The 72089-nt window shown below is 45.2% G+C and overlaps 1 long non-coding RNA gene across 1 annotated transcript; it reads left to right on the forward strand.

Annotated features, from left to right (window-relative positions):
• Positions 1-4093: 4093 nt before the first annotated feature.
• On the forward strand, positions 4094-30476 carry LOC142295038 (uncharacterized). The gene is made up of 2 exons (XR_012751347.1): positions 4094-4184; positions 29791-30476. It is a non-coding gene; the product is annotated as an uncharacterized LOC142295038 (long non-coding RNA).
• Positions 30477-72089: the final 41613 nt, after the last annotated feature.

Consider the following 72089-nt stretch of genomic DNA (forward strand, 5'->3'; position numbering starts at 1 on the left):
ATAGAGTTCAGTTCTCGTCCTCCGACTCGATTCTTCAGACCTTCTCCACCTCCCGACCGAGCCGGTGCCCTTCTGCAGGCGGGTGCTCTCTAAAGGCAGAAGGAGTGGTGATCCCTGTTCCTCTTCAGGAGCAAGGTCACGGTTTTTACTCCAATTTGTTGTGGTGCCAAAAAAGGACGGGTCTTTCCGTCCTGTTCTGGACATAAAACTGCTCAACAAGCATGTGAAAACCAGGCGGTTCCGGATGGAATCCCTCCGCTCCGTCATCGCCTCAATGTCTCAAGGAGATTTCCTAGCATCAATAGACATCATGGATGCTTATCTCCACGTGCCGATTGCTCCAGAGCACCAGCGTTTTTTCTACGCTTCGTTATAGGAGACGAACACGTTCAGTTCGTAGCCCTGCTTTTCGGTCTGGCGACAGCCCCACGGGTCTTCACCAAGGTCATGGCAGCAGTAGTAGCAATCCTGCACTCTCAGGGTCACTCTGTGATCCCTTACTTGGACGATCTACTTGTCAAGGCACCCTCTCAAGAGGCATGCCAACACAGCCTGAACGTTGCACTGGAGACTCTCCAGAGTTTCGGGTGGATCATCAGCTTTTCAAAGTCAAATCTGACCCCGACCCAATCGCTAACATATCTTGGCATGGAGTTTCATACTCTCTCAGCGATAGTGATGCTTCCGCTGAACAAACATCGTTCACTACAGACAGGGGTGCAATCTCTCCTTCAGGGCCAGTCGCACCCCTTGAGACGCCTCATGCACTTCCTAGGGAAGATGGTAGCAGCAATGGAGGCAGTCCCTTTCGCGCAGTTTCATCTGCGTCCACTACAATGGGACATTCTCCGCCAATGGGACGGGAAGTCGACGTCCCTACTCAGGAACGTCTCCCTTTCTCAGGCGGTCAAGGATTCTCTTCAGTAGTGGCTTCTTCCCACCTCATTCTCAAAAGGAAAGCCTTTCCTACCCCCATCCTGGGCGGTGGTCACAACGGACGCGAGTCTGTCAGGGTGGGGAGCAGTTTTTCTCCACCACAGGGCTCAAGGTACGTGGACTCAGCAGGAGTCCACCCTTCAGATCAATGTTCCTGAAATCAGGGCAGTGTATCTTGCCCTACAAGCCTTCCAGCAGTGGCTGGAAGGCAAGCAGTTCCGAATTTCCACCATATCCGCAGTTCACATCCCGGGCGTAGAAAACTGGGAAGCAGATTTTCTCAGTCGCCAGGGCATGGACGCAGGGGAATGGTCTCTTCACCCGGACGTGTTTCAGGAGATCTGTTGCCGCTGGGAGATGCCGGACGTCGACCTAATGGCGTCCCAGCACAACAACAAGGTCCCAACATTCATGGCACGGTCTCAAGATCACAGAGCTCTGGCGGCAGACGCCTTGATTCAGGATTGGTCGCAGTTTCTACTCCCTTATGTGTTTCCTCCTCTGGCACTGTTGCCCAGAGTGTTACGCAAGATCAGGTCCGACTGCCGCCGCGCCATCCTCGTCGCTCCAGACGGGCCAACGAGGTCGTGGTACCCGGATCTGTGGCATCTCGCGGTAGGCCAACCGTGGGCTCTACCAGACCGACCAGACTTGCTGTCTCAAGGGCCGTTTTTCCATCTGAATTCTGCGGCCCTCAACCTGACGGTGTGGCCATTGAGTCCTGGATCCTAGCATCTGCAGGGTTATCTCAAGAGGTCATTACCACTATGAGACAGGCCAGAAAACCCACATCTGCCAAGATCTACCACAGAACGTGGAAGATATTCTTATCTTGGTGCTCTGCTCAGGGAGTTTCTCCCTGGCCATTTGCCTTGCCTACTTTCTTTCCTTCCTGCAATCCGGTTTGGAAAAAGGTTTGTCGCTCGGCTCCCTTAAGGGACAAATCTCAGCGCTCTCTGTATTTTCTCAGAAGCGCCTAGCAACATTTCCTCAGGTACGCACGTTCCTGCAGGGGGTTTGCCGATTAGTCCCTCCTTACAAACGACTGTTAGAACCCTGTGATTTGAACAGAGTGCTGATGGTTCTTCAGAAACCACCATTCGAGCATATGAGAGTTTTTTCCCTCTCACGCCTTTCGCAGAAAGTGGTTTTCCTTGTGGCAGTCACTTCACTTCGGAGAGTGTCTGTCCGGGCAGCATTGTCGTGCAAGGCCCCCTTCCCGGTGTCTCACCAGGTCAAGGGGTTCTGCGTCCGGTTCCGGAATTTATCTCTAAGGTGGTTTCCCCCCTTTCATCTCAATCAGGGTATCCCCGTACCCTCTGTTTGTCCTCATGCAGTTCACCAATGTGAAAAGGATTTGCACTTGATTAGATCTGGTGAGAACACTCAGACTCTACATCTATCGTACGGCGCCCCTGCGCCGCTCGGATGCATTCTTGTCCTTGTCGCTAGCCAGCGTAAAGGGTCGCAGGCTTCCAAATCAAGCCCGGCTCGGTGGATCAAGGAACCAATTCTCGAGCTTATCGTTCTGCGGGGCTTACGGTTCCCTCAGGGCTGAAGGCCCATTCTACCAGAGCTGTGGGTGCGTCCTGGGCTTTGAGGCACCAGGCTACGGCTCAGCATGTGTGTCAGGCGGCTACCTGGTCCAGCCTCCACACTTTCACGAAACACTATCAGGTGCATGCCTATGCTTCGGCGGATGCCAGCATAGGCAGACGAGTCCTTCAGGCGGCAGTTGCCCACTTGTAGGAAGGGGCCGTTTTACGGCTCTACTACGAGGTATTATTTACCCACCCAGGGATTGCTTTTGGACATCCCAATTGTCTGGGTCTCCCAATAGAGCGACAAAGAAGAAGGGAATTTTGTTTACTTACCGTAAATTCCTTTTCTTCTAGCTCTAATTGGGAGACCCAGCACCCGCCCCTGTTTTTTTGTATATACATGTTGTTCATGTTGAATGGTTTCAGTTCTCCGATATTCCTTCGGATTGAATTTGCTTTAAACCAGTTTATTGGCTTTCCTCCTTCTTGCTTTTGCACTAAAACTGAGGAGCCCGTGATCCCACGGGGGGTGTATAGGCAGAAGGGGAGGGGCCTTACACTTTTAAGTGTAATACTTTGTGTGGCCTCCGGAGGCAGTAGCTATACACCCAATTGTCTGGGTCTCCCAATTAGAGCTAGAAGAAAAGGAATTTACGGTAAGTAAACAAAATTCCCTTCTTTTGGATTATTAGATGCATTTTTACTCCCAAAAATTTGGGAGGAAAATGAGGTGTGTCTTAAAAAACAATTGTAGCTGACTGGGAAGTGGAGAATAGGCGCTCTGCTTGCTGCGGGTGGCTGTGGTGGGTGTCCCAGATGCTCTGGCTTCAAATGATAGCGCCTGCAGTCAGCGTGAGCGCAGATGGAGCTCCCGGCTAAAGATCTCATCTGCACATGTGCAGCCTCTGGCCCATTAATCTCCAGCAGTGGACTTGGAAAGTGGCGCCCAGAGGTGGCTCGTGCGCAGATGAGATCTCTGCTTGTCATTGAACTGAGAGCTCAATCAGCGTACTCGCCGAATGCGGGCACCATTTCTTTGAAGCCCGCACCACCAACAGAGCATTTGGGACACCCACCGCACCATCTTGCTCCATACTGCCAGCACAGCCCCTTCGGCTGCCAGCACAGCCCCACCGCACTGCCTACAGCATCGCCCTACTCCAGCACTGCCCCACCTCCTGTGAACAAGCTCCACCACTGCTGCTACCCTCCCTCCGGTAAGACACCACCTGAATATAGGATGGACCCCTCCTCCCCTTTTTTTTTTTTACACTTTTTATCTTTAAATTTGGGGTGTGCTTTTATAATCTGGTGCGTCTTTATAAATCGTAAAATGCAGTAATTTTGTATATAACTTGCATATTTGGAAAAAATGTTCTCATGCGCTCTCACCCAACTAGTAGGGAGTCCAATTCATACAATATAACCAGTGGTGGTCCTGGTTTTCCACCAGTGAAAGTGTAATAGCATATCCTAACAATGAAACCCCCCCTATGAGCAGTTTTATCCCATGACTGATAACACTGCAGTAAAAAAAAAAAAAAAAAAATCTTATTTGTGAGTTGAAGAAAGTTTAGCAACACAGGTTTTCTTGGAAATCTCACTGTGACTTTTATTCTAGAACTGACAAGCTTTAAACAAAGAAGAGTTTCTGCTTTCCGAAAAAACCTGGTGGAGATGACTGAGTTAGAAATTAAGCATGCCAAGGTTAGTGGTCGAATATCTTGTCTTAACTTTATCTTATCAATTTGCATTAAATAACGTGATTTTCATGTACATCATGTATGTTTAGTTCTAGCTGTTCTTTTGTTTTTGTTTTTTTGCTGAATATTTGTGCTGATATTACATTACATTAAGGTATTTGCAATTTCTTTATCGCTTCATTGGGGGACACAGAGACCATGGGTTGTATGCTGCTGCCACTAGGAGGCGACACTAAGCAAAAAAAGGTAAACTCCTCCTATGCAGTATACACCCACCAACTGGCAATCGTTCCTCAGTTTAAGCTTAGTGTCCATAGGAGGTGGACACACTTGGGGCTGCTCTCAGCCCCCCAGGTTTGTATTTTTAATCCTTTTGTTTTTTCGTTTCAGACACAGCTCGTCGGGCGACAGGGTGTAATAGCTCACCCTGCTCTCCCTCCTAGAGACCGGTCGCACAGAAGTGGGGTCCGTCCGCCACTTCCGTTGTCCTCCGTGTCTGTCTGGAAGGACCCTACCCCCTAACACTCTCAAGACTGTTTGGGGGGCATCCGCACAGAGGGACAGGCGGATGGTCCTTGCCCCCCCCTCTCCCTGCACGCTCGCCTTCCACAGCCGGCTTGATCAGGGAGGGGAGACGAAAAATCATACAGGAAGATACCCGTCTCCCTATTCCTTTCCCAGGAGGCCAGGATCAAGGAGGACTATCAGCCATCGGGACAGGTACCATCCCTTGTCCCGGGTCATGGGGGGCTCCGTTTAAAAAAAAAAAAAAAAAAACAGTGTAAGAGGATCCATAGGTTTAGCTTACCCCGGGTCAGCTCCCCTTTAAGCAGGCAGTACACTCGCCCATGTCCCGTCCTCGGCGCTGTCCACCGGCTCCCCCTGCGGCCTCATTCCTAATTTAGCCCCCGGCTTCTCTCCGGCCTAGCTCCCATCCGGCCACGCCCCCTCCCGGCCGGCCTATCGCGCGAGTCCTTGCTTCCTAGCAGGCCCGCCCGCTCCTTCAGCCATTCAGAGCTAGCCTCTGCGCGCCCTTTTTCCTCCACTCACGGGCCCTCTCTCTCCCAGCCAATCCCTGCAGTCCTGGCTTCTGCAGGGCGCCGGTTTTTTCGCGCTCTTTTCCTGCTCCTCCGGCCCGGACACCTTCAGCAGCGCCATCACAGCCCTGCGGTCTCTCAGTGCGGCGGCAGCGTTCCACGCGCAGCCTCCGGCCTCGTACCCCTGCAGCTCCCCGGAGCCCCCTCCTCTGCTCCTTCAGCCTGCAGCCTCACCGCACAGCGCCAGCACACACAGGACGCCAGAATCTGGGTAAGCTCTGCCACTGGGAGGCAGCTCCTTCCCCAGGACCCCATCCACCTGGCATCCTCTCCTCTCTCTCTCCTCTGTCCCATGTCCAGCACAAGAGCATCCCACTCTCAGTCACAGGCCATAGTACTACACTTCGCCTGCACCTCTTGTCTAAAGAAGTTTCCCTCAGGGCAGTCCTCCCCCATCTGCCAAGCCTGCAGCACCCCTAACATGACTACTACGGAGCCCCCCACCGCCCGTAACGAGGACTTGGCCCCCACACCTGAGTGGGCTGCAGCTCTCTCTCAGTCCGTGGACAACCTAACTAAGGTATCTCAAACCTTGGTTTCAGCCATAGAGCGCCTGCCCGTCTCCACCTCTGGAGCCCCCCCCCGGTGACCCAGAGTGAGTCGGAGTCCGCAGCGCCACTAGCCCGGCAGGGCAGGACGCACAAGAGGTCTAGGAAGCGGTCCCTCTCGGGGTCATCCTTCAGCTCTCCTAACCCCTCTACGGCCTCCAGAGCAATACGCTCTCTATCTCCTACCTCCTCTGCGGCAGGCCCAGATTCGGACCAGGACCCTGATTTTGACTCCGATCTGGACTCTGAGCATATCTCAAAGCTGACCAGCATGATGGACAGTCTGGTTATTGCCGTCAACCAAACCCTAGAGGTGAAGGATGTAGAGCCGGCTCCTACCAGTCAGTCGGTCCCTTTCAAAAGGGCCAAGAAACTGCCAAGAAGCTTTGGCAACCATAGGGAATTTGAGGACATTTTTTCCAGACAATGGGAACATCCTGACAAGCGTTTCCAGAGGCGCAAGCGGGCACAGGTCCTTTATCCCTTTGCACCGGAACTTCTTCAGAAGTGGTCAATGTCTCCTTCAGTGGATCCTCCGATCTCCCGACTTTCATCCAGTACCACCTTGCCGCTCTCTGACGGCGCCTCCCTTAAAGACCCCTCGTACAGGACCATAGAATCCCTAGCCAAGTCGGCCTTTGAAGCCTCCGGCTCCGCCATCACTCCAGCCTTTGCATCCACCTGGGTCTCAAAGGCTGTTTCCGCCTGGGCAAAGCTCCTTCGGCGTGGTATCCTGGCTGAAGCTCCCGGCCCTGAGCTGGCAGATCTGGCAGATCAGATCGCCCATGCTGGAAAGTATCTAGTAGCTGCGTCCCTCGACTCCGCTGCTTCTGCAGCCCTGGCAGCCGGCAACATTGCTGCAATATGCAGAGCCTTGTGGCTTAAAGCGTGGAACGCGGACTCAGCATCCAAAAAGTCTCTCACTAGTCTTCCCTTTTTTGGTGCCAGACTCTGAGGAGAAAAGCTGGATAAGATCATCTCTGAGGCAACTGGGGGCAAGAGTACCTTCCTTCCCCAACGAAGGATCCCCCGTGCCCCGCCCAAATGAAGGGTTTTTCCCTTTCGTCAATTTTCTACCAACAGCAACACCCGTCGGGAGCGGTCGCCAGCACGTCAGGAGAGACGGAAGCCCTCCTTTAAGGCAACACCCCACTGGCGTTCCTGGCGTTCCCGTGGCCAGCAGTCAAAGACCTCCAGCTCCAGATCCAACAGATTCTTCTCCGCATGACTGGGCTCCAATCCCCGGATCCTCATCCAGGGTCGGCGGTCGCCTCCGCTTGTTCAGAAGCGCGTGGCTTTCCGTGATAGACGACGCCTGGGTCCGAGACGTCGTCTCTCACGGCTACAAGATAGAGTTTTCTTCTCTCCCACGCTCGCGTTTCGTCAGGTCCAAACCCCCCAAGGATCGAGACTCTGGGGTCATCACACCCGTCCCTCATCAAGACCGATTTCGGGGTTTTTATTCAAATCTTTTCGTTGTTCCGAAGAAGAACGGCACTGTCTGCCCCATCCTGGACCTGAAGCTGCTCAACAAGCGGGTCCATCTCCGTCGATTCCGCATGGAGTCTCTGCGCTCAGTGATTGCATCCATGGAACCCAGGGAGTTCCTTTGTTCGGTGGACATCTAGGACGCCTACCTTCACATCCCCATCTTCCCAGCTCATCAGAGGTTCTTGCGTTTCGTGGTTCAGGAGCAACATTTTCAGTTCACAGCTCTCCCATTCGGACTCTCGACGGCTCCCAGAGTCTTCACTAAGGTGATGGCAACCGTCATGGCTATTCTTCGGACCCGGGGAATTCTAGCCATCCCGTACCTGGACGACATTTTAATCAAGGCTTCCTCGGCGTCGGAGTGCTGCGAAAGCCTCAACATCACTCTGGATACGCTAGACCGTCTCAGCTGGTTGATCAACAGACCAAAGTCATCTCTGATCCCGGCTCAACGTATCTCATTCCTCGGCATGATCTTCGACACCGCACAGGCGAAGGTTCTCCTGCCCGAGGACAAACTCTCGGCTATCCTCAGGGGGATTTGGAAACTCCAAAGCGCTCCACGTTGCTCCCTTCGATACTGCATGAGCGTTCTCGGAAAGATGGTGTCGTCAATGGAAGCGGTGCCCTACAGTCAATTCCGTACTCGCCCTCTTCAGGGTCTCCTTCTATCAACATGGGACAAGTCTCTTCACTCCCTGGATCGACCAGTCGCGCTCCCTCCACGAGTCAAAGAGTCACTGGATTGGTGGAAACGCTCTCCCCTCACCCTCCAGGGGAGATCATTTCTTCCCCTTCGATGGAAGGTCATCACGACAGACGCCAGCCTACTGGGCTGGGGAGCCACCTTCCAAGACCTTACAGTTCGGGGTCGCTGGACGGAGCCGGAAACCAAGCTTCCCATAAACATTTTGGAACTCAGATCAGTTCACTTGGCTCTCCTACACTGGGAGCCCCTGCTTCAAGGACACCCAGTTCTGGTACAGTCCGACAATGCCACAACTGTGGCCTACATAAACCACCAGGGCGGAACACGCAGCCGAGCGGCAATGAAGGAGGTATCTCAAATCCTCGACTGGGCCGAACAGAACATCCCAGTGATCTCAGCGGTCCACATTCCAGGAGTGGACAATTGGGCCGCCGACTTCCTCAGCCGAGAAGGACTCGACGCGGGAGAGTGGTCCCTCAATCCCAGAATCTTCCAACAGATCTGTTCCAGGTGGGGGACCCCCGACGTGGATCTCCTGGCATCCAGGTGGAATCACAAAGTGCCTCTGTTCGTCTCCAGGGCAAGAGATCCACTGGCGCTCGCAACGGACGCTCTAGCGATTCCCTGGTCGCAGTTCTCACTGCCGTACCTCTCTCCTCCGCTTCCGCTCATTCCCAAGTTAGTCAAGAAGATCAAATCGGAAGGAGTCCCGGTGATTCTTGTGGCCCCAGACTGGCCCCGTCGCCCATGGTACGCAGAACTCGTGCACCTTCTCGTCGACGTCCCGTGGAGACTACCAGACATCCCGGACCTTCTCAGGGACCATTCCTTCACCAGAATTCACAGTCGCTCAATTTAACGGCATGGCTGTTGAAGCCGCAGTACTAGCTTCTTCAGGACTCTCAGAAAGGGTCGTCCAGACAATGATTAAAGCACGGAAACCTTCCTCTTCCCGCATTTACCACTGTACGTGGAAGGCCTACTTCCGCTGGTGTGAAGCTAACCAGGTCGCAGCCATGACCTTCTCCTTACCAGTTCTGTTGTCCTTCCTGCAGTCTGGCCTGGATGCGGGGTTAGCACTCAGCTCTCTCAAAGGGCAAGTGTCTGCTCTTTCCATTCTCTTCCAGAAGAAGATTGCCTCTCGCTCACAGGTTCGCACTTTCATCCAAGGGGCCGCTCATTCGGTGCCCCCCATTCAGCCTCCAGTGGAGCCCTGGGACCTCAACCTAGACCTATCCGTTCTTCAGCATGCCCCCTTCGAACCTATTCAGGAGGTGTCTCTAACGTTCCTTTCTTGGAAGGTCGCCTTCTTAGTTGCCATCACGTCAATCAGGCGGGTATCTGAACTAGCGGCGCTTTCCTGCCGCTCTCCCTATCTCGTCTTCCACCAGAATAAGGTAGTCCTTCGGCCGGTACCGTCCTTTCTTCCCAAGGTGGTCTCCTCTTTCCATCTCAACGAGGACATTGTTCTTCCCACCTTTTGCCCGAATCCGTCTCACCCTAGTGAGGTCCTTCTCCACAAACTGGACTTGATCAGAGCCCTCCGCCTGTACATTTCCAGGACGTCCCATTTCAGACAGTCGGATTCTCTATTTGTGCTTCCATCTGGCCCGCGCAGAGGCCTCCCTGCTTCCAAGTCCTCCATTGCGCGATGGATCCGCTCTGCCGTACTAGAAGCCTACCGGGTAAGAGGGAGAACGCGCCCACTCAGGATTACGGCCCATTCCACCAGGGCGGTGGGAGCCTCTTGGGCGGTCCGTCACCACGCTCCAGCGTTGCAGCTTTGCAAAGCTGCCACTTGGTTTTCGCTCCACACTTTCACAAAGTTCTACAGGGTCCACACTTTCGCATCCTCTGATGCGAGCTTCGGTAGACAAGTTCTGCAGGCTGCAGTGGACCGAGGTCAGCCCTAAGAGTAACATTAGACCCACCCGTGGGACTGCTTTAGGACATCCCATGGTCTCGGTGTCCCCCAATGAAGCGATAAAGAAAAGTAGATTTTGGGTACTCACCGTAAAATCTTTCTTGGAGCCTTCATTGGGGGACACAGCACCCGCCCTTGTGTTGGATATATGTTACTGTTGAATGTTGATTTTAATGTTCACTTCTGTAAGATTGTTCGTTCTTCTTGTTGTCTCCTATTGCTTTCTCACTAACTGAGGAACGATTGCCAGTTGGTGGGTGTATACTGCGTAGGAGGAGTTTACCTTTTTTTGCTTAGTGTCGCCTCCTAGTGGCAGCAGCATACAACCCATGGTCTCTGTGTCCTCCAATGAAGGCTCCAAGAAAGAGATTTTACGGTGAGTACCCAAAATCTACTTATTTCTTACTCATTTTGTATTTTGGTATTCACCTCTTGAGTATTTTGGTCCTCCCTACATGTTTGGCTCCTGATTTTCAGCCACTAGACCTGCCAGGGATGCTTGCCAATCACAAAAATACTGTAGCCATCTTTGCTACTGGCATTACTGTGATTGGCAGGTGCAGTGGAGAAAAAAATTTATGGGATCATTAAAGCACGAAAATTATACTTACTGAGTTTCCCCATGGCTGTCACACTGCTTGCTGGTCCGATCATTAAAGTTCATGAATATACACTGCTTGCCCCACCCACCCTCTAACCGTATCTGGGATTAATTGCAGTCCTGCTTCCCCCAACCACCCTCTGTGTCGGTGTCTGAGATTGGTTGCCCTCACATTAGCTTTCGGAGTCCCCGAAGTGGTGTGTAAAAAGAAATAAATAATTGGAAAAAATGATGCAGGGTCCCCCGTGTTTTGATACCCAGCGCAGATAAATCACATGGCTGCAGTCCCCAGCTGTGTGCGTTATCTTGGCTGTGTATCAAAATACGAGGGAACCCATGCGGTTTTTACTTGTTTTTAAATTATTTAAATAAAAATGTTTTAAAAAAAAAACCTTGAGGTACCCCTCCCTCCTTTTTGATACCCATCCACGATAATAATGTGGACAGCTCTGGACTAGTGTTCTCGGGGTGGGGAGGCCAATGGCTATTGGGCTCTCCCAGCTTAAAAATAGCACCCCACAGCCACCCTGGAATTTACGCATCCATTAGATGCGCCAATTCTGGCCTAATGCGGTTGTAATCGGGGTAATATAACAGGTTAATGACAGCTGTGATTTGTCAAAAATCAAAGCTGCCATCAAGCCTAAAGTTAGTAATGGTGGGGTTATAAGATTCCCCCATTACAACCCTTTAGGTCAAAGAATTATTTATTTATTTTTTTTTTTAAACCTCACCCTCTTTCTCCAATTTATTAACCCCCAAAACGCCCCTGCAGGTCCAACGTAATCCACGCAGCGTCCCACGACTATCCCGGCTCTGCTGCATCTGAGCCTCTGTGCCTGTTTTGTCTACTTTTTTAGTGTTTAAACTTGTTTTTGATTTGTTCTAAACTATTAATTTGTGCCTTTTTAAAGTCTATTATTATTTTTAGTAATGAGTGAACAGTAACTATTAGGCTAGGTTCACATTTTCGTCAATTTCTATCAGTCACAATCCACGGCTCTGGTAAACAACGGAATCAGTTTGGCGGATTCCGTTGTTCCCATAGACTTGTATGAGTGGCGGATTGTGACTGATGATGCTGCATTGCATCCTCCACCCGACTGATCAGTTGTGGAACGACTGACCGCCGGGCGGGAGGAACGCAGCCTGTAACATTTTGCGCATGCTCTCTCTGGCTCCCTGCACATGTAACCAAGGTAAATATCGGGTAACCAAGCAAAATGCTTTGCTTAGTTACCCGATATTTACCATGGCTACGTGTGCAGGGAGCCCGACACTTCCCCGCTCAGCCTTGCCCCCCCCCGCACTTCGCATGTGTGTACACACACACACACACACACACACTCTCTCACTCTCACTCTCACTCTCTCTCTCTCTCTCTCTCTCTCTCTCACTCTCTCTCACTCTCTCTCACACTCTCTCTCTCTCTCTCTCTCTCTCACTCTCTCTCACACTCTCTCACTCTCTCACTCTCTCTCACTCTCTCACTCTCTCACTCTCTCACTCTCTCACTCTCACTCTCTCACACTCTCTCTCTCTCTCTCACACTCTCACACACTCTCTCACTCTCTCTCACTCTCTCACTCTCTCTCACTCTCTCACTCTCTCACTCTCTCACACTCTCTCACTCTCTCACTCTCTCACTCTCACTCTCTCACACTCTCTCTCACTCTCTCTCCTCTCTCTCTCTCTCACTCTCTCTCTCTCTCTCTCTCACACTCTCACACACTCTCTCACACTCTCACACACTCTCTCTCTCTCACTCTCACTCTCACACACTCTCACTCACACTCACTCTCACTCTCACTCACCTGTCCCCAGCCATGCAGTCACCGGCACTGACATCCTCAGCCCCAATGGCCCCACTCTGTTCCACCCACCCCGCACTCCACCTCCCGCCCCACGCACATATTCTCGGCAGCCGAACGATCGGCTGATCACCCGGCGGCCAGCTCCTGTGAGCGATTGGCTGATCACCCGGCGGCCAGCTGCTGTGAGCGATCGCTCTCATTAGCCGGCCGCCGGGAGATCATCTGTTTGCTCTCAAAAGCCAGCCGGCTATTGTGAATGATCAGCTGATCGCTCTCTCTTTTACAACGGAGTCCGACAATGAATTCTATTCTTGTCATCTGTACAACGCATCAGTCACAAGCGTCAAGCAACGCATGTGACTGATGCAAAACAACGGAAATATGAACCTAGCCTTATTTGGATAATGCTTACCGAATACTGAGTACTATACCAGTATTCGTCACAATAAGAAAAATGCTCGGGTTCCCCATTGACTTACACTAGGTTTATTTGTGACGAATACCGAAATAGTACTTTGGGATTCGAATTATAAATAATCCAAACCTGAACTGGTTACTATTTGGCCATCACTTAACGATTGCTTATACGAATTTTATCGGCGACAGTTAAGGGGCCTTATTCCTCAGCGCCGCTTTTTAACTGCTCTCAGGAATAAAGTTTTATAGCGACCCCTAGAGTCGGAAAATTTCCAGGGTCTCCGCTACCAGGGGAAGCTGAGACCCCGGAGATCATAGTTCGGGACTTTTTTCCCTTTCCCGTTTTAAAGGGGTTATCCGGCTTAATTTGCTTTTTTTTTTATTATTACCCTATTGGGCTACATTGGGGCAGGTAAGTAGATAGAGAGCACTTACCTGCCCTGCTGTCAGCCCCTCTCCCCAGGCTCAGAGTGGTCATGTGACCGCTCCTGCTGCGATTTTGCTGCTTCCGGTCATTTCATGTCAACATGGGCAGGACCAAGTTGACATGCAAATCTGGGAAAAGCATGTTGCCGCCCTGCTGGGCGGGTACAGTGCGTGAGTCCCCACCCCCTTCCCTGCGCCCTCCCACACATTCCCCCGCACCTCGTACTCTCCCCGCAACCTCCCCCGGCACTGCTGTGGGACCCGTGAGCTGAGGGGAGGGGCCTGGTGGCGGCTGCCGTGGTGTCAGCGCCAGCATCGGGCCCCTGCTCAGGATTGCACATTCAAATGTATTGGCATCACAGATGCAGATATATTTGAAAGCGTTGATGAGTGCAGCACTGCTTCTCATCACTGCCCGTGCAGTCTGTGTCTGACAGTTCAGGACAGCGGTGACGTCACTACTGTGCTGATATGGCCAGAGCACAGACAGCGGACGAACGTGCAGGAGCGACTGGGACCGAGGACGGGTGAGTATTCCCTACATGTGTTCCCTATGGGGGCAGGGGGGTCGGTACAGAGCTGTGTGTGTGTGTGTGTGGTGCGGTGCAGAGCCCTATGTGTGTGGTGCGGTGCAGAGCCCTGTGTGTGTGGTGCGGTGCAGAGCCCTGTGTGTGTGGTGCGGTGCAGAGCCCTGTGTGTGTGGTGCGGTGCAGAGCCCTGTGTGTGTGGTGCGGTGCAGAGCCCTGTGTGTGTGGTGCGGTGCAGAGCCCTGTGTGTGTGGTGCGGTGCAGAGCCCTGTGTGTGTGGTGCGGTGCAGAGCCCTGTGTGTGGGGTGCGGTGCAGAGCCCTGTGTGTGGGGTGCGGTGCAGAGCCCTGTGTGTGGGGTGCGGTGCAGAGCCCTGTGTGTGTGGTGCGGTGCAGAGCCCTGTGTGTGTGGTGCGGTGCAGAGCCCTGTGTGTGGGGTGCGGTGCAGAGCCCTGTGTGTGGGGTGCGGTGCAGAGCCCTGTGTGTGGGGTGCGGTGCAGAGCCCTGTGTGTGGGGTGCGGTGCAGAGCCCTGTGTGTGGGGTGCGGTGCAGAGCCCTGTGTGTGGGGTGCGGTGCAGAGCCCTGTGTGTATGTGCGTGCGCGGTGCAGAGCCCGATGTGGTGGGGGTTGCAGAGCCCTATGTGGGGCTGTTATTTGCAATGCTGTAGTAATAACAGGTCAGGTGCTGGGGCAGAATACTGAGAGGGAATATGTGTGCAGAGGGCAGGGCTGGGCAGGGGGAGGGGCTGGACACTGAGGTGGGCAGGGCAGTGCCAGCTCTGACTGGGAGGTTTAGCACAGGAAGTGGTCAGTTTGCTAGAGCTGAAGGTAAACAAAGAGCTGCAGAGAATAAAGGAATAGTTCAAGAGGAACAAAAGTTAGAAAACAAAAAATAACAATGTAGGGGTGTTTTTATATGAGATGCGGAAAAAATCAGGGTAAAGCATTGGGAGATGGTAAGATATAAACCCTGTCGTGCCCGGTGCCAATGCTTCCGCCCTGACAAGGGCAGCGCCCAAGTGAGCTGTCTGCCCCACAACCAAAGAAAAAGAAGCGTTCTCCCAACGCGTTTCCCTCTAAGTGAGAAGAGTTCTTCAGGGGAGATTAAAGAACAATTTGAACAACCTGCAGTGGCAGGGTCCAAGAAAGCTGATCAACCTGCAGTGGCAGGGATCAAAGGTACAGGCTAATTGTTCTTTAATCTCCCCTGAAGAACTCTTCTCACTTAGAGGGAAACGCGTTGGGAGAACGCTTCTTTTTCTTTGGTTGTGGGGCAGACAGCTCACTTGGGCGCTGCCCTTGTCAGGGCGGAAGCATTGGCACCGGGCACGACAGGGTTTATATCTTACCATCTCCCAATGCTTTACCCTGATTTTTTCCGCCTCTGATTAACCCTGGATCGGTGTGTCCTTTTATCCCTGGAGAACATCTGGGTGAGACCACTTCAGTTTATAGCCATTTGGCAATTTTACTGCACTTTTGTAATGTTGATATATTTTATCTGGAATATTAAAAGTTAAGTTTTAGTCCCTGCTATTACTTTTGATATATTGGACTATTGGGCAATATTCACCTGCTTGCAGGTTACTGCTGTTATTGTGTTTTTATATGACAATACAGCATAGATTAGATTAACAAAAAGTTTTGAGTTTGTCGGACAACTCCTTTAATGAGATCACAGTTATTAACTGAATACCATGTTTTTCCAAAAATAAGACTGTCTTTTTTTTGACCCCAAAAAAGCACTAGGGCTTATTGTTGGAGGAGATCTTATTCTTAGAGAAACACAGTTGGGGCTAAGTTTACCCCCCAAAAAAGCAGACCCCCCCCCCCCCCACACTTCCCAGGAGACTCATACTCGCCAGACCAGGACGTCTGCGTGGTTCCAAGATCCTCCTGTGATCTCCGGTCGGTGCTGCACGCCGTCCTACCCTGCTGCTAGCTGACACGCAGGCGCACACGGCAGATCTCAGGCGCACACGGCAGATCTCAGGCGCACACGGCAGATCTCAGGCGCACACGGCAGATCTCAGGCGCACACGGCAGATCTCAGGCGCACACGGCAGATCTCAGGCGCACACGGCAGATCTCAGGCGCACACTGCAGATCTCAGGCGCACACGGCAGATCTCAGGCGCACACGGCAGATCACACACATCACATCACATCCAGCACTTACGGCAGCAGAGAATGACAGCAAGTCACGTGTCCAGCCGCAGGTCCTGTTCGTTGCGCTCCACTGCACTGCCTTTCAGGATTCTCCCGGCGAGAAGAGATCGGTGTCGCTGGATGAGGTGAGGGTGTATGCGATCCGATGTTTGTGTGTGTGTGTGTGTGTGTGTGTGTGTGTGTGTGTGTGTGTGTGATTTGATGTTTGCGTGTGATCCGATGTTTGTGTGTGTGTAATCTGATTATGTGTGCGATCTGACTTTGTGTGCGATCCTATGTTTGTGTGTGAGATCTGGGGTGTGTGTGAGATCTGATTGTGTGTGTGTGTGAGCAGATGTGTGCGGGTGTGTGATCATTGCAGGTCCTGCCACTCAGTGTCAGGTGAGTGTAATTGCCGGGTGCCGCTGTGTATAATGAAGTGTCCTGCAGTATCTGTAACTTTTTTTAGCTGCACGGACACTTCATTTTTGATCTGCGACTAGTGCTTATTTTCGGGGCAGGGCTTATATTTAAGCCTTTCTCCGAAAATGCTGAAAATCCCTGCTAGGGCTTATTTTTGGGGGAGGTATTATTTTTGGAAAAACACGGTAATGGCGATCATGTTACGCAAAAATTAAATGCCGGTTTTCAATGGTTTCTCTCTCATCTCATGTGATCAAACACGTCAAATGAGAGAGAACTATTTTCCCCCGGCACCTTGGTACCAGTAACACATTGCATTGTCCCCCCTCCTTCTCCTCTGGCGGGTGCATGCGCAGTGCGCCCGCTAAAGTCTGCCTATCTCCACCTTGTAACATCAGGAATCAATTTCATTGGTTCTTGACATTTGATCACTGTGGTAGATCCTATCACAGTGATCAAATATACAAACTATTTACAGAACTGGAGAGCATTTTGGTCTGCCTCTCTCTTTTCTCCCTTGTAGTTCATCTGTGAGAGAACCGAGCGAGACTACATTTTGCGGCTTGTCAAACAAAAAAATAAAATTGATTTATAATAAATCTAAAGTCCATCCTCAATATCCTCATCACCTCCTTCAGAAAAACCCCACCAACCCTCCTCCTATGTCAGCCCCCTAGTTAGAAGTTATTTTAGAATTTTATTTTTTTTTTCTTAGATCTGGGTTGGGGTCAGGATCAGAGTTCGAATTAGAGTTAAACAGCAACAACAAAACAATAACTGCGCAGAGAGCACTCATCGCTGAGCTGCTGCTTGTAGCTGTACACGCTGCTTGCCTCCGGCACCTCAGGTCCTGATACGGAGTCTGCCTCTGAAATCGAGTCGTTTCCAGACAGTGACTACTCTGCTTCCTCCACGGGACCCCGCAGCTTGATGATGGGCTCAAGTAGTGCTCTTCCCCACCCACTGTGGTATCCTGACCCTTCCTTTTTTCCTCAAATTCTCCCATTTTTAGCAACCCCTGTTATAAATGTAGAAGTCACAAATTTTACCTCCTTTTTGATTTTCTCCAAATTTTTGTTCCCCTTGAAGTCCTCCAATTATTTGCCACCAAACAAATTTATATGCCAGTCAACATATATCCCAACATCCCACCTCCATCCATTCCCATTCTTGCATCTTCACAAATGTCCCCATACTAAAAATAAATTTGGGGCATTACCCTAAACATGGGATTAGTCAAACCCAGTCACTGCTCCTACAGGGCAACAAAAAATGTCCACAGCACCCCCTGTATTTGCAGCCACCCTTTATCCCAATATGAGACCCTTTTACAATTCCTTCATTTTAACGATAATTCCCAAGTCCCCCCCCATCAAATGACCCAAACTATGATCGCCTTCATAAATTGAGACCACTAGTTTCCCTCCTAAAAGCTTCCTTCCTAAATTCGTATGCCCCTGACCAAAATGTTTACGTAGATGACTCGCTGATGATTTTCAAGGCCCATCTGTCATTTCACCAATTTATTCCCTCCAAGTGCGCCAAATATGGAATAAAATATAAAATGTGTGAAAGCACAGGCGGGTACACATGTACTTTTCTCATTTATGAGGGGAGGGACTGCCAAATTAACCCTCAAAACTGCCCCCAGATTATTGGCATCACAGGTAAAATTGTCTGAGAGCCTTTCTCTCAAGGAATGGGATTCATTAGCTATCACGTATACACCGATAACTATTACACCAGTATCGCACTTTATAAATCCCTCCACGCTGCAAATACAGGGGCCTGTGGAACAATCAGAAAAACTAGTTGGTTTACCATCAGAGTTGGTGTCCAGACATTTGGAGAAGGGTGCGTCATGCTCACAGGCAAGTGACCATCATATTGCAGTGACGTGGAATGACCACAAGGACGTATACATGATGACCACCCTGCATGCGAGCACCTCTGGAACGGTCAGACAGGGGCGCCACCAGGGACAAGCAAAAACCCGTCTGTGTAATGGACTAAAATAAGTTTCTGGGTGGCGTTGACCTGTTGCATCAGTTGTTTCAGCCTTATCTAGTCAAGTGGAAGACAAGGGCCTGGAACTAAAAGGTAGCAATCTATTTCCTACAGGTTTCTACCTATAACAGCTTCGTATTTATAAAAAGTCACAAGGACCATTCTCTTTCCTCCAATACCAGGAATAAATTATCAAGAGTTTCCTTTTTGACTTGAGTCAGAGGATGTCCAGAGACTGTCCAAGTGTCATTTTATTCGCTCCATCCCTCCAGTCCCATTCCCACCGAAAGATATGCTCAAAAAACATGCCGTGTTTATATAGAAAGCACAGCAGAAAGAGCGATTCCCGGTACTACTGCCCTATGTGCCCCTCCCAACCAGGCCTTTGCATCTCCCTCTGTTTTGAAACCTACTTTTAATTTGCATAAATATATTATACCAAATTGTGTGGTAGCTTTTTTTTTTTTTTTTTCTTTTTCTAAGCTTTCAAATAATTAACTTCTATATTTCTGTTTAGTGGGCCCCAGTAGTGTAATTTTTATTGGACTAGTAATAAAGAGCACATTTTACCCCATTTTTACAATTAATTCCAGGCCATAATCATTACATACCAAACTATTATTCAGACAAATCCCGGTCCACATGCCCACTTCTGTATACTCTAGATTGTGGACCCCACTAAAGTTCTTGAAAAGTCTGATCATTTGTCAACTTTTCAGGACTTGATCACTCACAACATTTTTCTTTTTTAACCATTTATTTTAGTTTGACTGTTCTTATCATTTTATTGGGGGATCTCTTAACAATGAGGCTGTTCACTATTCATACATTATGGGCTTTACTGCATGGTTCTTGCCGAGCCTCCTGCATTGGACAATACTTTATGAATTCTGTAACGGATTGGCTGTTTTCTGCACATAGCGGTTCCTACCTTGGTGGGCAGGAACCTGTTATGTTGTACCATGTCGCTTAGCACATTCATACCTTATATAGGGATTGATTTAGCTAAGAAGACATTGTACAACCAGTCATTTGAGAGATAAACTTGTCATTCTCGCCCTGCTACTGTTGTCTCAGGTTTGCCACATAGTTGGCTGCATTTTCCTCCACATTTTGCCCTTTACCCCAGTAAAGTTTATATTCTTCTTGCTACAACTGTTTTGTTAGCAAGACCAAGTTTTATCACTAGCAAATGAGTTTTTAGGGGCATGCCGCCCTTTGTGAGTAATAATTCCTGGAAGGCTTTTCATGTCTGGTAGCTCAATGTCTCTGTAAGCTTCGAATGGGTCCTGGAATTCCATCAGTTTTACCATGAAGCCCAAATGGTGCATAATCTATTAATCTATTATAGGCACATGTGTGTGCTGTATCAACTGCATAAAAAATTGTGGTGTCAAATTACTCACTACCTCCCTTCATAAATACATTACAGGGTATAATTTACAAAAAAGACATTTATGGGGTTTCTCTATTGTTCTTGAACCACAAAGGCTCTGTAAGTATGACAATCTATTCCAAGTAGAGCCAAATTTGCTTTCCAAAATCCAATGGTGTTCCTTTTCAGAGACCTGTCGTTTGTCCAAACAGAACTTTCTCACTACATGTGGGGTATCACAGCACTCATAAGAAATTTGGAGCGAGCGAGGTGCTGAACTAAAGTAAAGTGCTGAATTTAAGATAAGTGCATAGTTTCAACACAATTACATAGTGGTGATAACTGTAATTGTTGAATTTCATTAGGGAATTGTGTGTCTGTTTGTGATTCTGTGAAAAGGGAAAAAAAAAAAAAAAAAAAGGGAGTCTTGTGATTTAATTAGTAGGATTAGTCACACCTGTTTCTAGAAGCTTCTAGCAGCTTCTGTACATCTATATAAACCAGCCAGTGCGAGCGAGGTGCTGAACTGAAGTAAAGTGCTGAATTTAAGATAAGTGCATAGTTTCAACACAATTACATAGTTTGACACAAGAACATAGTTTGAATTTATCCTTATACGTTTCCCATTGGGGTTTTTTCGTTTTTTCCTCTGTTTTTCTACTTTACTGTTGATCCCCATTTGATAGGTGCTCCATGGACAATGCTACCAGGTGTGTATCTTGTCAGATGTATGCATGCCTTGAGCAGCCGTTCAAGGGTGACTATGTCTGCACTCGATGCAAGCATGTTGCGTATTTGGAAGCCAAGGTAACTGATCTAAATAAGCAGCTTGCAACACTAAGGGGCATTGCAAACCTGGAGAGGAGTTTAGAGCTCACTGAGCTTTCTCTGGCTGGGGCCAGTGATATGGAGGAGGGTGGAAGTGGGGAAGATCAGGACCCAGAGGTAGGTAGCTGGGTAACAGTTAGAAGAAGAGGTAGGGGGAAAAGTGTCAGGGAGCCTAGTCCTGACCTGGCACAACCTAGTAAATATGCCTGTTTGGCTTATATTAGGAATGAAGGGCCTGGACTAGGGTCACTACAGCAGGATGTTGCTCCTAGCAACCAGGAAAACAACTGCTGTAGGAAGGAGGGAAATAGGAGTGCAGCAAAGCCCAGACAGATGTTGGTGGTAGGGGACTCTATAATTAGGCGGACAGACAGGGTCATCTGTCGCCGAGACCGTGAATGCCGAACAGTGTGTTGTCTGCCGGGTGCTCGGGTTCGGCATATTGTGGATCGGATAGACAGATTGCTGGGTGGGGCTGGGGAAAACCCAGCGGTCATGGTGCACATTGGTACTAATGACAAAGTTAGAGGCAGGTGGAAGGTCCTTAAAAATGATTACAGGGAACTAGGAGAGAAGCTGAAGTCCAGGACCTCCAAGGTGGTGTTTTCAGAAATACTACCGGTGCCACGAGCGTCACTAGAAAGACAGCGGGAGCTTAGGGAGATAAATATGTGGCTTAGAAATTGGTGCAGGAAGGAAGGGTTCGGGTTCATGGAGAACTGGGCCGACTTCTCAGTCGGCTACAGGCTCTACGGTAGGGACGGGCTGCACCTCAATGGGGAAGGTGCAGCTGTGCTGGGGGAGAAAATGGTCAGACGGATGGAGGAGCTTTTAAACTAGGATCGGGGGGGAGGGAGGGTAGTGGAGCAAATAAGGGGATAGATAGAGCAGATAGAGACAGGGAGACGGTAGGGGTCAATGAAGGATTAGGGGGGGATGGGACATACAAGGAACGTAGGGAGGCTAGGAGTAATAAAGGTGTTAATAGGATTAAATGTCTACTGGCAAATGCAAGAAGTCTTGCAAACAAAATGAATGAATTGGAGACTCTTATGTCAACCATGGATTATGATGTGGTGGGCATTACGGAAACCTGGCTGGATGAAAGCCATGACTGGGTGACAAACATACAGGGTTATAGTACATTTAGGAAGGACAGGAAAGGCCAAAAAGGTGGTGGGGTGTGTATATTTATTAAATCTAACCTAAAACCTGTGTTGTATGATGACATTGAGGGGAACAGCAACAATGTAGAGTCAGTATGGGTAAATGTACATGGGGAGGGGAATAATGGAAAAATGCTAATTGGAGTTTGCTATAAGCCTCCTAACATACCTGAACAAATAGAGGGTGAAATGCTGGAACAAATTGAAAAGGCAGCTAATAATAATAATCGGGTTCTTATTATGGGGGATTTCAACTATCCAGACATTCAGTGGGACATAGAATCTTCTGGTTCTGCTAAAAGCTGTAAGTTCTTATCTACCATTCAAGACCATTTCCTCTCTCAGATGGTAGGTGAAGCGACCAGGGGAGATAATTTGCTAGATCTGGTCCTGTCAAATAGACCGGATACAATTTCAGATCTACAGGTCCGGGAGCACTTGGGCACCAGCGATCATAATATGGTAAGCTTCAACATAATATTCAATAGAACATTTCAAAGGGGGAATGCTAAAACCTGGAATTTTAGGAAAGCTGATTTCAACAAATTAAGGGAAGAGCTTAAATGTGTAGATTGGGACAAAGTCATGGTAACTGGGGATACCGAACATAAATGGGGTAAGTTTAAGGATATACTACTAGAGTCCTGTAAAAAACGTATACCCAGTGGTAATAAAATGTCCAGGAATAAAAAGAAACCACTATGGATAAATAAGACTGTACAAAGTATAATAAAACAAAAACAAAGGGCATTTAAAATCTTAAAGGCTGAGAATACAGAAATAGCATTGCAGGAGTATAAAGATATCAATAGGAAATGTAAAAAAGAAATCAAACAAGCAAAATTAGCTACTGAAACAAAAATCACCAATGACATTAAAATAAATCCCAAAATCTTTTATAAATACATTAATGCCAAAAGGAAAACAAAGGATAGTATCGGCCCCTTAAAATATAATAACAAGTTAGTTATAGAGGACAAACAAAAGACTGAGATATTAAATAGGCATTTCTCATCTGTATTCACCAAGGAACTGACTGTACCAGGGATCATTCAACAAGTGAAAAATCAAAGTCCACCACCCGATATAATTAATTTAACACAAGATGAAGTACGCCTACGTCTGAGTAAATTAAACATTGACAAATCCCCAGGGCCAGATGGCATTCATCCACGAATATTGAGGGAATTGAGCTCCGTAATCGACAGACCGCTGTATCTCATCTTTTTAGACTCACTTGTAACAGGGTTGGTGCCTCAGGATTGGAGGATTGCTGATGTGGTACCGATATTTAAGAAAGGTAAGAGGGTAGATCCAGGCAACTACCGTCCAGTAAGCCTGACATCAGTAGTATGCAAAGTTTTTGAGGGCATTTTAAGGGATGACATGCAAAAATATATTGCAGAAAATAATATGATAACTGACAAACAGCATGGATTCATGAAAGATAAGTCGTGTCTAACCAACCTGTTGGGGTTCTATGAGGGGGTAAGTTCAAACCTGGATATTGGTAATGCAGCTGATGTGATTTATTTGGACTTTGCAAAGGCATTTGATACTGTACCACATAATAGCCTTATACTAAAGCTCCAGAAGCAAGGACTAGGGGACACAATATGCAACTGGGTAAGGAATTGGCTAAAAGATAGGAAACAAAGAGTAGTCATAAATGGTACATTCTCTAAATGGGCTATAATCAGCAGTGGGGTGCCGCAGGGATCTGTGCTTGGACCGATTCTTTTTACTCTCTTTATTAATGAACTTGTGGATGGGATTGATAGTACAGTGTCAGTCTTTGCCGATGACACCAAACTATGTAGGATATTAAAAACTGACCTGGATAGTACAATATTACAAAAAGATCTGGATAAGATGTCAGAATGGGCAGATACTTGGCAAATGAGATTTAATGTTGATAAATGTAAAGTAATGCACCTAGGACGGAGTAATCGTATAGCTGTGTATACATTAAATGGAAGTAAACTCGGGACTACAGAACAGGAAAAGGACTTGGGTATTCTCATTACAAATAAGCTGAGCAGCAGCACTCAATGTCAAGCAGCAGCTGCTAAAGCAAACAAGATTTTAGGGTGTATAAAAAGAGAGATTAGATCCCGTGATCCCAACGTATTGTTACCCCTCTATAAATCACTTGTAAGGCCACATCTGGAATACAGGATCCAGTTTTGGGCTCCACATTTTAAAAAGGACATTCAGAAGTTAGAGTCAGTTCAAAGGCGGGCAACTAGACTATTACAAGGAATGGAAGGCCTCCCATATGATGACAGGTTGAAAAAGTTAGATATGTTTAGCTTAGAAAAAAGACGTCTCAGAGGAGATCTCATTTATATGTATAAATACATGTGTGGTCAATATAAAGGACTGGCACATGACTTATTCCTTCCAAAGACAGTACTAAGGACCAGGGGGCACTCACTGCGAGTGGAAGAAAAGCGATTCCGAAACCTAAATAGGAAAGGGTTCTTTACAGTTAGAGCGGTCAGACTGTGGAATACACTACCACAAGAGGTAGTAATGGCAGATACTATAACAGCTTTTAAAAAAGGGCTGGATGATTTCCTCAGTACACAAAACATTGTTGGTTATAAATCACTTAGTGACTAAATGTAGAACTGGTGGAGGAAGGTTGAACTAGATGGACCTAGGTCTTTTTTCAACCTAAGTAACTATGTAACAAACTCTGGGTTCCAATTTTGGAGTTACCTCTTGAAATGGTGAGAAACTTGATGTTAAAGCAACACTTTTGTGAAAGAAAAAAAAAATGAAAATTTTCAATATGACGACCTAATGCTATTAAATTCTGTGAATTACCTGGAGGTCCAAAATGCTCACTATGCCTCTAGATAAAAAACCTTTAGGGGTATAGTTTCCAAAATGAGGTCACTTATGGGGGTTTCTGCTGTTAAGGTACTTTAGGGGCGCTGTAAATGCAGCATGGTGCCCACAATCTTATTTCAAATTTGCTTTCCAAAATGCAAATATTGCTTCTTCTGTTTCAAGCCCTCCCATTTGTCCCCACATGTGGGGTACCAGTGCGCTCATGAAGTGGGTAACAAATTTTGGGGTCCATTTTGTTCCGTTATCTAATATATAAAGGTGTGTGTGTGTGTGTGTTGGCATCTGCACCGTCGCAGCTACAGCCACAGAATTTTGCACACTCACACGTCTGGACCCCGAGAGCGTCATAGGCTACAGTTAGGTCCAGAAATATTTGGACAGTGACACAAGTTTTGTTATTTTAGCTGTTTACAAAAACATGTTCAGAAATACAATTATATATATATATATATAATATGGGCTGAAAGTGCACACTCCCAGCTGCAATATGAGAGTTTTCACATCCAAATCGGAGAAAGGGTTTAGGAATCATAGCTCTGTAATGCATAGCCTCCTCTTTTTCAAGGGACCAAAAGTAATTGGACAAGGGACTCTAAGGGCTGCAATTAACTCTGAAGGCGTCTCCCTCGTTAACCTGTAATCAATGAAGTAGTTAAAAGGTCTGGGGTTGATTACATGTGTGTGGTTTTGTATTTGGAAGCTGTTGCTGTGACCAGACAACATGCGGTCTAAGGAACTCTCAATTGAGGTGAAGCAGAACATCCTGAGGCTGAAAAAAAAGAAAAAATCCATCGGAGAGATAGCAGACATGCTTGGAGTAGCAAAATCAACAGTCGGGTACATTCTGAGAAAAAAGGAATTGACTGATGAGCTTGGGAACTCAAAAAGGCCTGGGCGTCCACGGATGACAATAGTGGTGGATGATCGCCGCATACTTTCTTTGGTGAAGAAGAACCCGTTCACAACATCAACTGAAGTCCAGAACACTCTCAGTGAAGTAGGTGTATCTGTCTCTAAGTCAACAGTAAAGAGAAGACTCCATGAAAGTAAATACAAAGGGTTCACATCTAGATGCAAACCATTCATCAATTCCAAAAATAGACAGGCCAGAGTTAAATTTGCTGAAAAACACCTCATGAAGCCAGCTCAGTTCTGGAAAAGTATTCTATGGACAGATGAAACAAAGATCAACCTGTACCAGAATGATGGGAAGAAAAACGTTTGGAGAAGAAAGGGAACGGCACATGATCCAAGGCACACCACATCCTCTGTAAAACATGGTGGAGGCAACGTGATGGCATGGGCATGCATGGCTTTCAATGGCACTGCATCACTTGTGTTTATTGATGACATAACAGCAGACAAGAGTAGCCGGATGAATTCTGAAGTGTACCGGGATATACTTTCAGCCCAGATTCAGCCAAATGCCGCAAAGTTGATCGGACGGCGCTGCATAGTACAGATGGACAATGACCCCAAGCATACAGCCAAAGCTACCCAGGAGTTCATGAGTGCAAAAAAGTGGAACATTCTGCAATGGCCAAGTCAGTCACCAGATCTTAACCCAATTGAGCATGCATTTCACTTGCTCAAATCCAGACTTAAGACGGAAAGACCCACAAACAAGCAAGACCTGAAGGCTGCGGCTGTAAAGCCCTGGCAAAGCATTAAGAAGGAGGAAACCCAGCGTTTGGTGATGTCCATGGGTTCCAGACTTAAGGCAGTGATTGCCACCAAAGGATTCGCAACAAAATATTGAAAATAAAAATATTTTGTTTTTGGTTTGGTTTATTTGTCCAATTACTTTTGACCTCCTAAAATGTGGAGTGTTTGTAAAGAAATGTATACAATTCCTACAATTTCTATCAGATATTTTTGTTCAAACCTTCAAATTAAACGTTACAATCTGCACTTGAATTCTGTTGTAGAGGTTTCATTTCAAATCCAATGTGGTGGCATGCAGAGCCCAACTCGCGAAAATTGTGTCACTGTCCAAATATTTCTGGACCTAACTGTATGTTGTCAGGTGAAATTTTAACCTTGCGCGTTCCAATTTACCAATCAATTTTGCCCCTAGCTACATAATGGGGAAAAAGTGAAACGAAAAGTGTATCCGCACCGTCGCATTTACAATCACGAAATTTTGCACAGACACCTCATGTGACCCAGGGAACGTCGCAGACTATGTTTTGACAGGAAAATGTAACATGGCTCCATTAAAGTAAATGGAGCCTGGAACTACATTAGTAGGAGCTGTGATTGGTTGCAAAGACATTCATAGTATAAGAAGCTTATATGTGAGGTTATAAGATGGTGGGGAGACGGAAAGAGACAGATGGGGAAAGAGACAGACTGAGCACATTACTTGGCCAATTTAGTTAAATCTGTGTGGAATATCTGTGGTGTTGAAATATATGTTGTGAAATGCTTCTATTAGCTTAGTTTTTGCCTTTTAATAATTACATTTCTATCTATTTGTTTTGTGGTTTTTGTGTGCAGAATACATTTTTGTTAATACATTCTATTTTGTTAACAGCAGTTATTAACCCGGGCGAAGCCGGGTAGTACAGCTAGTATCTTATAAAAGTGAATAAGTTGGGTCTAGAGCAACATTTGAAGTAATATATAATTTTTTTTATTCCACATTGCTTAAGCTCTTGTGAAGCAACTGAAGGGTTAATAAACTTCTTGGATGTCGTTTTCAGCAGTTTGAGGGGTGCAGGTTTTTTTAGAATGGTGTCACTTTTGGGTATTTTCTGTCACCTAGGCCTATCAAAGTCACTTCAAATGTGATGTTGTTCATAAAAAAAAAAAAAAATGTTTTTTGTAGATTTTTGTTTGTGTAACATAACTCTCTGGTTTAAGGGCATAAACATTCAATTTTAAAAATAGCAAAAGTTTCGTAAAATTTCTGATAGTTTTTGCGTTTGTGGAAAAAATAAAAAACGTCCTAAATTTACCACTGTCATGAAGTACAATGTGTCACAAAAAGAAACCATCTCAAACACCGGGATAAGTTGAAGCGTTCCAGAGTTATTACTTCATTAAGTGACAGGGGTCAGAATTGTATTATTTGGCCTATTCATTAAGGTCAAAATTGGGATTGTCCTTAAGGAGTTGTTGTTATTATTATTTATTATTTATTATTATTATTATTATTATTATTATTATTATTATTATTATTATTATTATTATATTGGCTAGTGGTTTTATTCTTTTTTTTTTTTTTACCCTCATTGTGGACAGGGTTTTTACTTTCAAGGCGTTTGCTCTTGATTCCTCAATTTTTAAAGAGTCGCAAAAAGACACTATTTTGAAGAAATTGGCACAAAAAGTCAGCAAAAAGAGCCAAAACATGCAAAGGATGAATTGGGTCTTCTTTAGAGCTAGAAATGGTGGAATTTTCACAGTTTTTTTTGGTGACTACTCCGCCACAAAAAATTGTGATGCTTTACAGTACAATACATAAGATTTGAGTTTTCAAAACTCAATCCACGCATCGCTATGGAACCCCACAGAGAATATTGAGCACAATGCAGATAAATCTGTAACATATTCCTTGTGTCTCACATTTCATGCAACGCATAGGGTTAAATCTGTGCCACATACTGTACATGTGACATCAAACTACTAGTACTAGATTAGTCCCTAGTCTGAAGATGAGCACATTTTGAAAGTTGCTTGTTTGTAGCTAAATGGATAAAATGAGTTACAGTGGAACCTCTCTTAACGAGTAACCCACTTAATGAGAATTCCGCTTAACAAGCAAAGCTTTCTGTAAATTTGTAACTCGATTTACGAGAAAGCTTTGCTGTACGAGCGAAATCCTCACCGCACAACCTTCCGGTTCCGTACATCCACCGTGCTCTAACCCGCACTTGCAGTCCACACAAACACACACATGTACGCACAAACACACACGCACGCACATACAGTATTATGCTCATCTTACCTTCCGTTCCACCGCCGGGCCTCATGGCTCTTGTAGTTCCCGGGTACATCGCAATGTCCTCGCGGCGAACTACAAGACCCAGGAGGCCTGCGATGGAAGAGAAGGTAAGGTGAGCATATAATATAGTGTACCTTCCGTTTCATCGCCGGCCTCCTGGGTCCTGTAGTTCGCCGCTCCGCTCCAGGCTGTGCATCGGCATCCATAGCGATGAAGCAGGAACTTCCTGTCAGACGCTACTCAAAGGCAGCGCGCTGGCCTATCAGAGGCAAGCGGCTCTGCCTTTGACGTTGGCGCTCTGGCTGCGGAAGTTCCTCCCTTGTCGTTATGGTAACCCGATACACAGCCCGGCCCCGTACCAAAGAACAGCAAATCCCAGGAGACCGGAGATGCAACGGAAGTTAAGGTGAGCATATAATGTGTGCGTGCGTGCTTTCTGTGTTTGTGTGAGCTTGTGTAATTTTGTACGTGTTTGTGTGTGTGTGTGTGTTTGTGCATGTGTGGAATGACAGAATAGGGGACCAGGATAGGACATTTAACATGTTGTGGAACGAATCTTCTGCATTGCAATGATTTCCTATGGGAAATCTTGCTTTGCTGAACGAGTAACTTGGTTAACAAGCACAGTCCCAGAACAGATTGTTCTCGTTAAGCAAGGTTCCACTGTATATCTTGTGCCTCCACGGCGGGAGGGGACAGCTCCGGACATGAAGACAAGAACAACACAGTTATTCATGCAGATAATTTTGGTGATTTTTTTTTTTTTTTTTAATGTAATTATCCATTGACAAAATCCCTATAAACTCATGGCGGGTATGCGCACTGGCTGCATGGAGCAGGTTTAGACTTCCATGCTTGTTATGTTTGTACTCCAATAAAGCCCGGGTTGTGGGTGAACTCCATAATGGATTGTTGATTTTATAATTAAGTAGTATTCCAGTGTATGGTAGAAATAATTGCAAGTTCAAGTCCCAAAGTTCAAAATCATTATTTTTCCATAAATATATACATACATAATATGAAGTGAACATCACAAAATCAAATCCCCCTCCCCCCACCCAATAATGATGGAATCTCTAGTAGTTTTTTTGGTTGTTTTTTTTTTTTTTGCCCAACTCCACACCACTATGGTTAAAGAAATTGGGTCCTTCAAAACTAATTGTCACACAAAAACAAGACCTCCTATGACAAAATCAAGGGAAAAAAGCTTCTGGCACTTGGAAAACTAGAAAGAAAAAGCAAATATATAAAAATTGGCTGTGCCTCCAGCAGATAATGGTTTCTTCCTTTTGTTTCTTTTACAGAATAATATGTCCTTATTACAAAGCTGCATTGACCTTTTCAAGAACAGCTAAAAAGGAGTCATGACCTCAAGAAGCAACAATTGCACTTCCGACTTGCTGAGCAAAGCAGCTCCGTCTTTCTGTGATCTTAACTTTGGGCCTTATAGAATTATCATAATAGAAGTTAATACATTATATGTTTTGTAATATTTCTAACAATTGGGGGAAATCAATTTTTTTGACATTTTCTTCAAAGGGGTTGCCTATTGATGACTTGTCGAAGGGACTCGGCACCCCTACTAATCAGTGGCAGCTGGATGTTAAAAGTGAACATCACTGGAAAATTATATCTGTATTCACTGTGTAATGGCTGTTTCCAAGAATTGCCGCTCAGCTGCAGTTTAATAATAGTTGAACTGCAGTTGTCTGCACAGACAGCGAACAACGAATGGAGCAGTGTAGTTCCGACTATGTTCACATTCATCCATGGCTGAAAACAGCAGTTAGGTGGGGGTGCTGATTGTTGGACCTCCACTGACCTTATTAAGATGACCTATTCCTAAGACCGGTGATCAAAACCATAAGCTCAGGCAACCCTTTTAAGTTTTTCCTGAAAAGTTATCTTTTTCATGTATTTGTCTATCAAGATGTCCTTTGTATGTATATATTTATATTAATATATACAATAAAGATTTACATTGTGTTCATTGATTTTCTTGTTTGTGTCTAAGGAAAAAAGAAAGTAACTGATAGAAGGTTAGATAACTCCTTTAAATTAAAAGGATTTTGTCAGGTGATTTTGTAGTGCAATACTAATGTTTTCTTTAAATATGGCTTTAAAGAGACCTTCCAGGATCAATAAGTTTTATTATTCTACCGTATCCTGTCATCTTGCTTTAAGGTCAGTAGAACTCAGTGTCTCCTGCAAGCCAGTCAAGTGTATGTAAATGCCGTTTGCATATTCACCCCTCCCACCTCTCGGTGCATTCACTATCACTGCTGAGAGGTAGTAGGGAGTATGGGTGGGGGCAGCAGTGCAAATTCAGTTCAGATTTACGATCACTGATACCAGCACTGAGATGGGACTAGTTACTACTACACACTCAATTCTATGGAGCTTCCAACAAGATAACAGGATAATTTAGAGCATTAAAACGTACTGATCCTGAAAGGCCTCTTTAAGCCCTATTTACAGATAACATTAGTATTGTACTAGAAAATCACCTGACAGATTCCCTTTAACTGAGAATTTTTCATAAAGTTTATGATGGGAAGTTTAGTACTTCTTTTATCTGTCTGTTTTTAAACTTGTGTGGTGATTTATGACCACTGACTACATAAACGTTGAGTTCAACTAGGTCAAATTCGCAATGAACTACAAACTGCATATTCTTTGATTCTCACTCTGCTAGAATTATCCGTACCTCCTATCTCAAATGGACTTGGTCCTCTGTCAGACATGAGCCTTTCTCTTTATTATGAGAAGAGGCAACTGATTGTTTTTCTAGCCAATAAAGCCTCCATCAGTTCACTCTCTAAACGGCACAAATTTATGCCTGACATTGACACCATTTCCTGGAGATGTGGAAGGGAAGAAGGTACCTTTCTCCATATCGTTTGGTTCTGCTCCTCTATTTATCTTTTGGGAGGAGATGCAAAAACATTTAAAGTTATTGATACTGCAATAAAGTTAGATACGCCTCAATCACTGCATATTCTGATTTCTTCATACTAACCTTCAGTCCTTTGTAATGGAAGCTAGGATATACATCTCTTTGCTTGGAAGAAGATGCCTCTGGATCTGTAAAATCAAGGAGTATGTACTGTATATAGAAGATCTGATGTCCTCACTCCAGGACTCCCATGATAAATTTCATGACTCTTGGCATGCCAGGCTGGTGTTTCAAGACTCTTCCATTTTTGTGATGCTTTGAATTAATCGGAGACTTTAAGAGAAAGTGGGAACAAGTTTCCCTTCATCAGTTTTCTTCCCACCACACTCCCTTATTGGTTTTTTTTTAGTGTTGATAATTAGTTAGGCCTCTCGTTAGGTGTCTGTATGTATCAAAATGGATTATCCTTGGCCGTTCCACCTTTGTTTGTAACAATCATGTTCTGTTTGACATCACCTTTTATTTCTTTTTCATGTTTCTTTCTCGATTATGTTGGATTCATATTTTCTGACTTCGTCCTTTGGACGCTTCTGTTCTTCAATGATGATAAAAAAAAAAAGTTGTTTTGTGGTTATAAATCATCTAAGAGGAGGTCAGAAAAAAAGATATAAAAAGTTGCAAACGCGACATCACAGTAAGCTCACTGATGGATTGTCAGTTATTTCATGATGTAGCCAGCAAAGTGCAACGAAACAAAAACACTTTAAAATTCAAACAGTACAAAGTGTTTAATGAAACCCAATCCCCCCCCCACTCCCAAAACTCATGCATTTAATTGACAACAATCTTTTCCTTTTTAAAGCCGCATTCCCATCATAACATTTTAACAAACCTTTCGTACTTGCATTTTTTTTTTGCTATTCTTAGATTGTGGTTAACTGATAAGTGTACATTCTTAGGGCAGAGATGCCACAGGCAGCCCACATTGCAATTTGAGGTAACCTCCCCAACCATCTGGTCACATATGTTTGTCTGCGTCTGGGGAACACATGTATTTTAATTTTTGAGAGAAGAGGAAATGCAGGTACAGGGATGGGTAAGTACTAATTTTGGTCTGTGTACCAACTATGGCAGGGGTGTTAAATTCATTGTCACTGAGGGCCAAATGAGCATTATGGCTACCTTCAAAGGGTGCTTGTAATTATAAGGGCTCAACAAAGGTGCCCAACTTCTCCAACATTTCACACACCCCAAATCCCACTCACATCATTATAGGCCCTCAAAACTCCACCACAAGTGTCCCCCAGCATCGCACACCACCAAAAATCCCACAACAGGCATCCCTACAACATCGCACCCCCCCCCTTCCAAACCCACCACACCCTGCCAACATTGCACATATCTCCACAGTATTATAGACCCTTAATCCCACCACAGGTGTCCCCCCCCCCCCCCCCCCCCCGCCCCCCAACATTATAGACCAAACAAATCCCACCTTGGACGACATCCTCCCAGCATTATAGACTCCCTTAACACCTTCACGACCATTGATGGATATAGCAGTCATGGAGCGTGTCCCGTTAAGCCCCGCCCCCTGCTGCGGGCAGGCGGCAGCGGTCGGCACACATATCTGCTGTTTTCAACAGCTGACGTGTGCCTGCATGTTGCGAGTGGAATCGCTTCCACTTGCAACATTTAACCCCTTAAATCTCGCTGCCAAAGTCTGGCAGCGAGATCAAGATGCGCGCGGCCATGATTTTTACTTACCGCCGCCCCCACCAGAAGTCACGTGCGTGATCACGTGACTTTCGGTGGTTGCCATAGTAGCACAGGGTCATGTGATGACACCTGCAGCTATGAAGTTTCACTTTCGTTTTCCCTCGACCGGGAGCAGAAACAGGAAATGACTGAATCTGCTGTTTACAGCTGTATAGCTGTGATCAGCAGATAGATAAGAGCGATCGGAGTGCTGCTAGGGGGACTAGTAAATTAAAAAAAAATTTAAAAAATAAAAACCTAAAAGTTCAAATCACCCCCCTTTTCCCCCCATTGAAAATTAAAGGGTTAAAAAATAAATATACACATATTTGGTATCGCCGCGTTCAGAAATGCCCGATCTATCAAAATATAAAATCAATTAATCTGGTAAACGGCGTAGTAGCAAAAAAATTCCAAACGCCAAAATTACATTTTTTTTTGGTCGCCGTAAGTTTTACACAAAATGCAATAACAGGCGATCAAAACGTAGCATCTGCGCAAAAATGGTACCATTAGAAATGACAGCTCGAGACGCAAAAAATAAGCAGTCACTGAGCCATAGATCCCAAAAAATGAGAACTCTACGGTTTTCGGAAAATGGAGCAAAACGTGCGCCACTTTTATTGGACAAGCTTGTGAATTTTTTTTAACCCCTTAGATACAAGTAAACCTATACATGTTTGGTGTCTACAAACTCGCACCAATCTCAGGCATCATACCCACACATCAGTTTTACAATATAGTGAACACCGTGAATAAAACCTCCCAAAAACTATTGTGGGCAGCAAATAGCTGGACCAGCAAGGAGCTTAACAAAAAGGTAGACCTAAAACATAACTTTTAATATAATTGCAGATAAAAGGTGAACAATGTTCACTGGTGAGGATTAAAACCAAAATACCAATGGTCCGCCAAAATGGAGGCCAAAGTGGTTAATCAGGCACAAGTATAAAGGCCAAACACAAACTCCTCGCCTAGCTAAAGGTGGGATATAGAATTAAACACAGATCCTCCACCAAGATGCCAGCTGAGGTATACAGGTAGCTACACACAAAATCACTCGTACCTTTCCTTATTCAAAAATCCCATTGAGGGGGAGGTGTATGTGTGTGTGTGTGTGTGTGTAGCATGGGCACCAAAAGCCCCAATACTCCGCTCCAAACAGCCATTTAAATATATCCCTAATTAAACGGGAACGGTCTTACCGGATCCAGGGGTTCATAGCGGGCAGCGTACCAGGATAGTGGCTCTAAGGGAGGCTGTCAGTCAGCACATCAGGTCCCTTTAAAAAGCCAAGACCTGTATCAGGCAGTCAAACAAAGATTCCCACTCCCAACGTTTCATGTATGGATCATCAGGGGAGTCCAAGTGGGATAATAGAGGGCTGTTGCTCGGTATTTACCATGGCAAACCAGTCCATAAATGCCCGGATTGCGCGCTCTCGCATACGCCAGGACACGAGTTCAAGGATGCCGCTTGCTGCTAATTTAGAAAAACTATTGTGCCATCACACTTTTTTTTTTGCTGTTTTCCAGTACACCATATGGTAAAACTTATGGTTTCATTTAAAAGTACAACTTGTCCTGCAAAAAACACGCCCTCATATGGCAAGATTGACGGAAAAATAAAAAAAGTTACGGCTCTCGGAAGAAGGGGAGCAAAAAACAAAAACGCAAAAACGGAAAGTGCCCTGGGGCTGAAGGGGTTAAACACCACAGTCAAATCTACATCTGTATAGACCTCCCAAACTCCACCACCCTTTGTGCTTTTTCACCTGAAGCTTCTCATTGAGGCAGTGCATAAGGGCTACAGATGGGGAGTGCACGTACCATCTCTCCTGAGTTTGACACTCCGTTGAATGGCACACTGTGCTCCAGACCGAAAGTGATGCTGACGTGACAAATAACGGCACACCTACTAGGAGCCCACACATTCTAGCATCTTTTGTTTGTACTGCAGATGGCACCTCCTTTAGTTCATGCAAAGTGCAAACTGGCAGAAAATTAAAAAAAGAAAAATCATGTAAGGTGCTTTTTTTTTTTTCCTACCGGACGCTATGGACGCCAAGGAAAAGCACCCAGTTACTGGCAACCCAGCTTTGCTAGTTAGATCATTGATGTGAGGGGCCCGATTTGATCCCCGTTCCTTGCATTTGACACACCTGTATGGCATCCCTATTTATAAATAGGTCTTTTCACCACTCCACTGTGTGCCTCTCCATATTTTTTGGAAAGCGAACAGGGGCGAAGAAGGTCCTATTTTCTTGATAGATGCAGGTTCCAATTTCAAGACACTTGCTTATCATACATATGGACATGGTCTTGAAGGAGACGCACCTAATCTCATGGAGGATATGCAGCTTTGGCCCCAGTAAGATGTAAACTCCAGTTCTGCAGGGCGGCTGTGCTCACATTGAGCCGCTATGATTAATAATTGCATCCTGCAGAGCTTCGGTGTGCTGCCATATACCAGTGTGACATCTGTAGATACTTTTTTTAATATATAAGGCAAATTTTCCATTTCCTTAGAGAGCACATTGCTAACAATAAGAATTTAGTCATCTCTGAACTTTACTGTACAGTTTCTACACTAGAAAGTGCTTCCCCAGTCACAGAAGAAATGTGACATGCAAATATTTTTAACAAATGAATGCTCTTCAGAGAAACGAGTAAAAATAAATGACATGTAGTCCACACACCAGATGTGTCTGATGCTTTCCTAATATGAGCCAGATGGTCAAGAGAAAACTTGCAAAAACGAGAAACAGTGTAAAGCGTCACAATACTGGAACTCTGAAATCTCGACTTCTATGCAAATGTATACTGAGCTAAAGAAGCACAGCATCTTGGAAAATAATTTATAAAACCCTATCTACTGCAAGGTTAATTTATTCAGGAGCTCAGATGTACGGATGTGACCACGACAGAGCAGTAACATTGACTGGTTTGCCAACGTTTTGATACGTGTGTGTAAGTCACATGCCGTGTTTATAAGACCTCCCCAAAAATAAGCCCTAGCAGGGATTTTCAATATTTTCGATTTAAGTCTTAAATGTAAGCTCTACCCTGAAAATAAGCCCTAGTTGTGGTTCAATAATGAAGTGTCCATGCATCTAAAAAAGTTAAAGAATACTGCGTGGCACTTCATTATAGAAAGCAGATACCCTCAAAAGAGAAAAGACAGGAGACCCCACAATCATACTGGTTAGACGCCGAACGGGAGGACATAAGGTGGAACACATCCGATTTTACACACACACACCACATCTGGCGATACTGATTTGCTTCTGGCCAGCAGAGAATCCTGGGACGCCATGTGGTGGAAAGCATAGAGGTGGTGGAGCGCATCGATGCGTTCCACCAGAGTCCTTCATGCATTCCACCGTAGGTCCTCACGCTCCATTGCACTGTGACCCATCTTCTCCTGCTAGCCGGAAGCAATCTGTGTCGCCGGATGTGGTGAGTGTGTACGTGTAATCTCATGTGCGATTTTGCAGGCGTGATCCGAAGTATGTGAGTGTGTCAGCCAGAAGCAGGGGAGGACCGCTGTGAAGCATACCTGCTGGGAGCACCCGCCGAAGATCACAGGAGGACCTGGGAGCACCCGCCAAAGATCACAGGGGACCTGGGAGCCACGCAGTTGTCTGCGCCTTGGTGGGTAAGATTCTCCTGGAAAGGGTGGGTGTCTGCTTTTTTTTTTTTTTGGGGAGAGGGGGGTGTTAAAAAAGTATGACAAGAAGGGTCTTATTTTTGGAAAAACACGGTAGTAGATAATATTTTTTACATTATTAGGGCCATGAGACTATTGCGAATGCTGTCATTCCATAGGTCAGTGCTTCCCAAACCTGTCCTCAGTGAGCCCTGGAAGGGCATGATGTGAGGATTTTCCATAACTTAAATGTTTTAAGCATCTATTTAGCGAAACCTATTCAGTCACTTGCATAACATTATGGAAATTCTAGAAACAATTTATTTGGTTTCCTTGAGTAAATGTTTCGGAAACACTGCCATAGCTAATTAGGACTATTCCTGCTCTGTAATGTGTATATACAGGACTGAAAGCTGGTACTTTCCAACTCTGTACGTTTTATGGTGATTTTGATTTTTCTTTTTTCATGAACACCAAATGAAAAAATATGCTCTGTTCCGAACGTCAAAATTAGCAACGATTAAAAGGGTTTAAGTATTGAAACTAGTTACACTGCCACTTTTTATTTAAAATAAGCCTTGGAGTCAGATTCTCAGGAAGATCTGTGTCTGGCCCACAGCTCATTTACATATTAAGGAAATGTGGATTTCTCTGGAATAAGACATTGTTTTGCAGATGTCACTGTATTCAGACTTTTATGACCTACATGCCAACATGGACTTTTTGGGAGGTTTGGTCTTTTTGAAATATCCTCTTTAAAGTCTTTAAAGTTCTCGAGTATTTGGGGGTTTTTTTTACACTCTGGTTCTAATGAAAAATTATTCCGTGTTAAAAATGAGGTCTTTAGAAGTGAGGAAATTAATATACTTAAGTAGTGAGAAGTGGACCCGAGGATAGTCAGGTTCACCGAATCTGCACGGACTGAAGAAAAAACTGGTTCGTCAACCCAAACTTGACCCCAGATAACAAACCTCATACAAGTCAATGGGGACGAGAAGTTCTGTACTGTTAAATGGCCATAGTAAAGGAAGGAAAAGCACTGCAGTCACACAGCATAGGTAAAAAATGGCTGCTGCAACCCAGCAGTCTACTTTATCATCAAAAATAGAGGGTACCATCATTTTAAAAAAAAAAAAAAAGGCATAGGGTCCCTACCATTTTTGATAACTAGCCACTGTAAAGTTGACTGGTATTACCACGGTGGGAAGAGTCATGGATATTGGCACCTCCCAGCCTAAAAATACTAGCAGGCAGCTACCCCAGAAGTGGCACATCTATAAGATGCACCAATTCTCGCTGGTGCTTTACATGGCTTATCCCAATTACCCTGGTGCAGTGGCAATCGGGGTAATATATGGAGTTGCTGTCAGCTGTGATTTGTCAAAAATCACAGTTGTCATCAAGACCTAGGTTAGTCATGGGTAGGGGTCTATGAGACCCCTCGTTACTAACCCTGTAAATCAAAAGAAAAACACACAGAAAAGTCCTTTATTTGAACTAAAAAGCGTAAATTCAGACGATGCCCCACGGCTATCCCGGCTCTGATACATTCAGAATCTCTGGTAATGGAAAAATAGGGGACTTCAATATTACTGGTAGTACAAAGGCTCTGTAAAAGCACTGTTTCCCCAAAAAAGAAAACCAGCAAAATCTGCACTGCCAAATGCAAATACCCCCCTCTCTTCTGAGCACCACAATGTGCTTAAACCACAGTTAACGTTCACAATGTTTGGCATTTGTTCTAATGAGGAGAACCCACTTAATTTACATAGTTGTGCCCAGGTCATACTTCTGGAGAAACAATCTATGGGCACTACAACATACTGGATACTACAAGGGTTTATTTGCAATTTTTAATTTTGCAATTTTTAATTTTGCAATATTCACTGCATCTGACTCCATGGGTGTTTTCCAGATTAAATCATCACTATAACCATAGTTGAATTCCCAGAGGGGTGTAATTTCCAAAATGTGGTCACTTCAGGGAGTTTTTGCTGTTCTGGCACTTAGGGGCTCTGCAAATGGAGTCCATAAACTATTCTAGGAAAATCTGTTCTCCAGAACTCAAATGGCGCTCCTTCCATCCCAAACCTTGTGGTGCGGCCAAACGTGCATACAGGCAAATGTGGGGTATTACCTTGTTCAGGAGAAATTCTGTAACATTATGGTGCGGGGTGTTTTGTTTTTTTTTTGTTTTTTTTTTCCGATTTCCCTTGTGAAAATTGGAAATCTGGGGTTAAAATAACATTTTAGTGGTAAAAATGTAATTATTTTTTCTTCACCGCCTAATAGTATAACATTTTGTGACACCTGTAGCGACAATATTCTCACAGCAACGCTGGATGAATGCATTGAGTTGTACTTTGTAAAATGGGGTCACTTGTGGGAGATTTCTGCTGTTCTGGCACCACAGATGATTTGCTAATGTGACATGCCACCCACAAACTACTCCAACTAAATTTGGACTCCAATATGGCGCTCCTTGCCTTCTTCACTGTGCCTCAAAAGTAGTTTTTGACCAGTTATGGGGTATTGGCAAACTCAGGAGAAATTGTTTAACACATTTTTCTGCCCATTTTCCCTTTTTACCCTTTTTGAAAATGAAAGTTTTGGGTCCAAAGCAACAATTAGATGGAAAAATATTTTTTTTCCTTTTCCTAGGTCAATGTTACACAACTCAGTGAAGCACAATCTATTTCACACAAATTGGAGCGCCTTTCCCTCTGAACCCTGCCGTGCACCCAACCAGACGTTTTCCATCACATCTGGAGCATCTGTGTAGTCAGGGGAAATTTCACCAACAAACTGTATGGTGCATTTTCTCCTGTTACCCTTGTAGGAAAAAACATTGAAGCTAAAACATTTTTGTGGGAGAAATTTAATTTTTTTTTTTTTTTTTTAAATTTCTATGGCTCAACATTATACAATTCTGTGAAGAACCTGAGTGCTCAAAGTGCCCACTACAAAATTCCTTTAAGAGTCTGGTTTCCAAAATGGGGTCACTTGTGGGGGGTTTCCACTGTTTAGTCACATCAGGAGTACTGCAAACATGGCATGGTGTCTATCGATTCCAGTGGATTTGCATTTTAAAAGTCAAATGGGCTCTTTTTCCTTCCAAGCCCGGGCTAAAAACAGTAGTTTTCCATCACATATGGGGTATTTGCGTACTCAGGAGAAATTGAACAGTGCATTTTCTTCTGCGATCAATGTGAAAATGTAAAATTTAGGACTACATTTACATTTTTGTGGAAAGAAGTAAAATTTTAAGGTTTTTTCCTTGTACATTGCTTTAGTTTCTGTAAAGTACCTGAAGGGTTAATAAACGTTTTGTGTGGTTTTGATCATTTTAAGGGGTTGCAGTTTTTAAAATGGTGTCTTGAGAGGCAGATTTTGGCGGTTGGTGACTGTTCACATTGTCATCCGGCCTTGTCCACAGGCTATTTACTTCATGCAGCATTTGCTTGGACCTGTTCCGCCCACAGCCATGACTCAGTCATGGGTACGGGATTGAAATGGACCAGGTGAGTGCTGCTAAGAGCAGTTCTACTATTCATATGTGAAGCCGTATGGCACATTTTATAAAAATATTTTAGTGTAGGACTGCCTCAAATGAGATTTGCCGTGACGTGGCGAGGTAGCTCAAGAAATTGCAATTTTTTGCCAAAAATCTCAAAATTTTTATAAGTACAGTTTGGACTTTTGAGTGCTGAAGTGCACATTTAGTGCTGGCTTTTTGTTTTTCTTCATTTCAAGGGGTGCAGTTTTTAAAATGGTGTCTTGAGAGGCATACCTGACAGAAAATACCCCAAAGTCACTTCAAATGTGATGTAGTTCCTATTAAAGTATTGCTGATAAACTTTTAACCCTTCAAACTTCCTGTCCAAAAAAAAATATATTTTTCAAAAATGGTGCAGATGTAAAGTAGAGATGTGGCATATAATGATATATATTAACTACTTTTGTGGGACCTAACTCTTTGGTTTAACATGTATAAATGTAAAAGTTTGAAAATTGTGAAGATATCAAATTTGGTAAAAATTTGGAAAATTTAGCAAATAAACACAAAATATCGCCCTACATTTACCACTGTCAGGAACTATAATACAGTTGAAACCAGAAGTTTATACAATGTCTTTTGTTTTTGGGTTGATATGAACATGTCTGACCAAAGCACTTCATCGCTGATACGCAGAACCTGCCTTCTTCCTAAGCAGTGTGATGGCTGGACATTCCCATCTTGTTTATACAGATGGAGCCAACTTCAGGTATCTGGAAATTACACCCAAAGATGAACTAGACTTGTCTAAGTCCACAATTCTCTTCCTGGGATCTTGGCTGATTTCTTTTGACTTTCCCATGATGCTACACAAAGAAGCAGTGTGTTTCAGGTGTGCATTAAAATACATCCACAGGTGTGTCTTTAATTAGCTCAGATGTTGCCTATAAACCTATCAGAAGCTTCCAAATACATGACATCATCAGATGGGCTGTCCCATATTGTTTAAAGGCCAAGTACTTAGTGTATGTAACGTTTTGACTTTGCAGAAAGTAATAAAAATGCCTTAAAACATTCTCTCTCATTCTAGCATTTGGCAAACATAAATAATTTTGGTTCCTAATTGACCTAAAATGGGAAAAGTTTATACTGATTTCATGTTAGATAGAAAAACGTGCAGATGTGTCTTTTTAGATACAGTTGTTACCATAAGTTTTACATACACTGTCACGAAAAAACAACCTCAGAATCACTAGGATCCATTGCAGCATTCCAGAGTTATAACCTTATAAAATGACACTGGTCACAATTATATAATGCATGTCTTAATGAATTGGGTCCTTCATTTATTAAAACTACATCTCCTTGCAGACTAATTTTGGAAAGTGGCCCCAGCCTCTAAGAAAAGTTTCTAAATCTTGTGTAAATGTATTAGACATAATCAATTCTGATTAAAAACTAAGCTCCTGGATTAAACTACGCCGATTTCGGATGCTGCGTCAGAGAAAGATATACCTATCTGCAATTTCGCAGCCTATTTCTCAACCATGGGCAGCATGAATATATTGACTGCTCCCTTTAAAGAATATCTTATGAGAGCTGATAACCATAGTTATTGGCCTATAGTAACTATTCGTGTTCGGATTATTCATAACTAATCCCAATTTACTATTCCGGTTTTCATTATGAATAACTAACCTAATGCAAGTCAATGGGGAACCAAAGCATTTTTCTTGTGACAAATACTGGAATAGTACTCTGTATTTGGTAAGCATTATCCAAACTCGAATAGTTGCTATTTGGATATCTGTACTAATAAGGAGTCATATACTATTTATTACTTTCCAGGCAGAGCCAACAGGAGTCAAAAAGCTGACATTTCATTTCATGAACTGAGCAACTCTAAGGCTATGTGCACACGTTGAGTATGTGCAGACGGAAAAAAATAAGCTGCATCTTCACGAGATTTCAGAATTCTCAATAAGTATGCTTCCACTGTAAAGTTCAACATTTTTTTACCTTGGGGGGAAGGGGGGGGGGGGAAAGTGCTATAAAAATGTAGCATGTGAACAAGCCCTTAATGGGAAATGTAAATCAGCCAACAGAAGACTGCATCTTATTGAAAATTAAGTTATTTTTTTGCATTGTATTTCATACATTTTATTTATTACATTACTATGAATATTAAAAATTCTTATAAACATCCAAAGCGTGTCTGTGACTATTTAAAAATTGAAATACTTTGTGTGTAACAGGCTGTGAGCCAGTGAAAACATCAGCGGAGTTATCGTGTGTGGTCTGATGGAAGGCTGCACTTTCCTCTCCAACACGGGTAATGAAACGGAAAGCAGCGCAAGATAATTACTAAATGTGATATCGGAATAGGGATCGCCCAAACTGCAGCATAACTGGTTCATAGGACACAATATAGGTGGGATGATTGACTGAAATATAGCATGTCGCGGAAGTTATTTTCAACCTTGACAGGAAATGCATCATATGTCTCAATTTAAGCGGGCTTTACATGCTACAATAAAGCTAACAATGTGGCGATGGGGTCACATTGTAATTGACGCACATCCAGCATCGTTAGTGTTGTAGTGTGTGAAACCTGATTGCGATTGTACGAAAACACGATCGCATACACGTCGTTCAAATTCTAAAAATTCAACGTCCGGTTGTTCAATGTTCCCGAGGCAGCACACATCCCTGTGTGTGACACCCCGGGAACGATGAACACGTCTTACCTGCGTCCCGCCTGCAATGCGGAAGGAAGGAGGTGGGCGGGATGTTTACGTCCCACTCATCTCCGCCCCTCCGCTTCTATTGGCCGGCTGCCGTGTGACATCGCTGTGACGCCAAACGTCCCTCCCACTACAGGAAGAGGATGTTCGCTGCCCACAGCGAGGTCGTATGGAAGGTAAGTACGTGTGACGCGATTTAATCGTTTGTGCAACACGGGCAACAAATTGAACGTGCCGCACATACGATGGGGGCGGGTGCGATCGCATACGAGATCACATGTGTAATTGTAACGTGTAAAGCAGGCTTTTGTTTCAATGGTTGGATATATCATATAGAGGAGAAAAATTGTCCTGGTTTCCTCTTTGAAAAAGCATTTTATTTCCCAATCCTATCTGGTTGCGGTGATTTTGGGGGTGCACAATCCTTAGTTGTCTGCAGTCAAATTTGAGTCCAATATACAGATGCATACAATAACCACACCGATCAAAGAGCTTTGATCAAAAGAGGCAAAAGACTTTTATGTTAAGGACGGAAGGTGCTTTTGTGGCGCCCTGGACAAGCCAGGACGTCACAAGTACTACACCAACACACCCCACACCCCGGTCAGGCACACCTAAGTCAAACAAAATCCTTGTTGCCTCCCTCCAGGGGCTGATGCTCACACCAGGGGGTGGGCCAGGCGGTTGGTCCTGCCCACCGAGGAGTGCACAGTCCTGGAGGCAGGAAAAGGAAGGAGTTGAGTTTTAGAGTTCGAAGTGGAAGGAGTGAAGTGGTAGAGGAGCAGACAGAAAGTGGTCCGGGTGTGTGGCCCGGACGGAACAGCAAGGTTGGCAGATGGTGGTGACCGTCTGCAGGAGAGGTCTATTGGAGCTAGGCGTAAGGACCGTGGATGGGCGGTGGCCCGGCGGTACCGGACCGGTACGCAAAGAGAAGCCAGCACCATCCGGCAGGGGCTTACGGACCCCGAAAAGGCTAGGAGTCGCCGTGCAATTTGTCAAATCCGTTAGCGAAGGGAACCTCCTGGGTTTCCCAGCAGCCAAGTCCCGACAGAAGGCAACAGTCCAACCGTTAGAGGGAAACCCAGTCACCGCCAAGGCTAAAGTTCCCAGGGCCAGAGCCTGCGGGCAAAAGGGGCTCCTTCAGCACATATCCAAGCTGGGGAGCGGGTTACCGGTGGGAACCCATTGGAACCGTACACACTACACAGGTGCAGGGAAAGGCAGTCACCATCAACCTGCCGGGAGGAGAAACACCGCAGCTGTCTGTGGGACCCGTCCATCCAGCCGCTTGTTTTACCGGAGACTCTGTGTACATCATTGGCTGAGTGAGAACCACCGTGCCGTGCGGCACAGCGTTGCCCCCGCGACCCTGCACCTCTCCAGGCCCCGTAACCCGCCTGCCATCCAAACCTATCCCCTCACCGGGCCCCAGGACAACCAACCCCCCCTACCCACGGAGGGGAGAACCAACATCCAAGCTGCTCCCTGTCATCGCTCCCGGGATCCCCGTCCAGAGCAGCGGTGGTGTCACCAAACTCACCACAACCGTGGGTGGCGTCACAGACAATATCAAATCCCCACAATCAAAGCCCCTTTTCACTCACGGGCGAGGAACGCCGCTCGAGTCCCCAGGACCTGGCCCACCGCTCAAGCCACCACCGAGCAGCAGCAGCCGGACCCGAGCAGTGGGAGAGCGCAGCGTCCCCTCCTCCGCTCGCGACACTTTTATAATGGTCTCTTGGGAAAGATTTGAAATCCTTCTGAAGGGCACAATTCTTTATCATATCATATATATGTTTCAAGCAGTTCTAACCATCAGACAAAAGGATGTAAGGAAATAGGAGAGACATATTTCCTAAACATTTCTCAACAAGGTTCTTAACACCGTACACTTTCTAATACACTTAAAGGAGAAGTAAGATCCATGTTGCTTCATTCTATTATTTCCAAGCTTAATTGACAGGAAAAGATCCAGACAGTCTTTAAGTGTCTCTGAATGCAAATATGGGTCCTGAATTTAGGGTATCTTCATAAAATCATGTCCATAATAGCAGTAGTATTAGTAGTATATACAGTTAGGTCCAGAAATATTTGGACAGTGACACAATTTTCGCGAGTTGGGCTCTGCATGCCACCACATTGGATTTGAAATGAAATTTCTACAACAGAATTCAAGTGCAGATTGTAACGTTTAATTTGAAGGTTTGAACAAAAATATCTGATAGAAATTGCAGGAATTGTACACATTTCTTTACAAACACTCCACATTTTAGGAGGTCAAAAGTAATTGGACAAATAAACCAAACCCAAACAAAATATTTTTATTTTCAATATTTTGTTGCGAATCCTTTGGAGGCAATCACTGCCTTAAGTCTGGAACCCATGGAAATCACCAAACGCTGGGTTTCCTCCTTCTTAATGCTTTGCCAGGCCTTTACAGCCGCAGCCTTCAGGTCTTGCTTGTTTGTGGGTCTTTCCGTCTTAAGTCTGGATTTGAGCAAGTGAAATGCATGCTCAATTGGGTTAAGATCTGGTGATTGACTTGGCCATTGCAGAATGTTCCACTTTTTTGCACTCATGAACTCCTGGGTAGCTTTGGCTGTATGCTTGGAGTCATTGTCCATCTGTACTATGAAGCGCCGTCCGATCAACTTTGCGGCATTTGGCTGAATCTGGGCTGAAAGTATATCCCGGTACACTTCAGAATTCATCCGGCTACTCTTGTCTGCTGTTATGTCATCAATAAACACAAGTGACCCAGTGCCATTGAAAGCCATGCATGCCCATGCCATCACGTTGCCTCCACCATGTTTTACAGAGGATGTGGTGTGCCTTGGATCATGTGCCGTTCCCTTTCTTCTCCAAACTTTTTTCTTCCCATCATTCTGGTACAGGTTGATCTTTGTCTCATCTGTCCATAGAATACTTTTCCAGAACTGAGCTGGCTTCATGAGGTGTTTTTCAGCAAATTTAACTCTGGCCTGTCTATTTTTGGAATTGATGAATGGTTTGCATCTAGATGTGAACCCTTTGTATTTACTTTCATGGAGTCTTCTCTTTACTGTTGACTTAGAGACAGATACACCTACTTCACTGAGAGTGTTCTGGACTTCAGTTGATGTTGTGAACGGGTTCTTCTTCACCAAAGAAAGTATGCGGCGATCATCCACCACTGTTGTCATCCGTGGACGCCCAGGCCTTTTTGAGTTTCCAAGCTCACCAGTCAATTCCTTTTTTCTCAGAATGTACCCGACTGTTGATTTTGCTACTCCAAGCATGTCTGCTATCTCTCTGATGGATTTTTTCTTTTTTTTCAGCCTCAGGATGTTCTGCTTCACCTCAATTGAGAGTTCCTTAGACCGCATGTTGTCTGGTCACAGCAACAACTTCCAAATGCAAAACCACACACCTGTAATCAACCCCAGACCTTTTAACTACTTCATTGATTACAGGTTAACGAGGGAGACACCTTCAGAGTTAATTGCAGCCCTTAGAGTCCCTTGTCCAATTACTTATGGTCCCTTGAAAAAGAGGTGGCTATGCATTACAGAGCTATGATTCCTAAACCCTTTCTCCGATTTGGATGTGAAAACTCTCATATTGCAGCTGGGAGTGTGCACTTTCAGCCCATATTATATTTATAATTGTATTTCTGAACATGTTTTTGTAAACAGCTAAAATAACAAAACTTGTGTCACTGTCCAAATATTTCTGGACCTAACTGTACTTCCTTTTTGTATTGTTGGTATAGGCAGTGAAAGAAGATGTGCAGTTTAGGGTGGCTACACTATTTTCAAGAAATGTCACATTATTTAGTCATCAGTAAGTGATGGAGGTGTATATTACTAAAAAGGTCATTCATTTTTTTTTCACCCTTTAATGATGAGATGACTGTTCATAGTGTCTATATAGCTAAACTGACAAGTGAATTATGGAGAAGAAAAAGCATAATTTTTTTAATGGCCACACAAAAAATGAAAAACAAAAAAAAAACAAAACTCCAATAATTAAAAAGACATAAGTTTATAATAAAAAATTTAAAGTGTAACTCCCGTTTCAGGAGAATTTGCAGTAGAATGTCTGCCTCTAGTTCCTTCATCTTCTGGAGCGCCAACTGTCACCATCTCTCTCAGTAATGGGAAGTCCGCATTCATGAGAAGACAGATTTTTACCTCTAAATTGAGAATATCACAATGAATGATCAATCCAGGAGGAGAAATAAGCAGATTTATCCAATAAGATATATTACAAAGTTTCATATTTTCAAGTTTACTGCTGATTAACAGGTGGGGAAATAAAACAATGGTTACGCTTAAATAGTCATTTTCTAGTCATACGCTACTTTTTAAACAAAAGTTCAGTAGAAAAGAGATAAGAGAAGTAAATGGCTCATATTAACTCAACTACTTTTCTCCACACAGTAGGTTATCTGAAAGAAAAAGTTGGTTTCATTTCATGTCAACAAGGTCCAAAGTCATTAAGATAAATAAGAAGGAAAAAAAAAAGGGAAGGACGCGTAATAGAAACTATGTTCCATATGTCAGATGTAAATGCATTTTTGAAGGTCAGATGGAAGGCTCTGAGCGAAAGATTGCACGGTTGTACAGTTAAGGCTGCTTTACACACAACGAGATCGCTAGCGATCTCGTTAGCGACGTGCCACGCCAGATCGTAGATATGATTTGCCGAGATCGCACATAGGTCGTTTTGTAACCGGCGCTACAAAAACAACCTATGTGCGATCTCTGCAAATCGTATCTACGATCTGGCGTGTCACATCGCTAACGAGATCGCTAGCGATATCGTTGTGTGTAAAGCAGCCTTTAGAGTAAGGGATGCCAAGAAAGTTATTGGAGATTAGACCTAGTCATAAGATTATGGGAGGTGAAGTCAAGATAAACACTTCTAACAGCATTTTTATATTTAGAAGGGATTGTGGTGACATGTAGTAAAAATAATAATCTTTATTTCTATAGCGCCAACATATTCCGCAGTGGCTTACAATTCAGAGGTTCATATACAAACTAAAGTAACCGTTATAGAAGATACACTAATTAAAGAAAAAATAAAGACAACCCTGCTTGTAAGAGCTTACAATCTACCATGGGGTGAGTTGGGGGTGACACAAGGCTCTAGTGCTTATGTGACGCCCTGACCTATCAGGTCGTCACAGGGTACTGTGCAATCTGCCCTTCTGTGCAGTATCCACCTACGGGTCCCCAACTTATGGTGTTGCCAATACCAGCCAATCAAAATCCTAGGAACACTCTGCACCACCCACCAGACACACCAGTGGACGGCCTGAGTGGAATAGGGTTGCCCACTTGGGGGGTTGGTAAGGGGAGGTCAGGAGTGTCAGGTGGGCGGCCCTTTGTCCTTCACTTCCAACACTTCACTGACCTACGCCTAAGGCCCCTTTCACACATCAGTGATTCTGGTACGTTTGTGCTTTTTTTAAGGCCCCTTTCACACGTCAGTGATTCTGGTACGTTTGTGCTTTTTTTTTTTTTTTTAAACGTACCAGAATCACTGACATACGCAGACCCATTATAATGAATGGGTCTGCTCACACGTGAGTGATTTTTCACTGCACGTGTCTCCGTGCGGCGTACCCCCGTGTGCGTGTTTGCCGCACGGAGACATGTCCATTTTTTTCTGGCATCACTGATGTTCCACGGACCACGCAGTGGTGTGGTCCGTGAAACACGTGCCAGAAAAAAACGTGCTTTTAAAATAAAAATCATTTTTACTCACCCGGTGTCCAGCGATGTCCTCTGCAGCCCATTCTCCCTGCTGCTTCTGAGCCGGCTCATTATTGTCGCGCATATTCATTATGCGCGACACAGCCGACCCGGAAGCAGCTGCTGCGGGGGTCACCGCCGGCCGGATGCTGCACCGCGGGAGCGATCAGCACCATGGACAGGGGAGCGCGCACAGGTGAGTAGTTTTCTAAGTGCAATCACGGGCCACGGAGAACGGAGCCCGGATTGCACTTAGACAACCCACGTGTGCCGTGAATCACGGCACACGCAGGGACATGTGCGTGTTTTACACGCCAGTGAAAAACGTCACTGTTTTTCACTGACGTGTGAAACGGGCCTAAAATGTACCAGAATCACTGACATCCGCAGACCCATTATAATCAATGGGTCTGCTCACACATCAGTGATTTTTCACTGACCGTGTCTCCGTGCAGCGTACATGCGAGTCCATGTTTCTGCACGGAGACAAATCAGTTTTTTTCTGGCATCACTGATGACCCACGGACCACACTATGGTGTGATCAGTGAAATGTAAGGGGTAGTCGGACCCCTGGTAGTGAAGGAGCTGTTTTTCCCCCCCTGAAGACGCCACAGTAGTATGGTGGCAAATTGTAAATGTTAATGGTAAAATGTTACCTGTCATAAACTGTTTCCCCACTAGGTGCTAGTGTAGAGCAGTGGTTCCCCTGGTAACAGTGGCAGGGAATGAAGGGGCAGGGCAGCCTAGGTGGGGAAGGAAGGGCTCAGTGAGATGTGACTGGAGAAAGAAGTCTGAGGTGACGGGGCAGAGTGTGGAAGTGGTGCTGCAGTGGCAGAAGAAGTGGAAGAGTCAAGAATAGTCCCAAAGCCGGTAGTGTGTACTACAGTGCAGTGCAGCTATCAGGGGGATAACAAGTGGCCCCTGCAGGCGAAGGGTAGTGCCCTGACAAAGACATGAAGGTAAATGGGAACGCCCGTAGAAAACAAGTGAAGTAGTTCCCCCGCAAAGAAGTGGAGAGGTGAGAACTTATCTGGAGCCGGTAGTCTGTGCTAGATCTGCCCTATAGTAAATCCGGGTTCAGTGTGCAGCTACTAGGGGGTTAACGCATGTCCCCTGCAGGCAAGGGAAAGTTACTGGGGAAAGAGGAAACCGTCAGCAAGAAGTGTAACTTGTAAACCGGAGTGACTTGATGCTGAAGGGTGTAAAGAAGAGTGGAAGTTATGCTCAATAAAATGTTTCTTGGTTCATCAACTGCCTGTCTGTGGCTCTTTACTGGGAGTGGTGAAGAGGCCTGTGAGCCGAGAGAAAAAGGTGTCACCGAGAAGCAAATTGCCCACATGGAAGTGTCCCTGCCACCCACACTCTGCCCCACAAACAACACCCCTGTCTTACAAGTGACGGCCGGGCCGGGGGTCAGCCTGCCGCCCCCTAGGCGGGAGACCGCGACTACAACCACTGAGGCGCCACCTGCCCCCGTTACAAACTGGCGTAGTCGGCAGGATCAAGCCTGCATGCAAGAAACCCCTACCAGAGACTGTGAGGAAGATCAAGTGGTGCCTGACGTGCTGAATGGGCCACAAGATGGCGGCAAGATGGCGGCCGTCCTCATGGACTCAGTGGAGGCGCGAAAAGTTGGCGCCAAACGAAAAGCGCTGGGCTGGCCTGGGAGGAAGAAGCCCGGAGTGCGCCGCCCAAAGAGGGGAGGTACTTGCCCCAAGAAGCTGCAGAGGTCTAGAGACGTGGGCGGCGCCGCAAGAAAGAAAAGGCGTCGCCAACGCTATGCAGACCTGGTGGGTGAAGCCGGGGGCGGAGTGTGTGCTAAAGCGGGAAAAGGAAGAACCGCCTCCACCTTCCCCGGCGCCATTGCAATCCCAGCAGCAGAAGCAACAGTTCCAGTTACCTGTGCTACACAAAATGGAGGCCAGGACAGACAAGCAAGCCGTAGCGGGCGCGCTGGTGCCCGTAGGACGCGGAAGAGGACGTCCGAGGGAGAGCTCGGTGGGAGAGTTACCCACCATCACGTTGCCGGCAAGCATGATACCGGCCGTGACTGGAGTCTCGGAGAAACCAGCGAAGGTCACGGTTTTTACCTCATGGGATGCCGTTACCGGGGAAACGACGACGGAAGTCCGGGCTACCTACAAGTCCCGGCTGACTCTGGGGAGCGGGCCACTAGGAGCATCCGTACAGATTCCGGAGGCGCCCGCGTCTGTTAAGGTAGGCCCTCTGCCCCCCTCAGGAGTTAAAGCCCCGTACTGGCAAGATATCCCAGACCCAGAGGTAATCGTCCGGAAGAGAGTGATTTGTTTGCCGTTGAAAACCGGTACTGTTGAAAGCCGGTGAATGTTTCCAGTTACAGTAACGTTAAAAGTACTGAACCCGGGAGGAGCTTAATGCAGAACTGTGCGTGGACTCCTTTCGTGACTGTTAAGAAGGAATCTTGTTGTCTTGTTGTTTTCTGCCCACCCAAAGACCGTGAGCGCTTGGAAATAGCCTCCGGGCAGAAGGTCAGCTAAGACCGGGAGCGCCTGAGGAGGGCCTCCGGGCAGATGTGCGACTAATACCGGGAGCTTCCCTGGAGGGACTCCGGGCACCAAACTTGTGTGCCAGTCTGTGTGTTTTCCTACATGTGTTGTTTTGCAGGTACGAACCTCGCCAGGAGGCTGAGGTTAAAGAGGGGAGGAATGTAAGGGGTAGTCGGACCCCTGGTAGTGAAGGAGCTGTTTTTCCCCCCCTGAAGACGCCACAGTAGTATGGTGGCAAATTGTAAATGTTAATGGTAAAATGTTACCTGTCATAAACTGTTTCCCCACTAGGTGCTAGTGTAGAGCAGTGGTTCCCCTGGTAACAGTGGCAGGGAATGAAGGGGCAGGGCAGCCTAGGTGGGGAAGGAAGGGCTCTGAATGCAGAGTCCAGTGTGCAGTGAGATGTGACTGGAGAAAGAAGTCTGAGGTGACAGGGCAGAGTGTGGAAGTGGTGCTGCAGTGGCAGAAGAAGTGGAAGAGTCAAGAATAGTCCCAAAGCCGGTAGTGTGTACTACAGTGCAGTGCAGCTATCCGGGGGATAACAAGTGGCCCCTGCAGGCGAAGGGTAGTGCCCTGACAAAGACATGAAGGTAAATGGGAACGCCCGTAGAAAACAAGTGAAGTAGTTCCCCCGCAAAGAAGTGGAGAGGTGAGAACTTATCCGGAGCCGGTAGTCTGTGCTAGATCTGTCCTATAGTAAATCCGGGTTCAGTATGCAGCTACTAGGGGGTTAACGCATGTCCCCTGCAGGCAAGGGAAAGTTACCGGGGAAAGAGGAAACCGTCAGCAAGAAGTGTAACTTGTAAACTGGAGTGACTTGATGCTGAAGGGTGTAAAGAAGAGTGGAAGTTATGCTCAATAAAATGTTTCTTGGTTCATCAACTGCCTGTCTGTGGCTCTTTACTGGGAGTGGTGAAGAGGCCTGTGAGCCGAGAGAAAAAGGTGTCACCGAGAAGCAAATTGCCCACATGGAAGTGTCCCTGCCACCCACACTCTGCCCCACAAACAACACCCCTGTCTTACAAGTGACGGCCGGGCCGGGGGTCAGCCTGCCGCCCCCTAGGCGGGAGACCGCGACTACAACCACTGAGGCGCCCCCTGCTCCCGTTACAGAAACACGTACCAGAAAATCATGGACATGTTAAATATTAAATATTTTCAACTTACCTTGCCTGCGATTCGCTGTGCAGCCTCTGCTCTCGGCAGCTCCTGCCTGGCTCATGAATATTCATGAGAGCAGGAAAACCCGAGCGGTGGGCGGACGCTGCAGAGCCGAGGAGTTCAGCACCATGGACAGCAGCAGTGAAGGCAGGTGAATAATGTCCATATGCGATCACGGATTGCACATGGACAACCCACGTGTGCCGTGAATCACGGAACACGGAGGGACGTGTGTTTTACACGTCAGTGAAGAATGTCTGTGTTTTTCACTGACGTGTGAAACGGGCCTAAGAGTCAGGCAGACTAGTGTGGAGAGCAGGCTGGGGAGTTTGAGCTCCCAGGACAGCGAGCAGCAGCCCTCATGGTGTGAGGGATAGAAGCTCCTGGAAGGTTGGACTAGACTGGAACACAGCAGAGCAATATCATTGGGAACGGTCACCTGGACGGGCTCCCCTTCTGAGCAGCAGCGGTACTCCAGGACTTTTGGTTTAACTACAGTGTGTTTACTGGCCTACCAAAGCAGCACCAACCTCATCCAGCACCACGACTACAAACTGAGTTCCCTGTTCCCTGCCTCCTAAACCTACATCCCACGGCTTCCCCTACCATCACCGAGTCCCGGGGTATCCCCCCCCTACCTGTGAAGGGTCCCAACACCTGGCTGCCCCACTCCATCACCCCCAGGTACTCCCAACTGCAGCGGTGGTACTCCACCTTACCACACACCACAGGTGACGTCACAAACTCTAAACACAATTCCCTGTAAATACCCCCCTTTTATTTGAGTGACCGCACGACCCCAGGTACAGGCGCCCCTCGACCCACTCCAGATCCGAGCAGCCCGGCTGCTGATGCGGGGGCGGAACACTTATTTACAATGCCAGTCCAGCAATCTCCAAAAAAAGAGGGGGATAGATAAAGGCTGCATAAGTCAATCTTTGTAATGCTTTGATTATAGTGGAGTTTGATGGAGAATTAATCTTCTGAGAAATAGTGGCAGTGATATATATGAATTGACTTTGATTAGGTAAGGTGATAGCCCATCCTAAAAAGATGTGTTTATAAGGAGTGTCTGAAGCTGTGTATGTTGTGGTCATCCTAGTTTCTTGGGGTAGAGCATTCCAGAGGATTGGTGCAGCTTGGAAAAAGTCTTGGAACCGGGAAATTTTAAGTACTTCATGCCAATATGCTTAAATGGAATCTGTCAGCAGGATTTCACTTCCCAAACTATTTATACACTACTCACAAAAAATTAGGGATATTTGGCTTTTTGGTGAAATTACAGGATGATCCTAAAATGCCCTCTAACCTTTCCTGATGAATTAATGTGACCTCTACACCTTTTAAATGCACATGTCCAGTATTTTTTGCACAACTTGCTGTTTTCTAGCAGGGAGCTTAATGGCAAAATTCACAACAGGTGTTTGAGCAAAGAATCGCCCAATAAATGTCAGGGTTCAATTAGAATTGGTATTTAAACCATTCTCATCATGCTGTTCACATTTTGACATTGTCAGACCAACACTACACCTAACAAGGCTTCAAGGAGAATGTTCTCCCGTGGAAGTGGCCACTGAGCTTAGAGTGTCACAGATTGTCATCAGCAGGTTGCAAATGAAATACAAAGAGATAAAATTACAGAAAGGCATGGAAGTGGATGTCCTTTGGCCACATCCCACACAGATGATCACTTCATTGTGAACAAAGCCCTTTGGAACCAGATGATGAATGCCACACAACTCTAGGCACATTTATGGGAGGTGAGAGGCATCTAAGTGTCATGTGAGACAATTTAAAGTGTTTTCTGCATGGCAGATTACCTGCAAGAGTACCTGACCACACCACCAGACTGGAGAAGGGAACAGTGGACCTCAGTGGTGTTCACCGATGGAAGTCGGTTCACGCTGAGGAGAAATGATGGCCACCAACGATGTTAGAGTCATCAAAGAGCGCGCTATGCATCAGCCACTGTTGTCACCAGCCAAGCCTTTGGTGCTGGTGGAAGTGTTTGTGTGGGCAGATGTGTCATTAAATCACAACTTGCAATATAATTAGGCTCTTGTAGACATTTTAAAGGGATTCTGTCAGCAGCTTTTTGCTACCTCATCACAGAGATGCATGATGAAGGCAAAGAGATCCTGAATCCAAAGATTGCAGCCATTCTGACACAATCAGAATTTTTAGATTTAACATTAGATATGTGCAAACCTGAAAAATAAAAAAAAATTCGGTGTTCATACCAAACACAGACTTCACAAAAAAAAAGTGTTCGGATTCGGAAATTGGTTGCTTTACATATATTGTCCACTAGAGCTACCATCGTTGTGCTTGCGTTCACTCCTTGCTCAGCTCAGTGTGAGCAGCTTGCAGTGCTACAACGGTTCACACTAGGGGAAACAACAGCGTGATCGGAAAAAACTGGGTCCATCATCCCTCAGAAGAGATCTATTTATGGGTGGCTGCATGTGGGCGGAGACCAGTGGCTTCTATCGGGGTTCCGATTAAATCCGTGTCCCAAACTTTGTATATAATATACGTGTTTCCCTTTTGTATTGTATTACTGAAATAAATAAACGATGTGATATTTTAATTTATCGAGATGCACTTAAAGTTGTCAGACTGACCTCATTATAGCCCATGGGGCTCTTCTGCTTCAGTTTCCACCCATTTTGACTTGTCACATGAGTTGATTTCCATCTTACCTAAAACAGAATTAAAAATAATAATAATAATAATAATAATAAAAAAATACAGGTATGAAAAAAACATCTTAGAAACCCCTAGAGGTACCAAACTATATTAAAGGGTTATTCCCATCTTTACAGATTGTTTTTGTCAGACAGTGCTTGTAAATTCAAGCATTTTTGTAACTTACAGCCATTTTTTAGTTATTCACACTTTTCTTATTTTGACAGCTCATTACCCAGTTGAATGACCACCACTGCTGTCTATAGCTTGTAAGCATTGCCATGAAGCTAGTTGGGATCAGGGTGAAATAGCCAACTTGGCCAGCTTAAAAAAAGTGCTTACAATCAACAAACAGGTTGGAAGCGCTGAGGTTATTTTGTTGTCTAGCAGTGGTGGTATGTCTCTAAAGGTACCGTCACACTAAGCAACATCGCTAGCAACATCGTTGCTGAGGCACAACTTGCTAGCGATGTTGCTTAGTGTGACATTCAGCAACAACCTGGCCCCTGCTGTGAGGTCGTTGGTTGTTGCTGAATGTCCTGGACCATTTTTTAGTTGTTGCTCTCCCGCTGTGAAGCGCACATCGCTGTGTGTGACAGCGACAGAGCAACAACTAAATGTGCAGGCAGCAGGAGCCGGCTTCTGCGGACGCTGGTAACCACGGTAAACAGCGGGTAACCAAGAAGCCCTTACCTTGGTTACCCAATATTTACCTTCGTTACCAGCGTCCGCCGGTCTCAGCTGTCAGTGGCGGCTCCCTGTTCCCTGCAGACGTAGCTGGAGTACACATCGGGTAATTAACCCGATGTGTACTGTGGCTATGTGTGCAGGGAACAGGGAGCCGGCACTGGCAGTGTGAGAGCGGCGGACGCTGGTAACGAAGGTAAATATCGGGTAACCAAGGGAAGGGCTTCTTGGTTACCCGATGTTTACCGTAGTTACCAGCGTCCGCAGAAGCCGGCTCCCTGCTGCCTGCACACGTAGCAGAGTACACATCGGGTAATTAACCCGATGTGTACTGTGGCTAGGTGTGCAGGGAGCCAGCGGTGTGCGCTGGTAACCAAGGTAAATATCGGGTTGGTTACCCGATATTTACCTTAGTTACCAAGCGCAGCATGCTTCCACATGTAGCGACGCTCCAGCGATCCCTGCCAGGTCAGGTTGCTGGTGGGATCGCTGAAGCGTCGCAGTGTGACATCTCACCAGCGACCTCCTAGCAACTTACCAGCGATCCCTATCAGGTTGTAACGTTGTTGGGATCGCTGGTAAGTTGTTTAGTGTGACTGGGCCTTTAGGCAATGAGCTGTAAACAAATGTGTTATTATCTCAAGAACTGCTGAAAATGTGATAAGCAGTCGATTCATATGAATGGGGTTGTATCAAAATTTCCTGCAACATGGTACTCACAACTCTCCTAATAATAAACAACGTATGACACTTACATGGCAGAGATGCTCTTCAAGTCATGTGGAACAGTCTACGTGGACCACTGTATTCCCAAATTTTTTAGGTTTTAATGAGTCACAAGGATACATAAAGAGAACATAGAGACAGAACCATTAGGCTATGTGCATATGTTGCAGACAATCTGCATGATCTGGCAGGAAAAACTCTGCGGAAAAAAATGTGCCTTTTTGATTAATTTTTTTTGTTGCGTTCAATGGTAAAAAAAAAACATACAATTGACGCAGCAGAATTTGTTTGCAAGAAAGATTTTTGAATGTTTACAATACTTAAGAATTCTCATAGACTTTGCTGGCATCAGGATATCCTTGCAGAGTTCTGAAAATCTGCAAGAAAAAACGCGGCAAAAACACACAGAGTGCACATAGCCTTAGAGGGTAAACATTGGGTGATGGTGTCCAGAAAGATAAAAGTGAACAGATAAAAGGGAATCTGTCAGCATTATCCGCCTACCCAAATTACTTCTGGTATATAGCCCTGCTCCTCTCTAAAAAAATGTCATCCACATCTTCACTCATCTGTTATTGTAAATTAAAAGAAAAAAATCAGCACTTAAATTTTTATGGAAATGAAGCTTAAAAATAAAGGTTACTTTCAACAGACTTGCCTAAATCAGTAACACAGGCAAATATAAGAATCTTTGTAATGTATCTTTGCAGAAAAATCTGCTTCCTTATCAGACACGTCTTCCCCTTCCTCCTGCACTTGTCGTCCCCTCTAAAAAAAAAAAACGAGCTCAAATCCAACTCAAGACAGACTGCAGGTGTCATGTGGCACAGCCTTCACGTCAGGCTCATTCATGCTTACATCCGGAGATCCACGGCTCTTAACCAGAGCATGACAGCTTCATATATTTCTATAAGGCTGTAATGCTCGAGTTGGGAGAGCAGTGGCAGTCTGTGCATTGCGGTCCGAGATCGGACAGATTTGCATGTACATATGCATGAGTCTTTGGGAGAGGATGAGGGATTAACATGAACAAAAAACAGGCAGAGGAGAGAAATAGTAACAGAGTAGTGAACTTTAAAAAGAATTTTATTTATATAGAGCCAACAATTTTCTTACTCTTATTTCAGCCAGAGCAGATTCACATATAGACAACTGAGCTTTGCTGTATAATCCCTAACCTACCGTATCCTCACCTATCCCTTGTAGACTGTGAGCCCTCGCGGGCAGGGACGTCTATCCTCCTGTACCAGTCTGTGCCTTGTATTGTTTATGATTATTGTACTTGTCCCTATTATGTATACCCCTTTCACATGGAAAGCGCCATGGAATTGATGGTGCTATAATAATAAAAATTTCCTCAATGCTGCAGCTTGTCTCTGTACACTAAAAAAGGAATGAAGAGCAGGAATCCCTCACCGTATGCCATGCTGTGCATGAGAGAGGTCACTGCAGTTAGTCTCCTTCTGTGGACTGCAAAGTAGAGGAAAACTGGTAAAAATGCAGGATACTGTCACGTGTGTTGTGTTCAGTTGAGACCGTTGCAGTATTTATGATTAAAAGGTCATAGCGATTTGCAGATCGCAAGTTCTGTTTAACATGAGTGGATTTAACTTCATTTGGTGCAGAAGGGCTTAAGGGTTCCTTGTTGATTCTGCCGAGATTCCATTTAGCTCTATTCCCAACTGCTGCACCTTAATGGCACTCCCCATCATTATTTAAACTGACTCCTAGCTCTCCCATATACCTGTGATAGTTCATACTATGCTGACCTGTGAAGAAGTTGTCTTTCCAGAAAGCTGTGGTTAGCTTTCCAGTGGAGTTCTCGCTCTGGAGAAGATTTGTAGTTCTTTTGTATCTGTCTCCTTGCTTGTCTCCCCTCTCCTGCATTGTCTTTATGTTAGCAGTAAGACTAGTGTTTTTATGGCCTGCTCACTAGCCAGGGCTAGTCCAGGGTCAGCCAGGGCCTAGGCGTGTGATCACGCGCAGGATGGAAAGGAGGTGGGTTCCACCTAGGCATGTTAGAGAGCGCAGGGATCAGACAAAGGCCAGTGTGAGGTGGTAACCCCTCTCACCTCTCCCTATTGCTCCATAAAATTCACTGTACTGACTGCGACCCAGAAGCAAATGTGACAGCAATACCAGAGAAAGGTAAGCAGGGTCACCATCCGGGAAATAACAACAAGTACTGCTGTATGGGGTGCGGTGAAGAGAGCCCAGGGTAATTACTTTACGCTTCATACCTAGGCCCACCCCCCATTTCTTCACCAGGCCCCACTAAAGTTACTGCCATGGCCACAAAAGCAGAGGGGCTGGCCAAGTCTGACATCTTCAGTGACATCAGACGTTGCTGTCTGGATATACGATGCTGTATATACAGGTACACACTTCAGTATTTCCTACAGTTAGGTCCAGAAATAATTGGACAGTGACACAAGTTTTGTTATTTTAGCTGTTTACAAAAACATGTTCAGAAATACAATTATATATATAATATGGGCTGAAAGTGCACACTCCCAGCTGCAATATGAGAGTTTTCACATCCAAATCAGAGAAAGGGTTTAGGAATCATAGCTCTGTAATGCAAAGCCTCCTCTTTTTAAAGGGACCAAAAGTAATTGGACAAGGGACTCTAAGGGCTGCAATTAACTCTGAAGGCGTCTCCCTCGTTAACCTGTAATCAATGAAGTAGTTAAAAGGTCTGGGGTTGATTACAGGTGTGTGGTTTTGCATTTGGAAGCTGTTGCTGTGACCAGACAACATGCGGTCTAAGGAACTCTCAATTGAGGTGAAGCAGAACATCCTGAGGCTGAAAAAAAAGAAAAAATCCATCAGAGAGATAGCAGACATGCTTGGAGTAGCAAAATCAACAGTCGGGTACATTTTGAGAAAAAAGGAATTGACTGGTGAGCTTGGGAACTCAAAAAGGCCTGGGCGTCCACGGATGACAACAGTGGTGGATGATCGCCGCATACTTTCTTTGGTGAAGAAGAACCCGTTCACAACATCAACTGAAGTCCAGAACACTCTCAGTGAAGTAGGTGTATCTGTCTCTAAGTCAACAGTAAAGAGAAGACTCCATGAAAGTAAATACAAAGGGTTCACATCTAGATGCAAACCATTCATCAATTCCAAAAATAGACAGGCCAGAGTTAAATTTGCTGAAAAACACCTCATGAAGCCAGCTCAGTTCTGGAAAAGTATTCTATGGACAGATGAGACAAAGATCAACCTGTACCAGAATGATGGGAAGAAAAAAGTTTGGAGAAGAAAGGGAACGGCACATGATCCAAGGCACACCACATCCTCTGTAAAACATGGTGGAGGCAACGTGATGGCATGGGCATGTATGGCTTTCAATGGCACTGGGTCACTTGTGTTTATTGATGACATAACAGCAGACAAGAGTAGCCGGATGAATTCTGAAGTGTACCGGGATATACTTTCAGCCCAGATTCAGCCAAATGCCGCAAAGTTGATCAGACGGCGCTTCATAGTACAGATGGACAATAACCCCAAGCATACAGCCAAAGCTACCCAGGAGTTCATGAGTGCAAAAAAGTGGAACATTCTGCAATGGCCAAGTCAATCACCAGATCTTAACCCAATTGAGCATGCATTTCACTTGCACAAATCCAGACTTAAGACGGAAAGACCCACAAACAAGCAAGACCTGAAGGCTGCGGCTGTAAAGGCCTGGCAAAGCATTAAGAAGGAGGAAACCCAGCGTTTGGTGATGTCCATGGGTTCCAGACTTAAGGCAATGATTGCCTCCAAAGGATTCGCAACAAAATATTGAAAATAAAAATATTTTGTTTGGGTTTGGTTTATTTGTCCAATTACTTTTGACCTCCTAAAATGTGGAGTGTTTCTAAAGAAGTGTTTACAATTCCTACAATTTCTATCAGATATTTTTGTTCAAACCTTCAAATTAAACGTTACAATCTGCTCTTGAATTCTGTTGTAGAGGTTTCATTTCAAATCCAATGTGGTGGCATGCAGAGCCCAACTCGCGAAAATTGTGTCACTGTCCAAATATTTCTGGACCTAACTATATATTATAGTGTATCTGTATATAGTGTGGCTCTGTGTGTACAGTATGGTGCTGTGTATACAGTCTATACACCCCGCAGCCTCTATTGAATATATAGCCCACAGCCGTTATAGTGTATGCATCCCCTATTCTGTATAAAGCCCACAGCCTCTAATGGGCATACAGCCTGCAGACCATTGTGTATACAGTCTTAATGGTGTAAATGGCCCGTATCCTTTGAGTATACAACCCACAGCTTCTATTCTGTATGCAGCCTCTATATTATTAATATATACTGTATATTCATACATATACAGTATAGATATACACACACAGCGTGTGTACTCAAATGAGCAGGTGTTTTTCCAAGTGTGGGTGGTGGGTCTGGGGAATGTTTGAGGCGGAGTCTCAAGGGGGCCTGAAAATTCCTGGTAGCAGCCCTGTAGGCAAGTATACAAGATTTGTGCTGTCCGTGTGCTAACTGGATGTCACACGGATAGCACACGGAACACAAACCCTTGGACAGACCTATGTACCTACACCACAGACCGGTCAAAACGTTTGTTTTTTGCACGGATGTGTGAAGAGGCGGCCTTATAGGTAGGTGCAAAGATTAACACTTGGTCAATCTATCGAGATAAAATTGGAAACACTATTACATTCTTTTTAAGGTGAACAGAATATTGTGCATGAAAATGGTTCCTTTTACGCCTCAAAGGCAAATATTGGTTTATGTAATGACTTTACATACAAGTAGTGAACACCAAGACCTTATTTTATTTGCCCTGTACAACACGCACTACAACACCCATTTTAGTCTAAGGTTCATTCATGCTGCGTTTTTTACAATATGTGATGTCATCAAGTCATTTGGAAGAAAGAATAAATTGCACGATGGACGAGCGTAAAGATGAGGCGTGAGCATTTTTTTAATTACTAGCAACATGCAGTTACCATGTGAAATAAATGTAAGTTGGCTTGGCAATTTGCCGCCGCTCCTCATCAAATAATGCTTGAGCACATTTACTTAGACGTGTACTTTGTGCTATTTCTTTTGTTGGAAATTTGAGCTTTCAGCAGAATCATCAGCACTAAGAGCATTATTCAAAGTGTATTGCTCAAAACGCGTCAGTGGTCATACTCATAACTTTAAAGTCTCTTGTGGATTTTTAATATGTATCCGAGTTAAGGGCTAAGCATGTAAATTATTTTTTTTCAGTGTTGGAGTGCATTTTGTTTTTGGAATACATAAAAGAACAGACAAAGCAAACAGGTTATACGATACAATCTAAGGTAACTGAGGATACTAAAAGCTAAAAATTGTCCAAGATGCCATGGAAGAGAAATGCAGCTGCCTGGATCCTCAGGTAGTGAGACAAACAATTGAGAAAAGAGATTCCCATCTAACTATTAAGCGGGCTTTACACGCTGCGATCTCGTACCCGCCCCCGTCGGTTGTGCATCACGGGCAAATCGCTGCCCGTCGCGCACAACCTTGCTTACCCCTGTCACACTACTTACCTGCCCTGCAACGTCACTCTGGCCGGCGATCCGCCTCCTTTCTAAGGGGGCGGGTCGTGCGGCGTCACAGCGACGTCACACGGCCGTCGTCCAATAGAAGCGGAGGGGCGGAGATGAGCGGGATGTAAACATCCCGCCCACCTCTTTCCTTCCGCATTGCCGGTGGAGGCAGGTAAGGAGATGTTCCTCAGTCCTACTGTGTCACACACAGCGATGTGTGGTGCTGCAGGAACGAGGAACAATATTGCTAATGAGAGGTAAACGATTTTTTGTTTTAGGACGACCTTTCCGCGGCAAACTATTTTTGCCGCTTTTGCGATCATTTTAGGTCGCACATAACTGTTACACGCTACGATATCGTTAATGACGCCGGATGTACGTCACAAACAATGTGACCCTGACGATAATTCATTAACGATATCATAGTGTGTAAAGCCCGCTTTACAGTTGTAAGGAGAACACTAAAAGAGGAGATTTATCAAAGCTTTTATGCCAAAGTACTGGCATAAAATGCTTTCAAAGTTGCAAGATTTTTGCACAACACGTAGGTGCGCAAAACATTTTGTAAATTTTGGTTCCTTCACTCAGCATTATTTCCCCACAGCCCACTCTCTTTGCAATATGAAGGTCCCCAGAGCTAACGATATCAATAAAAACAAACACTACTCATTACCTTGGTGCACTGCATCAGTGTGTGTGAGTACTAGAGCGGCATGGTGGCTCAGTGGTTAGCACTGCAGTCTTGCAGCGCTGGGGTCCTGGGTTCAATTCCCACCAAGGACATCTGCAAGGAGTTTGTATGTTCTCCCTGTGTTTGCGTGGGTTTCCTCAAACACTCCAAAAACATACAGATAGGGAGTTTAGATTGTGAGCCCCAATGGGGACATTGTTGCCAATATATGTAAAGCGCTGTGTAATTAATAGAGCTATATAAATTAATAAATATTATTATATTATTACTGAGGTTCCACCCTGCAGGTGTGACGCCATGACGTAATTGCACATGCCGCGCATGGAGACCCACAGTCACAGGCTGAGTGTTGGATCATACAGTCTTGGGTTCCCTGATCCAAAATTCTATTTGAGGATGTGATTACCATTGAAATTATGATGATGAGCTGGTGGGATTGCCAGGTGCTGAGCCCCCAACTTAAGGCACTATAGCAGCCACGTGGTCTGCCACTATGGGTGGTATGCCCCCGAGAAAGGACCCAAGATAATAAGGCTGCAGTTAGGTCTGGCCGAACAAAATTTTCCCAGGAAGTGCAAGTGCCTGTGTGATACTAACAGATCATTATGTCTTAACATATGCTATCATTTTTACATAGGTACCACAACTCTATCAATTCAATTAGAAAAAGATCAACAATTTAAAAAATTGTATCAAACACCATTACTTAAAATAAAATGAGGGTTTTTTTGTGCATATGTTGAATATATTCTACATAACGATAGTTATTCGGTATGTACGCAATTGTACCCTGAGGTACGATTTTAACAAATTAGATGGTGTAAAAGTGAATGGAATAAAAGTAAAAAACAAGACATCTATATCTGCTACAAAAAAACCCAAACAATTCCCAAAATAAACAATTTTTCCTGTATAAAAATAAGGTCTCCTACAGAAACGTGAATTGAAAAATAAAAAAGTCATGGCTACGGAAATGTAGAGGAGCAAAACTGAAAAACAAAATTATTGTGTCATATAGGTCAAACACGGCTGGTTTGGCCATTTCTCAAGTGTCCCAGGACTCATGTATTAATTTATCAATGCCAGGCTGCTTGTTGCTCGTGTTACTGTGAGCAGTCTACGTGGCATAAACGTGCTACCATGGCCTACAGACTTTTTTCCTATCAAGCACATCTGGGGATGTCATTAGTTGGCAATTGCAAAGGGAATTGCCAACATTGGGTCTTGATGATTTGGTGCCCAAGTGCATTCAGAATGGCAGAACATTCCTGTCACGAGAGTACCACGACGAAAAGTGGTCCCTCCTATTTCTGGTGTCCTGAGATCACAGCGCAGGCCTTCATACACACTTGCTCAGGTTAATATTGCTGGCTGTGCAGATTCTCCTTTTTATAGCGTTGCTAGGGTTAAGGCCACGTCACACTACGCAACATCGCTAGCAACATCGCTGCTAAGGAACAACTTTTGTGACGTAGCAGCCATGTTGCTAGCGATGTTGCTGTGTGTGACATCCAGAAACAACCTGGCCCCTGCTGTGAGGTCGCTGGTTGTTGCTGAATGTCCTGGACCATTTTTTAGTTGTTGCTCTCTCGCTGTGAAGCACACATCGCTGTGTGTGACAGCGACAGAGCAACAACTAAATGTGCAGGCAGCAGGAGCCGGCTTCTGCGGACGCTGGTAACCACAGTAAACATCGGGTAACCAAGAAGCCCTTACCTTGGTTACCCGATATTTACCTTCGTTACCAGCGTCCGCCGCTCTCACCTGTCAGTGCCGGCTCCCTGTTCCCTGCAGACGTAGCTAGAGTACACATCGGGTAATTAAGGTAAAGGCTTCTTAGTTACCCGATGTTTACCGTGGTTACCAGCGTCCGCAGAAGCCGGCTCCTGCTGCATGCACACGTAGCAGAGTATGGGTAATTAACCCGATTTGTACTGTGGCTAGGTGTGCAGGGAGCCAGCGCTAAGCGGTGTGCGCTGGTAACCAAGGTAAATATCAGGTTGGTTACCCAATATTTACCTTAGTTACCAAGCGCAGAATCGCTTCCACGCGGCGCTGCTGGCTGGGGGCTGGTCACTGGTTGCTGGTGAGATCTGCCTGTGTGACAGCTCACCAGCAACCCGTGTAGCGACGCTCCAGCGATCCCTGCCAGGTCAGGTTGCTGGTGGGATCGCTGGAGCGTCACTTAGTGTGACATCTCACCAGCGACCTCCTAGCAACTTACCAGCGATCCCTATCAGATTGTATCGTGTTTGGGATCGCTGGTAAGTTGTTTAGTGTGACTTGGCCTTTAAGTAGATCCTCTGGTCTCCTGAACTCTGAATGAAACAATGGCCAGCTGTTATCTAATTAGCTCTGCTATAAAGACTTGCCTCTTAGCTCAGGTAATCGCTGGTGATAGTTTCTGCTTAGCTTGCTTCTAGAAGGATCCTGTGAGCTGAGGACCAGGAAGACTTTCAGAGAACATTTGGTGTGTGAAAGCTGTGTTGAGTTTTTTCTTCTTTAGTCCTTTTTGGTTTTTCCCCTCTGGTCTGTTCTTCATTATTACCTCTTGTTGTTTGGAGTGCTTTGTATTATTGCGGTTTATTTTACCCTTGTCTGTCTAATCCTCTGTGTCTTTAACCTAGAGTGGGATTAGCGTTCCTGATACCCTGCGCACCATACAGGGCTGAGTCCAAGGAAAGACAGGGATAGGCATGTGATCGGCAACAGGTGAAAGAACCTGTATCAGGACATTAGGTAGTGCAGGGTCAGCCTCAGGTGAGTATAGGAGGTGACCCTGCTTACCTTTCTCTAGCACCAAGACCCACCATTGTATCGTGTACCCTGTGTGTTGCGACGCACGACAGGCGTTCCTGTGTACCCGAGGGAACCCCAGTAGTCACTGCGTGATAATTCCTCAGAATACCATTAATAACCTCATAGGTAGCAGCCAAGGCATGAAAGTGCATGTACTTCTGCATGTGGCACTTATACTTGATATTTCAAAATAAAAGAATTTTTTTTAAAACGGAAAAAAGCTATGTCCTCATAGAAACATTACTGTATTTTGTGGACTATGCGACTCTCCTTACCATGAGACGCAACCTAGATTTAGACAGCAGAAAATAGGAAAAACATTTTTCCTATTATTAAAACTCTCTAATGATGTAAAGTAGAGGGGTCATTAGCACTAATTTTAATGGACTGTATTAACATAGAATAAAGAGGTAATAAATATATTGTTAGTATCGCTTTGCAGTGTATTATATGCACACAGCTTGCTACATGCACACTGCATCCAGATATAGATACACTGTCACTCTGGTGGGTGTGGACCCACTGCACCACAGGGCCGGGCTTACCTTGGCGGGACTTGAATAAGCGGTTAGAACAAAAACATACAACAAATATTGAATACTCCTAAAACCAGTAACTTTATTAATAATGTTTAAAAATTGTAAACAAGCAGTCTGTAATATTGTGAATCTGCCACAGTGTTGTATGTAAGGTATTGGGGATTGGAAACAGCCTTATATACTGAATAGCAGGAAGGCGGGAATAGGTGAAAGCAGGGAGGGGTGATCTGACCCTCAATAACCCTGCCTGTCTCTGGAAGTTAACACCCTAAATTTATGTGGTGCTTCCACTCCATGTTGACTGGACCTAAGGCTATGTTCGCACGTTGCGTTTTTTACCGCGTTTCTGCAGCGTTTTTGGCAGCAGCGTTTTTGGGCAAAAATGCATGCGTTTTTGATTTCCAGCAAAGTCTATGGGAAAAGCAGAAATCCTGTCTGCACTTTGCTTTTTGTTCAGCAGCGTTTAATTTGCATATTTGTGGTCAAAAACCATGCTGAAAAAGAAGCAGCATGTCAGTTGTTTTTGCCATTTCTGCAGCGTTTCCTTAACATTGGAGTCAATGAGAAATGGCAAAAAGCAACCAAAATCACAATTCCTGCGTTTTTCATGCTTTTTACCTGCTTTTCAACTGCGTTTTTGGCTCCAAAAACGCATGCTTTTCTGGCATAAAATTAATGGGTTCTAATGTTCCTTTACACACACACAATAACCGAAAATTTAAATGTAAATAAATAATAAACTTTAGCTATTTTTCTGTTAAAATGTGCATAACCACTATTATTACATTAAAATTGTTAATTTCCCATATAATTTTATTAAAAGTTAATTTTATACTTTTTTTTCTCTTTTTTCATTCTTTTTGACTAGTTCAACTTTATTTCTCAGTGTCTTGATCTCAAAAACGCATCTGCAGAAACGCAGGTGCAAACGCAGGTAAAAAGCGCTAAAAACGCACTAAAAACGCGGTAAAAACGCATGCGTTTTTAGCGCTAAAAAATGGTCAAAAGCCATTTGGTCAAAAACCAAGGGAAGGAAAACGTGCAGAATAAACTGCAGGTACTCCGACGCAACGTGCGCACATAGCCTAATAGACCCTATTGTGGCCACCCTTCAAAAAACACCACCACCAATGCCCATAAAGAGTTAAGTGCATGTTGATCCAGTCATTATATATGTATATAAAACCATAGAAAAGAGTCACTGACACTACCTTAATGCAAAAAAGTATATACATTTTATTGATCAATATGTAAGCAAAAAAGGTTAAAAAGTTCAAGATGTGCTGGTAAGGATACAAAAATGAAGGAACATACACTCCAATGTTGACTGTGTGCATAAAAAGCAGATCAGACTATGGCTGGGAATTCTGTGTCAGGAGTAGTAAATCTAAACAAGGTACTCAATGGTTACAATAGGGAATAAATAAAGTGCAGTATAGTGCGGGAATGTAATTAATGCTAGGCAAAAGGCTGGTATGAGGTGCCTATTATACCAAGCAAACCGCTAAAGGAGTACACGAGGGAGGAGGGTTCAAATCCCCTAACACCTGGGATAGTAGCCAGAGAGAACACAGAAATAGGTTATATTAAGAGAGACACATACCCATAGTAACCAGGTCAGCAAGAACGGGGTGCAGCTCCACTTGACCCCAACGCATTTCGCAAGGGCTTCTTCAATGGGCGACCCCCAGTGAAGAAGCCTTCGCGAAACGCGTTGGGGTAAAGTGGAGCTGCACCCCGTTCTTGCTGACCTGGTTACTATGGGTATGTGTCTCTCTTAATATAACCTATTTCTGTGTTCTCTCTGGCTACCATCCCAGGTGTTATGGGATTTGAACCCTCCTCCCTCGTGTACTCTGTTAGCGGTTTGCTTGGTATAATAGGCGCCTCATACCAGCCTTTTGCCTAGCATTAATTACATTCCCGCACTGTACTGCACTTTATTTATTCCCTATTGTAACCATTGAGTACCATGTTTAGATTTACTACTCCTGACACAGAATTCCCAGCCATAGTCTGATCTGCTTTTTATGCACACAGTCAACATTAGGGTGTATGTTCCTTCTTTTTTTGTATCCTTACCAGCACGTCTTGAACTTTTTAACCTTTTTTGCTTATATATTGATCAATAAAATGTATATACTTTTTTTGCATTAAGGTAGTGTCAGTGACTCTTTTCTATGGTTTTATATGCTTATGGAGTCTCTACCAGGGATTAGTTACCCTTTCTGTCCTATACAGGGGTTATGGTGATCAGTTTTTGACCACCAAAAATTTCCCCCATATGTTTCTGTTCAGATGTTGTTTATAGTCATGATATATGGTAGTAGAAATGAGACAAACAGAACATTATTTTACCCCGATATGTCTATACAATCCCTGAAAACACTCAGCAGGGAATCAAAAAATAATCAGATTACCAGCATAAAGGTCCAGTCACACATAACGAGATTGTGAACGAGATCGTTACTACGTCACACTTCCTGGATCGTTTCTGAGTCGTTGTTGAAATCGCATGTTGGGTGTCACACGTAACGACTTTAGGAACGAGCATGCGTCCCGTATAACGATCTTTCAAATCGTTAGGACCCTGTCACACAGCAACTATGTTAACGATTCCGATCCCATTAGGGGCGTAGTGAAATGCAGTGAGCCACGTAGGCGTGCATTTGCGTCGCCTTTTCCATACCCCCCTCCGCTTTCATTGGTGGCCAATACTGCGTTCTGATTGGGTGGCCGGGCGGGCGTCGCCTTTTCCACACCCTCCATTCTGATTGGTGGCCAATACTGTGTTCTGATTGGGCAGGCAGGGGGCGTATCTAGCGGTTAAATTTTGTATCGCGTCATCCTTTGTCACTTCTTTTGAGCTTTGCTTTGAGATAGAACCTGCGACTCCACCCTGATTCCTTCTTCCATTGTACCCGGTCGCTTTGTTGGTGTGTTTTTCGGATCGAAGCCGCATCTGCACCCGGAGTTATCCCTCCAGCGTTCTCGAGTGTCGGCGAGATCGAATTTGCGATTTGCGATTCCGCCAGGATTCTGCATTGATAGACGGATATACACTTCTTTGAAAAGGTAGGTCTTTTTTGGGGGGGCTCATTTTTGTTTAATGCTCTTGCTGTTATATATAACATGTTAGTATTTAATATGTGAGTTAATTAAAGTTGCTGGCTTTTATCTGTGTGTGTATAATGCCTTTTAAAGAGGGGTCTCTCCATAGTGCTGTTTGTAATGTGTCCTATCCTAGCATCGCTGGCTCTTTTGTCTCTCAGCTACAGCCGCCATTTTGTGTTTCTGCCACACATAGAACAGGGGGCGGCCATTTTAGTCTCTGCCACACCATAACCAAAAATTGTGATTGGTTTATTGCAACTTCTTTGATGTTTACATATAATTATTGCATTCTTTATTTCAGATGTCTTATTACAACAAAGAAGAGTTTGTGCGTGAGCTTCTGGATTTGTATAAATCACTGCCCTGCCTGTGGAAAATCAAATCCGCAGAATATTCGGACAGAATAAAAAAACAAGCCGCCTATGCCCAACTGGTGGAGCTTTTTAAAAAACACAGTGGAGGCGAGGCGGTGGATGCCAAACTTGTAAAAAAGAAAATACAAGGATTGAGGACTGTTTATAAGAAGGAAGTTAATAAGGTCGACAAATCCAAAAAGTCTGGGGCCGGCACCGACCAGGAGTATGTTTCACCTTTGTGGTACTTTAATCTCCTTGAATTCACAAGGGACCAGGAGCTACCTAGAAGGATGGAAAGCTCCTACCAACCAAACCAGGATCCGGAAACAGACATCCCAATCGATGACATCCCGATCGATGACAACACCTCCGCTGTTGTAGATGTAAGTACCTTATTTGCTTCACGGTACATAGCATTAAAACTTTTTATGTACATGCCATTGATGACTACAAAATAGTAACTTCTTGTTACCATGATTTATTGTGCAGTTTTGAAAAGTTATCCCTTCCAGTTCAGATAAGTACACTCCAATACAATTTTGTCACACTTAAATTAAATATAATACCTATTAAAATGTATGACTTTTACTTAACATTTATTTTTCTCTTCCCGCAGAACCCTCAGACAGATATGGTGAGGCCCCAATTGAACGAGAACACCACCACGTCTATCGAGCCTATTGTGGAGGATAATGAGGCACCTGCGCCCTCTGGTGAAATGCGGCGAACAAATTTCCGCAAAAGGAAGGCCACCACCCCTGTCACATCCGCAGAATTTTATTCTTTAGCAAACAAACTACTATCCCAGCCAAAAAGCACTCCAGTTGATAGCTTTGCGACATTTGCATCAGACAGACTCAGCAAACTGGATTCCACACAGAGGGAGCAAGCAGAGAGACTAATGTTTGAAGTCCTAAGAAAGGCAGGCCGAGGAGAACTTGATGACACTGACACTATATGTAAGATGAACCAGCCCCATCATTCAACTTCATGGATTCCTCGCCAGCCCCTGCGAAGTACACCAAAGAGGATGCATCGACCAAGCTTGCACCTTGACCTCCCCCCACAGTATCCCCCCCACAGTATCCCCCCCCACAGTATCCCATTTATTCAAATGAATCATTTTTATCCCAACTGTCGTCTCCCACCCGGCCAGAATATGCCACCCAATATGAAGACGGCAACTAAATTTTGTTATTTGTGTTATTTTAATTGATTGTTATATTTTCATTGTAATAATAAATTTATGTTGGTTCAATCTTGCTGCCTGCTTTACTTAATTCAGCATATGGTTGTGACGCCCTGGCAAAACACGGTAGTTACAGAGGTTGTACCATACTCCACCCTCATTGGCATACCACCACACAACCCCCACACTCATGTACACCAAACAACCAGTAAAGCCTAGTCACCCCCTCGTGACAAAGGACTTAGCAGTGGGCGAGAACAGGCAGATGGGAGCGCCCACCTAGGGGTCCTGAGATGTCAGGGGCGGGACCACTGTAGTCAAGTACTGACAGTTGAAGTGTAGTCTGAAGCATAGCGGAGTCAGGGGTTGGGGTACTTGTATGTAATATAATGTTTGTGAGTGTTAATTAACCCGATGTGTACTCTGGCTAGGAGGGCAGGGAGCCAGCGCTAAGCGGTGTGCGCTGGTGACCAAGGTAAATATTGAGTAATAACAAGCGCTTGGTTACCCGATGTTTACCGTGGTTACCAGTGTCCTCAGCTTCCAGACGCCGGCTCCCTTAAAGCGCAGCATCGCTTACAAGTCGCTGCTGGCTGGGGAATGGTCGCTGTTGAGATCTGCCTGATTGATAGCTCACCAGCGACCATGTAGCGACGCACCAGCGATCCTGACCAGGTCAAATCGCTTGTGGGATCGCTGCTGAGTAGCTCAAGTGTGATGGTACCCTTATACCTTTACTATCATTTAAAGCTCACGCGGTTCAATAATGTTCCGTGTTCCGTCTTCAAGTTCCTCTGGCGATGGTATTCGGTCATCGGATTCGTCAGGCAATGGTATTTCGTCTTGGGGTTTCTCCGACGATGGTATTCAGATTTCAGGTTCCACTGGAAATCGTATGCAGTCTTTGTGTTCGTCTGGGGCTCAGCACACTTCCCGATCATTCCACTGCAGGCAACATGAGCCTGACCTACTGCACACACGTCTTCTTTCTTGGTAACCTTGGCATCAACTTCACCTTCTCGCTACTGGCCCAGCCTTTTATATATTGCCCACTGCACCACAGTTGTCACCTGACTCGACATCCTGCTCCGCTAAAGGTGGAATAATGGGATTGGTGCATCTATACAGATGCATACATGTAATATAATGTTTGTGAGTGGTGATAGATGTTAACTTGCTTTTTGAAATGACACGTACCAAACAGCAGATATCAATTTCAAAGTTTTTATAAAACAACATGTAAGGTTCAAGGCCAGAAAGAAGCCATTGAAGACCCCCATCCAAAGCCTAGGT

Source organism: Anomaloglossus baeobatrachus, chromosome 3 (assembly GCF_048569485.1).
Source record: "Anomaloglossus baeobatrachus isolate aAnoBae1 chromosome 3, aAnoBae1.hap1, whole genome shotgun sequence".
Classification (NCBI taxonomy): Eukaryota; Metazoa; Chordata; class Amphibia; order Anura; family Aromobatidae; genus Anomaloglossus; species Anomaloglossus baeobatrachus.